Here is a 72,089-nt window from a genome sequence, read left to right as displayed (position 1 = left end):
TGTACACATGCTATTTCAATTCAAGAATAATTTTTACAAATATTCTGTTATAATTTTATTTTTTGGATTAAATTTTATCAATTTTAATTAATCAATTTATTATCTCCTTAGAGTCATAAGAATATGAAGCAAATATATATACAACAACTGAATCCTAAGGAGCAAAAGAAAAGATACAGCTATTAATCAAGGCTAATCTTCATATAATATAGTGTGAAGAATTCCAAGAACCTTTATTATAATGAAAAGTGACAAATTATAATTCTGTCCCAATGTATTCCTGACTTGACTAAACATCTTCCAATGACTGAAACTTGTCGTAGCTTCTTCTGTTGTTAGTGGTAATTTTAGACACTCTAAAGCATTAAAGATGAAGGTATTGCTGTTCTTTACCAAATCTGGGACAGCCATGGTAGTACAATGTAGACTGGAGAAACTGGGAGATTTTCCAGGTGAACATTGGACAACTGTGCTCAATATGGAGGGTTCTATGTTCATTAAAAACAAAAACAAGCCAATATGGACAATAGAGTAATATTTATTGGGAGGGAGTGTTTAAAGGATGTCAGGAATGTATTCCAGCCTAGGTTTATGGTTTGTTATAGAAGAAGTCTTCAGAAACATGTGCCTCCTGATTTTTATTGTATGTTTATTATTTCTTTATACGTCTATATCTGTGCTAAAATGTTAATCCAGCGAAGGCAGTGACTTTATCTGCTCATCCTTGAATCAGTCTTAGTGTACTCAAAGCAATTCTCAAAATTTTCACCTGGGATATAAGTTATTCTAGACTTGTACAAAAGGCAAGTCTTCAAACATAAAAGTAAAACCATGTTAACATGACTCAAGGAAAATAAATTCCTAATTCTCAGCCTGACAATACATAAGTTGCCAGTGCATTAGGAGGCAGTGTAATGTAGTGGTTCTGAGGTTAAACTTTCTGTATCTGAATCCCAATCATACTCTTTTAAACAGCTTAATCTTCCCATGCCTCATTTCCCTCATGTATAACCTTCTGATTAAAAATGTAAGTCAATGAGTTAAACACATCATCAAATTGTACACAGTGGGGAATTGCTCGAGTTGAGTTGTTCTGTCACAGTACATATCGGTACCAGCATGTTTTGGGATATTTTCTGAATTATACATAGTTAATGAGTTAACTTCTATGAGAGCATTCCTTATCTTGTACTTCTATATCAAAATTCAGAAATCTTTCTGGAAAGCATCAGAATACTTTGTAAACCAAATCAAAGAGTTAAAATTAAATTATAGCTGTGTTCATTACTTGTGAACTTCTTTATCAAACATCGATACCACTCTCTGACCAGACTGTTATTATACATCTCCAGTCATTAAACATGCTAGAAAATGGCCAAAAACAAATCCTTGGTGCACCTGGGCATGGCTTTGCTACTGCAGTCTAAGAGAAGTGTTTTTGTAGTAGTAGAATCTTACAGACATTTGTGTTTGTGTTGCTTGAATAATTCTTAACATAGAGATGACAAAATGAATATATTTTGCTAACGTGACAAATCTTATACAACAGCGTCAGTGAAACTTGATGCAATTAGAAATTTCAATGACATCAGTTGCACAACTTCATTGAAGTGTGTACAACTGCACACTTCAATGAAATTCCTTGTTCTTATTAGTTAGATTATTTGTTCTTTTGTTTCCCTATCCCTTACATAAGGTGAAACAAGATGCTATGTTATGAAAGCTTATCCTCATAAAATGTGCTTGATGAGTCAACTGATGTTGATGACTCTAGTTACTAATATGTGTGAAGTAGGTAAAGAAGAAAGTGATCACAGAGCAGTTATTTTTCTTTGAAAAAATGTGATTAATTTGAAAGGAATCAATGTGTTCAGTTATGTCAGGGATGTCTCTAGGAAGCCTAGATAATCAAGGCTGCTTTTTAATTGGCTACAAAAAGCAATTGGGATATTTTGTGTCTAGGGAAAGAAAGTATCATGATCATACAAATGTGTGTTGTACCATCATGCACATGCTATTTTGACTTGCAAAGGAATTCAAAATACTAATTTTCTACGTATAGTGCATGGAACAATATATATTATAAGTATACTGTGAACTACTTTCTCATTGGAGGTTTTGTCAAAGAAACAGTTACCCAAACAAATGATCCTTTGAAAATCAAATGTGAAGTGGCTCTCCTGTGGTGAGATAATCACTAACATTGTTTTGAAACAAGTAAAAATTATATTTTAGTTTATGACCTATCAAAAAAGAAAGCTGATTATTCTGCTAGAAAATATGGTAAATGAATTTTTTTTATAAGTGAGGTTAATAAATATATAAAAATTAGTGGGAAGAACAGACTAGGAAACAAAAAGAAACTGTAAACTATATTTTAAAAAGAACTATCTGTTTTGATAAAGCACTTCAAAAGTATATTTTAGCTCCATTTTATTTTTCTTGAAAAAGCATTTATTTTAGAAAAGGAAATACTGTTCATTGTATTTGATGTGACAGTATTTGTTGGATCCATTTCGTTTTAATTGCTCAGTGATGGTGATTGATATACCAGTCTATCCTGGAATCTGAATAAATTTTGAATTAATAAAGCTCAAGTATTTGGTTTATTAGCTCTATTTCATAACTAGCAAAATAACTATTTACATGGGAAGCTGGCATGTTCTATTTTAGAGTATGTGCATACAAATTACCATCCTCAAAATAAAGCATTCTTTACCCATCTGTCCAAGCGGGTCAGTATTTCTGTTTTCTAAGATGTCAAGCCTAGGAGCCTTCTTACATTCAAAGGGCAAGTACCATTTGCTACTGAAACCCACACTGTTCATACAAACCTTCAGCTCAACCAAGTCTTTGTTGTGTCTGCCACCACTTTCATCTCACTATTACTGAAACACAGCACTGTTAATTTTGTCAAAGAGTAGTACTGGTTGTGACAGATTTGCTATATGAGTTGTAACACAGATCTACCGCCTTGAAAAGTAGCCCAAGTACCAAAATTTCCAAGAGCTCATCTCTTCACACTGCCATAGGCTCACATCCCAGGATTGCTGGTAGGGCTGAGCCACTTGCTTCAGTCGTGCATACATCAAGGATTAACGATTTCCTTCTCAGGCTTTTGTGGATCCTTCAGGTTCTGGGAAGGAATATTTGTTCTAAACCCATTATTTGTCAACTGCCTTATAGCACAAAATTGTCCTGGATTCCCTACATAACAGTGCATTAGATTTATTTAGAGTGTGAGAGAAAGAAAAAAGAGAAGGGGAGAGAGAAAACGTGAGAGAGCAAGCACGTTCTCAGGTAGGCTAGGAATGATTCATAGTTTGCAATTTCATGAACACAAAAAGGTCCTCTTTTCATTACCAGTCTGGATGCAGGATCAACTAATTGTTATTTCCTTTTTTAACTCTATGAACATTTTTCATACTTCCTTTTTTTTTTTTTTCCTATCCCTTTGTTTCAATAACCTGGTTCAATCTGATGGATAGTAATAATTTAGAATATTTGGGATGAGCAATTGGGATGAACATTCCTTCATATCAAAAGACCTCTGGGATCCTTAGTCATGCCAACCCTCTCCTTTTCAGGGAAATTTAAAATCTGCTAGTTGATACTTTTCTTAAGAAACAAAATAATATGGCTTGGAATGGTGGTTCGTGCCTGTAATTCCAGAGCTTTGTGAGGACAAGGTGGGAGGATTGCTTGAGCTTAGGGGTTTGATATCAGCCTGGGAAACATAGCAAAACCCTGTCTCTACAAAAAATACAAAAATTAGCTGGCCTTGATGGTGTGTGCCTGTAGTCCCAACTACTTGGGTGGCTGAGGTGAGAGGATCGCTAGAGCCCAGGAGATCGAGGCTTCAATGAACTGTGATGGCACCACTGCACTCTAACCTGGGTACACAGAGTAAGACACTGTCTCATTAAAAAAAAAAAAAAAGGAGAGAAAAGAAGGAAGGAAAGAAAGGGAGGGAGGGAGAGAGGAATGAAGGAAGGAAGGAAGGGATGGAGGGAAAATAATATATTCTGCCTTATTGGACCCAATATACTGTTTGTCTTTGAAATAGGAGAATCATTCCCATTATATGTCAAAAAAAAGACTAGCAAGTACCTAAAGAAAAGTGATAAAATATGTATGGCAATTCTAAAAGTAGTTCTTTACTTCTTTAATGATAGTTAGCAATGCAAAAGTAGAAAAGCCATTGACCCAGTTAACTTTAAAAATGTTTAAGACACACACTTTTTATATACTATTATTGTTGTTACTATTATTTTAAAATTAAATATAATTTTTATCCTTTTATAATTTTCTTAAGTGATTTTTTAGAAAGAAATGAGAAATTTTGAAACAAATTGCTAGAAAGGTTAAGACTCACTTGTCTGGCTCTGCTTAGGACATTTGCAACACTTTATAAAATGAATTAGAAAATTAATATGATTTGACTCAGTGAATAAATATATGAATAAACAGAATTTACATATTAAGAAAAGCGTACAAATATTATCTGAAAAGATTCCCTGTCTGTGAGTTTGATGGGAGCCTCATACCCATTTTTTTAAATCTTGCTAAAAACTATTCAATGTTTTTAGAAGCATAGTCAATAACTGGCATAAAAATTATAACAAGGAATAAGCAATTTGCAAGGTTGAAGATATATATTTTAAGCCAGGGGAGGTCGACATGACCTATTCTCCTCTACCATCTTTATTAGGGCTTAGAAGTGAAGTATCATTATCCTTAAGTTAGTGCTATTTTCTGCTTGGGCAGTTGAGACTCTGAGTCAGACATGCTCTCTCATGAACCTCTCAGTCCTTATATTTAATTGAGATGATCTCTGTAAGCAGAATGGACTTTCCCATACCACAATAATCCATAAAGATAGTGTTCTTCTGTATCAGGAGTGATAAATAGTTCGTATATGTAATAAATACAAAGTTCCCTGACTTGGGTAAGAAAAAGTCTTTCTGGGAGAAAATAAAGACCTGCACAGAGCAAATTACAACAGTGCTGGAGGATTAGGATACTATTTAGAACCTTCATATTCTGCCTCAAATTTATTCTGCTTATCTTGTTTTACAATGACTCATAATACTCCTGTACCCTTAAGAATCATATCGTAAGAATTTTTGCTTAAAATAACTGAGAAGCTTTAGGATAAACTTTAGGATATCTGCCACTAAATAAATTGCCTTTATGTACATGTAAAATTAATTTTAATATATAATTAACTGTATGCTCTCAGAATTCCAAACCAATTTCCTTTGTGCTTGTGTTAATTTTACATGAAACTTTAAGTGACATTTCAGATTATATTCAAATCTCAGTCTGTGAATCAAAATGAAACATCACGTGTATTGAAAGCCTTTTTATGCAAGGTGAAATGTCCACTGGCTGTCCTTTATGTGGCAGTGGTTTAGCATCCTGGTTACCTACCATTTAATTAGAGTGTGACATTCACTTAGTTCTCTGTGTCTAGCGTCATTAAAAACATGAAAATTTACCACCAAAAGAAAGAAAATATTTTCATTCAGGTGTAATTCAAATGCCTTAACAATTTAAAAATTCTTACCTCTGTCGTTGTATCGTGTGCTCAAAATAGGAATACAGTTTCCGTTTGGTAAGCTCTGATTGACTTATCTTTCATTATACATGGTCTTACTCCATAAAAGGACTACTTTGTCTGATAACATTTTCACCAATTATAGCACTCCTTTGTACGAAGGCATTGTTTCCAGAAGGCCCCTGTTAAAATGCAAATACGCCATCTGGCAGGCTTTTACCTCATTAGCTCTCACCATCACAGCAGGACATATTATGTATCATATTAGATATGGAAGAGACACTGAGCTGATGAACTCTGACTAAGAGAAGATGGTTGGAAAAATCCCAAGTAGAGAGGGTGCTTTGGGATATCGCCTAAGGGCAATAGAGCAGAAAGAGGAGAGTAAGATGCATGGTGAGGCAACTGCATTTCCAAGTTTGGCATCTCATCCAGGCCCTGGCTGTGATGGATTCACAGAAACACAGACTGCCAAAGCTGGAAGAGAATTTTGAAAACATGTAATCAAACACCTTTACCTTACAGATGAATAACCTGAGCCTGCAAATAGCTAAAGGCTCCTCTAAGTGCCCCCAGCTAGATTCCTATCATTAGTTCTTGAAGCCCAGAGGACCAGCACTTACCTAATGCCTTAGCACTTCACAATGTGTAAAGCTGCATAATTATTCGTATGTAATTTCGTGTATATATTTACTGAATTTTATTTTCAACCACTACATTGAAATTCCTTACATTTTCTTGTTTCTTTCCATGGAAGCATCTAGAGTGGCAATCGCCCCTGCTCCAGTCACTGCTGCCCAAAGTCAATCTCACAGCAGAAGTAAAGTTTCGTTAAGAATTCAGAGACCCTAAGCTCCTAGTCAACCCTGCCCAGATGACTGGGTGTTAAAGCATTTAGAAAAATTTCTCCAGAGATCATAATCCCAAACCCAAGTCCTGACATGGAGACATAGTCTTGTGTTAGGTCTGGAAAACTAACTTTCTCCCAGATTCTGACTGCAGCATTTGTGACTGTAAATTTTCAATATGGGGACATGAAATGAAAGCCTGATGCCTAAGCTTACTTCTCAGAGCTGTATTTTGTAGGTGAGACTTTATTTCTGCAGGTGATAGAAAATATTTTCTACTAATATTTGAACAGAAGCAGGACATTCATAACTGAAGAAATAGCATGGCTCGAGTTTTGAGGCAGGGATAGATAAGATTTCTCAAGAAGTACTCAGTAAACTTTTGAGATGCTGACATGCTTTAACCAGAAAAAAAAAAAAATTCGGGGTTTTCCTCAAAAGCCCTAATTTCAAATATTCAGTTCCAATGTCCATACTTGGTTTGAAACTTAACACTTTTTTTTTTTTCTTATTCTAAATTAACAAACTCTACCTGTGGAAGCTATAGAAAGAGAAATATTGTATTATGAAATACAATATTAAGAAAACTATAACAGCCTCCTCTACTACTATTTTTTTTTTTTTGAAACAGGGTGTCCCTCTGTTACCCAGGCTGGAGTACAGTGGCACAATTTTGGCTCACTGTAGCCTCGACCTTTTGGGCTCAAGCAATCCTCCTACCTTGGCCTTCCAAGTAGCTGGGACTACAGATGCTCGCCACCACGCCCAGCTAATTTTTTGTATTTTTGATAGAGATGGGGTTTTGCCATGTTGCCCAGGCTGGTCTCAACCTCTTGAGCTTGGACAATGAGCCACCAAGCCCAGCCACCTCTGCGGCAATTTCATCATCTAGAAAAAACTCTGTAAACCTCATGTTCTATTTCTGTGCAAGATTGTTAGCTATGAATTCAGAAGTTCCTCTGTCCCCTTCTTAACTCTTCTCAGAGAAGCTGAGAATACATTTCCCCAGATTCCTTCCTCTTTGTGAATTCAGGTTAGAGCTTTACAAGTGAGAGGGACTGACAGGAGCTTTTAACAGCAGAAGAAAATGAGAGGCCATTATTCCTTGGAGAAAGTGGCAAAGAGACTCAGGAGCACACAGGAGATTGAAAATGGCTTTCCCAGTGGGCATCGAAGAACTACCCACTTGGCTGCTGTTGACTGAGATAATTGGTTAGAGTTTCTCCAAGATAGAGAATTGCAACAGCTCCTTGTGGAGAATGTCAACCCTAAAGTGAAATCTCTCACACCTGTAATTCATAGAGTGCCTTCTGTTTCCTTGATTAAATTCTGAGCATACATTTTTCTTTTATTTGGTATTTCTCTCTCTCTCTATATATATGTATATGCATTTTTAATACTCTGGTTTCATTTATGAATATTAAATTATATACTATCATTAAATGTTTTAATGATTACATACAATTGTATTTAATAATTTGGGGGTGTTTAACCATTCTCCATATTGGGCAGTTAAGAATATTATATTTTCAATTGTATTAAAAATGTTGAAATTCACAAAAGCTAACAAATTTTGTCTACACTTGTGATTATTTTATTAATATATAGTTGTAAACAAATTTACTGTGTCAAAAAATAGAATCATGCTTTAAGGCATTTGATATCTATCACTTTTTTTTGCTTAGAGAGATCATATAGATTAAGTTTTCATTAGCAGTGTTTGACTGCTTTTATTATTTTATTGCATCATTAATATGAAGTAACATGTGGAACTTTTCAGACCATGTATTCTGATACGTAGTTTGAAAAACATAGCCAGCCAACCCTTGTGTTTTGCACAAAGTAGATGTGTCGTAGATATCTGATGACAAAATAGAATCTCAGCAGAGCATTTGCTGAGGAAATAATATATTTTAAAACTGTTACAACGTTCAGTTTGCACTCAGGAGTTTCAAAAAGCCAACAAAAATATTTTCCTCAGTTAAAGAGTTGGAAGTTCCCATTGAATGTTTCTTTTCAGTAGCACATTACTAATGACTCTAATTATCAAGGCATTTGGCAACAGTTTCAAGAAGAGCAGGCTGGTTCGGGGGGGCCTTACAAGGAGAATACAGTGTGGAGCACCAGATGCAGCTGTAGCCAAGAAGGCTTTAATGGCATGCATTAGGTGATAACATATAAACCTGGTATAAGTGCTACCTATAGATTTTAAGTAAAATGTTCAGCCTGTTATCCCTTTGAGTAGGAGTGTAAGACCTTGAGCAATAATCTGGGACCCTAAAAAAAGAAAACCATCAAGATTTTTCCTGTGGCTGTAGTTCATTGCCTGCGGGTTTGTAATATATCAATGCCCTGAAAATAGTCTATGCCTGTTGTGGTGAGTCACAAGGTTTAAAGTTAAAATAGAATGGAGAGCAGCTATAAGCCAAGATGGGAATAGAAGAGGTCCTTTAAATGTATCTCAAAGACAGTTTCACAAATATGCCATAATTCCTCCAATAAAAAATAAACAAAAAGAACAAAAAGTAGTGTTAATTAGATTGGAATTCAATAACCAGGAATACATACTTTGAGCCTTGAGAAAGGTGAATATATAATCAGAAATAGTGATTGCACGTGGAACTACAAAACTAGTAAATTTCTAAGTTGTAAAATTCTTGTCACTTATTTTAAATACTTTAAAAAAAAAGGTATGGCATCACTTGAATATTGCTACCATAAAATGTGCATAAAATAATGAAATAATGGATTAAAGTTTAATTTAATATATGCAAGCAAAGTTATATTTTGATAACTTTGTCTCTAATCTTCATCTCTTCTTACTGCTTATTCTGTGATGTTTGCTTCACACAGTTTAATCTGCACCAAAACTCTTTGAATCTTACAGTACCAAGTTATTGGTCCAAGTGCTCACATTTTCCTACAAAGAGAGGGCTATAAATTGTAACTCATAGCCTCCTTAATCACCTGATAGAAAAGGGCCTGTGATAAATCCAAACAAAGCCAATATATTTTTTCTTTGGATACCATTTCTGCCAAAATTCTCATTTTTTTCCTTTTCTTTTTTCTTTCTTTCTTTTTTTTTTTTTTTTTTTTGAGAGGGAGTCTCGCTCTGTTGCCCAGGCTGGAGTGCAGTGGCATGATCTCAGCTCACTGCAAACTTCACTTCCGGTATTCACGCCATTCTCCTGCCTCAGCCTACCGAGTAGCTGGGACTACAGGCGCCCACCACCACGCCCGGCTAATTTTTTGTATTTTTAGTAGAGATGGGGTTTCACCGTGTTAGCCAGGATGGTCTCGATCTCCTGACCTCATGATCCACCCGCCACGGCCTCCCAAAGTTTTGGGGTTACAAGCGTGAGCCACAGCGCCTGCGCCCGGCCTGCCTTTTATTTATGCATGGAAAGTCAGATAGATGGGTAGATAATAGATAAATATACACACAGCTAAAGATGAGCGTCTTTTAAACATTTTAGTCCAAAATTTCCTTTCTATTTTATGTTATTTTTTGAACAAGAGTGAAAAAGGCTCTTCCCTCCTTGACTATCCTCATCTCTCCCCATCTAGATTTGATTTAATTTTAGTTTTGAGCTGTCTTTGTTGCTTTTTCTGTAAAATGAATTAAAATTCCTGAATGATTGATAAATCTTATTTTTGGGAGGATCCCCCGAATTTTAGCCTGTATTTCATTTCAGAAACTTTTTAAGTTTACCTTAGCAAAATAATTCCCTAGAACTTCCTTGGAATCTTATTTGGAACAATTAATTTAAAATCAAATTTTAAAAATTGTGCAAAAATATACCATCACCCAGAACAAGGTACAGAATCTACAAGGCCCATTGAAAAATGGACATGCAAGACCCTTTGTTAAATAATTATTAAGACAGCAGATAGCGACTGTAGTGCGCCATTAAGCAAAGCATGGGCCCTTCTAAGCATGGGGTTGTATGCAGCTCCACAGTTTGCATAGCATGAAGCTGGCAATGCAATCACCTATGGAAGAATGATTAAAATAGAGAAGTTAAAAGACTTTATATGAAGGTGGTCATTTTGAAAAATCATGTAAAATGGAAATCAAAATTTGTTTCCCTGTTGCATTCGGATAAATGGTCTGTGTTCCACAGCCATGAGTCAGAAATGTCAGTGCATTTTTCAATTACATATTCTGGTCACTGGCAAACAGGATTTCTCAACCAGTATTGGCGTTTGGACTGGATAATTCATTGTTGTGGAGGGCTGTACTGTTCATGGTAGGATGTTTAGCATCATACCTGCCCTCAGTCAAGGAGCACCCATCCCTTCTCATCTGCCAAAGTCTTGACAACCAAACATGTCTAGAGACATTGCCAAATATCCTGTTGGTGGAGAAATAACTGAATCACTGTATTTCAAAATTTTCTTTTTCCATATAATGGAATATTTCACACATACAAAAATAGGGGGAATAGTATAGCAATCCTCCTACATCCAATGCTCAGCTCCAACAATCATCAATGTTTAACCTTTCTTTGAACCACTGTTTTAGAGACTACTTCATTTTCAGGTTTCTCATTCAAGATGATCTCTGGGGGTATTTGCTGAAATTCACATTTTCCATGGTTGGATTTCAAAGATTCTAATACTGTAGGTCTTGAGTAAATCCCAGGAAAATGCACTTAATATAGACAACTGAAGACTACAACTTAGCTACTCTAACTTTACACTTAGAAAAATACTGATACATAGATGAATCAGTGTAAGTAGAACTCTGTAGTTAGGTTAGTAGAACTTAATGATGGTTGCTATTGTCATGTTTACTTAGGACAACACACACATATGGCCTCTAGATTAATGTGCAAGTCTTCAATTCAATTTGCTTTTGTAGACACAGACACAATCTGCTTTGCAATTAGGTAAGCGCCCATCTGGCAGAGTGAAAATTTTGAGGCTGTAGAATAAAACAGGTAAAGATTTTTCTTTGTCAGTGAGACTACATAAAATAATGATCAGCTAATGAAAGTACAATAGGACTGAGCCTTCATAATTTTCAGGATGAACTGGAATAGATGGCCTCATTGAAATGATACCTGATGCCAGATTATTAAGGGGATTTCCCATTTCTTTCTGACTAAACTTCATTAAATATTTTTTGAGCACAAACAAGGTCAAATGTCTGAAGGCAAGCTCAATAAATTCATCTAATTACAGAGAAAAGTACTAAAATTTTGGAAATTAATTTTCATATGATTGATACAGTTTTCTAATTTGTTTCCAGATGTTTCAGATTCCATGCTGTGGTATGTTGAAAAGACTGGTAGACAGCAAAAACAACAGGGAGTCCGTTTTGTTTTGTGTGTCCTTCCTACTTTTTCCATTAATCTATGAGTCTCTTTTAGTATATTTCTGCCTCAGAGATTCTGTTCCCAGGTTCTGCCTTCTGAACCAAATATCTAGAATGTCCTGATTTAGGAAGGCAAATATCAAGTCTGAATAATATCAGTCAATGAATAAATCAAATACCAAAGTTTTAGATTTATTTCACTTTTTACCCTAGCTCCTCTCAGCCACTGACTAGGCAATCCCACCTCCTCCCATTTTTATCTAGGCTTCAAGGAACCCAATCCCAACAAAGTCTTTGGTAAAGCTCCTACTCGCATCTCATGCTCACCTAGAAGGAGCACATATTTAAACCAGGATTGTTACAACCTTCTTTTTAAATAGTCTTTCTAAAGGAGATGAGCTCTACAGGAAACTTAAGATCAGTTGAAAAGAACAAGTAAAAACTAGGGATGAAAAATATTATCATTCTCATCTCATGAAAGTATCTTGCATGTATCTTGAAATAGCTTTAGAAAGTGTTTAGAAAGGCTTATAGTATCCTGAGAAAGTGTTTCTGTTGAAAAATATGAACTTTGTTCTCACAATTAGCCATGCCTTTGCACAAATCTATCAATTTAAACTCGTTTTCATTATGTTTCTTTGACTTCTTCCAAGATATCTATATATGTATTCATCAAGGCTCATTTTCATTGAATCTATGAACGTCATCCATTGAATGAAATACTTCCTGAGAAAATATATAGCTAGACATAGAATTTATAGAGCATAACATGACAAAATCTGAGCATGAGGGGGTATCATTTTTGTCAAAAATATTTGTTCTTTCTTGCATTTGATTTATATAGTGAAGACTTATAATTTTTTAAAACCACCTCCAATTTAGGGTGTTAATCTGAATATCTCAGCAACAATCCATCATGAGATTTGAAATATACGTATCATTCAGAATAGATAAATTTGTGCAGGCTAGTCTCTGAATATGTATTTCACAAATACAAATTTTATAAACATACATTTAAACTTTTCACACATCCTTGGAACAATAAAGAATTGAAAGCCATGCCCAAAGTGGGAAAAAAATGTAGATTTGGCCGTATTGCAAGGCTATCCTGGTATAGATAAATTTTTCAAAATACCTTCACATTGTTACAGGTGGGAGTTAGTACTTGAGCTTACATGAAAGTCTTGCAAACAACAGAGAGAATGTTAACAACATGATACAATAATTTGTACTTGGATTGAATCTGAGATAGGACCTAGTATGACCTAGTCTGACCACAAATATAGATGCTGTCCCATGTAAGACTTAAGAGATGCAGAAGTTTGAATGGGAGACGAATTCCCCTATATGCACTGCCATCTTGTATACTTTTATGTGTTGGATTAATTGTTCTCCTTGATCCTCATGCCCATGGATGTTATGAACTCAATTATCCAACTTTCTAATAATGCACATGGAAGGAAACTTCCTTGAAGCTCAAAAACAATTTAAGGTGCTTTGCCAGATTGCCTCACTGCAGAACTTTTCTCAGGCTGTATGACCCATATTTTTTGCTTTCTAAGATTAAAAAAACTCTAAGTTTTACTACATTCTCCGAAGCTTTTAATATATGAATGCTTAATTTACATTACTAATATTTTTAATGGTGACTCTGCCTATCACTTTTACATTAACACATCACTTTTATAAACATGAGTCTTATTTTATTTCTCAAAATGTCCTGTGAGGTATAGAGAGCTATTATTATCTTCATTTTACATATGGTAAAATTTTGTCTAAAGGACATTGCCACTTCCCTAAGAACACACATATACACTCAGTAAATAACAGAGGATAGACTTAGCCCAAGTCTGTGGATTCTGGTTAAGTGTTCTTTCCATAACTCCAAGCTACCCCTTTGCACTACTTGTGTTTTAAGGGTATGGGAAAAAGATTACACCTGAGAGATTGACTATGTAACTAAGAAGAAAGTTTACAGCCACTCAGAAGAGTTAGAAAGTGTATGAATGTCCACTACACTAAAATGGGGCAATTAAGTTGTTAATTGTTAATCTGGGAGTAAAAGAAGATGTAAAAACAGAAGCAAAGATTAAAGTGATATATCTACAAGCAAAGGGCTGCTGGTAGTCACCAAAAGTTGGAAGTAGCAAGAAACAGATTCTCCTAGAAATTCCAGCAGATGTATGACCTTGTTCACACATTGATTTTGTCTTATTCAAACTGTGAAATATAAATTTATTTTGCTTTAAGCTACTAAGTTTGTACTAATTTGTTACAGTGGCAAAATGAAAGTAACATTTTGATACCAAGAAGTGAGATACTGCTGTAACAAATACCTAAAAAGGCGTAAGTGCCTTTAATAACAGTAGTGAGTAGAGGTTGAAGGAGTTTTGAATTGCATGGTAGAAAAAGTCTATGTTGACTTTAACAGACTGTTGGTAGAAATATGGATGCTAAAGACTGCACCAGTGAGGGCTCATAATGAAGGGTGGAATATGGTGGAGAAAGCCTGTTTTGTCTGAGACTGTGTCTCTGTGTGTGTGTGTGTGTGTGTGTGTGTATGTGTGTATTTCTCTATATATAATTGACTATATTACTACTACTATATTAGTAGAAATATGAATATTTGGTTATTTGGTGAGGGCACAGAAGGAAATGAGAAGCATGTTATTGAAAACTGGAAGACAGGTAATCCTTGTGGTGTAGTGGCAGAAAATTTAGCAAAATTGTATCCCACAGTTGTGCAGAGGTCAGAATTTGTAAGCAATGAAGTTATATATCTTTAGCTGAGGAAATTTCTAGGCAAAGTTTAGAAGGTGCATATTGGTTTCATCTTGATGCTCATAGTAAAATGTGAGAAGAAAGATAAATTGAGAGAAGACTTTTAAACAGATGACACCAAGGCTTGATGATTTGGAAAATTCTGTCTTTCCAGTTTGTAAAAGATCCTAAAATCAGGAGCTCCACTGTTAGGAAAGCCTGTTCTGACAATACAGTCAGTGTTGTGGCTGGACTACCATTGCCTAAGGCTTCTAAAGTATGAAACGTTTAGAGTATTTTCTCACAGAGAGAAAAATTTTTTAAGAGAATAAGCGTATAACTTATTGATCCACTCAACTGTATCAGTAGAAATTAGGAATAAAGATGGAATTTTCCAGCTAAGATTTGATCTACCTGTGTAAATAAAAATTTATATTTATTCATGGCTGACATGACCATATATTTTTTCAATGCATTTTGGCTGTAGATTATTTCAGAAATAATTTCTGATAAAATGTTAATTTTAGAATATGTTTACAATTATAGAAAAGTTTCAAAGATATTACAGAGAATTTTCATACACCATACACTCAGTTTCCTTCATTGTTAACGTCTTAGGTTAGTATGGTATTTTTGTCACAATTAACAAACCAATATCGATTCATCATGATTAACTAATATCACTCTTTATTCATATTTCTTTGGTTTTTACCTAATGATCCCTTTTTTTCTGTTTCAGGATCTCATCCAAGGTGCTGCAATACAATTAAAGAGACTTAATACAATCATTAAGTCTCTTTAAACTCCTTGAATTTTCTATTCCTCACCCATTTTTCCATTTCTAATGGCCCTGATACTTTTGAAGATCCCTGGTCATGTATTTTTTAAAAGGTTCTTCAGTTGGGTTTTATCTTATGTTTTTCTCATTATTAGATTGGGATTATGGGTTCTAGGAAGACCACAGAGATAAAATGCATTTTTTCATCACATCCTACCAAGTGTACATCTTATTAAGATGACTTAGCACTGCTTATGTTGACCTTGATTGCTCCATTGAATATTTACTCTTTTTATCCCCTTTTCTCATATTGAACTCTTTAGAAGAAAATCACTAGGCACACCCTACATGTAGGGAGTGAGACTTGTACTTCACCTATGGATGGCTGCATATCTACATAAATTATTTGAATTCTTTTGCATGGAATATTTGTCTCTTTTTTAATTTTTTAAAATTTACTTTTTAGTTTACATCAATATGAATTCATGAATATTTATTTTCTACTTGAGCTTATAGTTCAATGCTTCTTTACTTTTTTGTTGACCAAATTTGTCCATAAGGTATAATTTCTATTGGCTCCAGTATCTCTTTGACATAGCAGCATCACTGTGATATTTTTGAATAATCCTTACCTTATGGAACTACATAATGTTTCAGGCTCATCTCAGTTATTTCCTGCCATAGCCCTAGGATCAGTCATTTCTCTAGAAAGTTCTGATTTTTTTTTTTTTTTTTTTTTTTTTACTGTTGTTGCAGAATGTATTAGAAATTAATCCCTACGTACTAGATGTGCTTAGTGATATGGGGCGTCATAGTTTCTAGGTCCTCTCGGCTGACAAATCAAGAAAATATATGCATGGATAACCTATAAATATACATGTATTAATTTGCTAAGGCTGCCACAATGAAGTTCCAAAGACAGGTGGCTTAAACAGCAGAAATTTGTTTTCTCACAGTTTTGGAGACTAGATGCCCAAGATCAAGGTGATGCCCAGGTTGGTTTGCTGTAAGACCTCTCTTCCTGGCTTGTAGATGGCTACTTTCTTGCTGTGTCCTCACATGGTCTTTCCTCTATGTGTGTGCATACACAAACACAGTGCATGCAGAAAGTGGGAGGTGCAGAGAGAGAGATCTTGTGTCTCTTCCTTTTCTTATAAGGAAACCAGTCCTATTCGATTAAGGCCCACCCTCATAACATCATCTAACCTTTATAACCTCTTTATAGTCCTTATAGCCAAACATAGTGACATTTGGGAATTAGAATTTCAGCATAATTCAGTACAAACCAGGCCATGACTCTCTGTTTTGGTGATTCAAATTAGATTTATTTCCATGAGACCTGGAATTCTCTCACTTATACAGATAGAGTAAGAATTTAGTAGACTGCTCATCTGTTTTCTTTTTTTTTCCCCCTCCTTGAAACTCTGTATCAACTAGCGATGCTATATGTCTCTGTCAGTCAAACTATTCTGATTACTGCTTTAACTCTCCTATTTATCATAGTAACCACAACTACCTTGTCTTTAGCTTTTGCCACTCTGGCATCTAATTACCCCTATTGCATTTGGAAATTCCAGTTCAGTGGCAGTAGCTTCCACTTTAATTTCAGACCTGCAAAGAAGACGACCACAGAAAATGAGTAGCACTGTTACTGGTTTGTAAGGGAAGAATATGTTTAGCGTGTTAAAGATTGCAAAACTTTCTTCCAAAGTGGCGGTACCATAATGCATATCCACTGACAATAAATGAGCACTCTTGTTCCATATACGCACCATCAGTTGGTATTGTTAGTTTTTTGGATTTCATGCTTTCTAATAGATGTGTAGTTCTGTCTCCTTGTTTTGACTTGCATTTCTTTTATGACAAATGATTTGGGGTATCTTCGATATACTTATTTTCCATCTGTATATCTTCTTAGGTAAAGTTCTGTTCAGGCATTTTGCCTATTTTTAATCAGGTTTCATTGTTAGTTTTATGAATTCTTTGTATATTTTTGGATGCAAGTTCTTTACCGGATATGCATTTTGCAAATATTTCCTCCCAGTCTATGGCTTGCCTATTCATTCTCATAACACTGTTCTTTTAGCATAGGTTTTTAATTTTAAAGAAGTCAATTTTGTCAATTTTTTTTTCCTTTATGGGTTATGTTTTGGTATTTTATATAAAAACTCTTACCAAATGTACGGTCATGTAGATTCCTGTGTTATCGAGAAGTTTTTAATGGTTGGTATTTCACATTTAGGCTTGTGATCTATTTTGAGTCAATTTTTCTGTGACACATAAGGTCAATATCTAGTTCAAGTTTTTGTATGTTGATATCCAGTTATTTGGTGTCATTTGTAGCAAGGACTATCCTTTTCCATTAAACTGTCTCTGTACCATTAATAAAATCAGCTTACAATACATGTATGGATTTTGATATTTTATGTTTTTAAGGAATTGGTCCATTTCACCTAAGTTATCATAATTATGGGCAAAGAACTATTTATATTATTGTCTTATTATAATTTTAATGTTTATGAGATCAGTAGTTATAGCCCATCTTTCATTTCTGATTTTTGCTTAGTTAGTCTGGCTAGGTGTTAATCAATTTTATTGATTTTGCTAGAGCCAGTGTTTAAGTTCATTGGTCATTCTCTATTATTTTCCTGTTTCTAATTTCATTGATTTCTAGTCCAATATTTGTTATTACTGTTCTTCTTCATTTATCAGGTTTAATTTTCTCTTCTTTTTCTAGTTTGCTAAGGGAGAAGCTTAATTTTTTTTTGATAAAATTTAAGGTCATCAATTTTCTTCTGAGCACTACATTTGCTGTATGCAAATTTCCATACTTTGTGTATACATTTTCACTTAATTCAGAATATGTCTTTAATTTCTCTTAATATTTCTTCTTTGTGATATTTAGACATTTGTCATTGGTTTCTAAATATTTAGAGATTTTCTAATTATGTTTTTGTTACTGATTTCTGCTTAATTTTACTATGGACTGAGAATATGCATTATATGATTTTTTTTAATTTGTGAAGGTATGGTTTTGGTCATAATATGGTCTATTTTTGAGAAAGTTTTATGCGAACTTGAGAATAATAAGTATTCTTTTGTTACTGAATTGAGAATCTTATAAGTGGCAATTAGATCATGTTGACTGATATTGTTCAGGTGCTTCTCTTTGATCTATTAATTACTGATAGAGAGTGTTGAAGTATCCAGATATAATAATGATTTTTTCTATTTCTCCTTGCAATTCTATAAGTTTTTGCCTCATTATTTTGGTCTTCTGTTACTATGTAAATGTATGTTTGAAATTTTTATGTTATTCTTTCTTGGAATAGAAAGAATTGCCACTTTTCTTGTAGAATTGACCATTTCATCTTTATGTTATTTCAATCTTTATGCATGATAATATTCCTTGTTCTAAAGTCTACTTTATCTGAAATTTAGGTAACTACTTCATCTTTCATTTGATAAGTGTTAGTATGGTATATATTTCTCTATGAATTATCTTCTGATGTAACCATATCCTCATATTTAAAGTGAATTTCTTGTAGACAACATATTGTGTGTCTTTTTTCTTTTGAATTAACTCTGAATTTGTTTCTTTTAAAGTATGTGTCAAAGGCATTTATTTATATAAAATTATTATCCACATAGTTGAATTAATATATACTATCTTTGTTACTTTTCTTTATTCATTTCAATTTCGGAGTTATTTCCTCCCATTTTTATCCTTCTCTGATTTTAATCAAATATTTTATTGCTCTTACTTTATCTCTTTTCTTAGTGTATCATTAATATTTCCTTTAAAATTATTTTTAATTTTTGCTATGGAGTTTACAATATGCATTTATTAAATAATGTAAATTCATCCTTCAAATAGTACTATCACTACCACTTCACATGTAGTGAAGGTGCCTTATAATAAAGTTTACACCCAATTCCTCATCTTGTCCCTCACGAAATTGTTACCATTCTTTTCACTCATCCATATGCAATCATCAAATACATTGGTACTAAAATTATATTAAAGATTTTTTTTAGAGTTATTAAAATAAAAAATAAAATATTTTATTTAACTTGATTTATTGCTTCTGCATTGCTTTATTCTTTATCTAGATCTACATGTCTGACTACATTTTTTGAGCACAAATCTTTTGGACAATACTATTACATTATTTTCTATACAGAAAAAAGAAAGAATTTGTGTCTGTCTTCTTACTAGTTTTCTCAATATTATTATTATTTTTACTAACAGTGTAGAAAATTATCTTTTAATTTCAAAACTCATTGCTAATGCCACCTAAATTTTTGGTACTGCTGTCAACTGCAGAAAACTATGTCAAGTTTCTTTTGTTTAACAGCAGTAACATTTCAGGGATTCTCAATTTGTTTTGTTGTTGTTGTTGTTAGTAACTAACTTACATACTCTTTTAATTCAGAATTTTTAGCCAGTATGGGGTTTTTATATCCTAATTGTACTGAAGTATTAGGAAATTTCTTTAATTTTTATCAGTATTGATGCTTAATGAGGAGGCACATGTTGTAGACAGGCATAAAGGTGCAATTTTAAACATAGATACACTTGTTATTTCTTGTACTGTTAAAGTTCACATACTTAAATCATATAAATCTAGATAATTTTATTTTGTGCAATTCCTATTTCTGAAGGAATGAAAATATGGTATACTTATGATTATATAATCTGCATTATCAACAGATTGAGAACCTCTATTTTGAACTAGCAAATGAAATCCAAATGTTTCTCTCACAGTTTTACACATTGGATCGCTGAAAGTTTTCCCAAGGATAATACCTAGCTTTGTATTTTCAAACCCTATCTTTCCTCAACAACCTACCCAATTGCTGGACACTGAAACATGTTCTTATCAGCCCTGGCCCTGCTACATTTTTTGTGTTGTTGGATGAATCAGACCAGTAGGCGGGTGGAAATATTCTTGGACATCATTCTATCATCAGGGTGGCTAGCAATAACATTATTATGCATGGATGGAACTGCACATTAGATAAAAAATAACCCTCTAAATCAAATTAAATATTTATAAAATTTGTATTTTTCTTATTTAAGTCCTAAAAGTGCCATTTTCAGAATCACCAAACAAATAAGGAAATGTCGGCTGGGTATAGTGGCTCACGCCTGTAATCCAAGCACTTTGGGAGGCCAAGGTGAGGGGATAACTCCAGTCCAGGAGTTCCAGACCAGCCTGGCAACATAGGGATACCCTGTCTTTACAAACTTTTTTTAAAGAAATTAGCCAGATGTGGTGATGTGCACCTGCAGTCCCAGCTACTCAGGAGGCTGAGATGGGAGGATTGCTTAAGCCCAGGAATTTGAGGCTGCAGTGATCTGTGATCACACCAGTGCACTCCCAGTCTGGGCAACAGAGTGACAGCCTGTCTCAAGAAAAGAAAAAAAAAAAGTGAAGGCATATCTGATTAAATTAAAATAGTTAGTGTTAATCTGTGCTGGATAAAATATCTTACCTTTTCAGATTTATAAATCTGAAATGTAAATTTAAGTATACACACATGCACACACACACGTGTGTGTGTGTCTCTCTCTATATATATATGACTATGAGAATAGAGAATTTATGAGAATATAGAGAATTATAGAGAATATAGAGAATTATAGAGAACATAGAGAATTTCTAGGGTCTCTCCCAAGGTCTTGGAAGAGGCTTTGTGAATGTGACAAGGCACAAATATTTATCTTAATAAGCTTTTTTTTTTTAGACTGAGTCTCGCTCTATTGCCCAGGCTGGAGTGCTGTGGCGTGATCTCGGCTCACTGCAAGCTCTGCCGCCCAGGTTCACACCATTCTCCTGCCTCAACCTCCCGAGTAGTTGGGACTACAGGCACCCACCGCCACACCCGGCTAATTTTTTGTATTTTCAGTAGAGACAGGGTTTCACCGTGTTAGCCAGGATGGTCTTGATCTCCTGACCTCGTGATCCGCCCACCTCGGCCTCCCAAAGTGCTGGGAGCTTCTTAATGCATCTACCTCTGTTTTGTAGAAGTGAGTTATATATTTAAGAATGAAAATGAGTTGGTCAGAACTGAATGGGAGATACATATTCTAAGCAATTGGTACAAGATGTACAGAGACTCATGGGAGACCCTTGAAGAAAAGTTCACGTGTAGGAAACTATGAGTATTTCTATGTGTAAGATGTTGAAGAAGTTAGAGGGTGCCAAATCAAATTTTCAAATAATTGAATACATCTATCTATCTATCTATCTATCATCTATCTATTTAATCTATTTATTGTCTAAGTAGCAGAATAGTATAAGATTGGAAAGTTAAATATGAAACTGTTTAATACCATATGTTGGCAATAGAGGCATAATATTTTTACCAGACATAATTTGTGTCTTTATGGACAAAAATTACTGACAATTTAGAATTTTCTGATAGTTTCCATCTCTTTCCAGAATCTGGATCTTTATTCATAGTATTAACAGGGAATAGTAAGTCAAACAAATTCAGTATTCTGTTTCATAGATAACTCTTTGGGTGGGTTTGTTAGACAATGGTTTATTATGTCATTGAAAGAGCAGGAAATAACTTTTTTTTATTTGTAAGTTTTGGATAGTTTCTTTCAAAGAGTATACTAAGATATTGTTAGCTTGTGAAGGAGTTTGGCTTGATGTCTAGGACAATGAGGAATCTTTGGGCTCTTCTAAGCAAGATAATGATAAGATTACTACTAGTTTCGAATCTTTTTTTTTTTTTTTTTTTTTTGAGATGGAGTCTCGCTCTGTCACCCAGGCTGGAGTGCAGTGGCGCGGTCTCGGCTCACTGCAAGCTCTGCCTCCGGTGTTCACGCCATTCTCCTGCCTTAGCATCCTGAGTAGCTGGGACTACAGGCGCCGCCACCACATCCGGCTAATTTTTTGTATTTTAGTAGAGACGGGGATTCACCGTGTTAGCCAGGATGGTCTCGATCTCCTGACCTCGTGATCTGCCTCTCTCGGCATCCCAAAGTGCTGGGATTACAGGCGTGAGCCACCATGCCCGGCCGGGTTTTAAATATTAAAACCACTGTTTCAGTAGGTAGGAGAAGGATGACTTGCACAGATGTAGTTGGCATAGGCTGAACAGTTAAACCCAATTTTCAAGTTTATTTTAAATTATGGGTAAGGGTGGGAGTTTATGTTATTTTCATAGAACATAAATAAGTTGAGCTGGATCTGAACCCCTCAGCCAACTAACTAAGCTAATTATACTGCTGATCGTTAGCTTATTGCGTACTCTTCACTGTACAAAAGTTTTCTACTGAGAAAGGATTCCTGACTGTGAGCAGTGTCTGACCTGCCAGTCTTAGCACTTTGGGAGGCTAAGGTGGGAGGATCACTTGTGCCCATGAGTTCGAGACTAGCCTGGGAAACATGGTAAAACCCATTTCAATCAATCAATACAAAAATTCTCTGGGTATGGTGGCATGCACAAGTAGTCCCAGCTGCTTGGAGGACTGAGGTGAGAGAATCACTTGAGCTCGGGGGGTGGAGTCTACAGTGAACCAAGATCGTACCACTCCAGTCTGAGGAACAGAGTGAGACCCTGTCTCAATAAATAAATAAAAATGAAAAGAATTGTGAGTCTCTAAATTGTAAAATTTATAAAATTTCCACCAAAGTTTACTGAAAATATTGTCTATGGAATATCACTCTTTTTTTTATTTATTTTTTATTTTTTTAAAATTTATTTATTATTATTATACTTTAAGTTGTAGGGTACATGTGCATAACGTGCAGGTTTGTTACATATGTATACTTGTGTCATGTTGGTGTGCTGCACCCATCAACTCGTCATTTACATCAGGTATAACTGGGATTGCATTGGGAGTTATACCTGATGGAATATCACTCTTGTAGACAGTTTTTCTAAGGATTTATGTTTTATAAATTTATTTTTTTCTGTAAGCTTATACAATTCATTTTTCTGTATTTTAAAATATAGAATTCATGGGTCCTTAGGTATGTTACAATAATAGACTCATGTATAAAAGTACCTTTTAAATTTTTTTCTTTCCATTTTGACTCCTCACCAATAGCAATGCCCCATGACTAAAATATGACCATGTTTTTCTTGACATAACAAACCTTGAAAGAAGAATGATTTTTGAATTTCATAAAATATAGTAATTCAGAGTTTCTATAGCATTCACAGAGTATAAGTTGCTGTGGGTTTTCTCTACAGCTTTTACTTTGTGTGGTTCAAATTGTAAGTCCACCCAGACTTTCAAGCCACATTTCCCCTGTTGACAGTTAATCACCAGAGTATTCCCGAAATATCACTTTACTTATCTCCTCATGCTCTGTATGAATCATAGCTCCATAAAGGAAGCATCAACACACTTCACTTATGGGATCAAATGACTAAAATGTTAGTGAAACCCTAAGATTGCATCTAATTGAATTTAGAATGTGTTATGCTTAATCTAGAACATGGTTTTCCCAATATCAATACATGAGCTGTCATTTGCCTTTTCCTGTCTTCTATTTTATTTATTGTTGTCCAGGTAGAGAACTGCTGAGGTCTGAATTTCTGTTCCCTACCACACCCGCAATATTTCTTGACTTTGAAGTTCAAATTTAATTTATAAATAACATCATCTTTTCTTAATAGGCAGCATCAAGCCCTGTATGTAGCTTAATCCTAGTGCGTAAAAGGAAACATAGGTGGATAAGAACATTATATTATTACTGCTGTTATATAGTGTTATACTTTGAAGTAACCAACAATTAGACCTACCAAGCTTCATTCTGGGTGATTTCAGAGAAAATAGCAATATCTCTCACTTTAGGTCAAAGTTAATATATGAAATTATAACTATAGCTCTCCACTGGAATTGAATGGCATTTATTTTCAAGAGTGTGTTTGCAATTTAAAGCTGTTACATAATTTTGAAAAATAGAAACATATGGAGAAAATGCAGAAAAACATAACAGTTTTGAGATACCTAATGTTTAAGTATGATTTTTTGTGTGGTTTTACCATGCTGATAAAAATGGTCCCTTTTCCTGACGCTTATCAACTAGCTTATTGGCACTTGCAAGTTAATCAGATACTAACGGTGAAAACAGAAAAAACTATGAGATTTCATTTTGGTATATGCAACGCCCATGTAACCAAATATTTTATGTTTGGAAAATAATACCATTAATACTTCCCTCCTTCTCTTCCCTAAATGCATAACATATGTGCCTGCACATGCACACACACGTGCAAACACATTTACTTGTTATAGTGCTTGAGAATGCAGTCTAATTGATATATGGAAAATATGTTTCTTAATATTTGTAGCACATTTAACCTCTACATATAATAATATTTCAAAACTCTTCAGGGAACAGAAAGTATTCAATTAGTAGACTCTTGTAAATACTCAGCTTGAAAGATGTAGACTTAATGGAATTTGTCTTTGTTTTTTCTCCATTCCCATCACCAATACATCTCACCAGAATGAAATCCAATATATTAAATGATATTAACAGATCTATTTCCTGAATAAGACTATAAAGAATTGCAAATTTCATATTATTAAAAATAGTAATTGCAGTGTTGCTTGTTTCTAGAATGTGTTTCAAACTTACACGTTATATAGAGCTTGATAAAATGTGGCATGATATCATTGTATTACTGCAAAATTATTTTTTTAATCTGATGTGAAAAATATCCCGTGATTGAGGTTCTCTTATTTTTCTCCACCCCATTGAAATTACAAGACAATTAAGAAAAAGAAGTTGATACAAAGTTTGATTTCACTCATGTCAAGTGACAAAGGAATTTAATGCTTAAAATGCCCTGACACAGAAACAGTTATTTTCAGTAAAATGAAAATACGTGTGAGTTAGTATGACTTCTTTAGAAAATCAGGCACATAACTACTCTAATTAGGTAGATCTTCGAAATCACATGCCTCATATTTCATTTAAGGCCTCAATAATGAAATTAGCTCTAGTGCATATAATGCTCTGGGTGTTTAGTATCACCTTGTTTAAAGCGAAACATATTATTCAAACATATAGTAACTGTATTGGCTATAGTAAAAACTAGATTTGCTGCTAATTTCTATGTCCCTTAATCTCTGTTTTTAAATATTACCTCATTTCATCCTCAACAATAGTGTTAGGTGGTATTATTAATTTTCATCTATTATGAATTTGGGGAAACTAAGGCATAGAAAGATTGAGCAGTTTTTTAAATATCCTGATTCCTTCTTCAGATGAACAAATATTAGGGTTGCTTTTTACTTTTAATGGCATTGTGCTGAAATGTAGAAATCAAAATGTTCAATGCTTTTTTGGATACAGCAGTAATGTCACCGGGAAGATTTACAGTGGATATACTGCATACCTAATATATATTTCTCCAAGCTAATGAAATGTATAATGTTCTCAAAATCAGGTCATTTTCTTCCTGTCTCTCAAAGTGCTTACTTTTTCTTTCTGGTATTCAGACTTTCTATTCATGTCTACCGATCTTCTGTTTATGTATTATGACTTGTTTCAGTGGTCATCTGGGTAAGAAGGATGTGTCCTTGAGAGGGTCCCCTAGTTTCAGGTAATTATTTTCTTCTTTTGCTACTCTTGTATGCAATACTCTTCATGCTCTTTATGTATGTATGTATGTATGTATGTATGTATGTATACACACACCAAAACATATTACGTGTTTTGTTCTCCTAATAAACTTTGAGATTTTGTAGAGCAGGCACTAAACCTTAGTCTTCATTTTATTCTTAGGACCAATACTGTAACTGGTGCACTGGATACACCCAATGAGTATTTTTCAAATGAGTAAATAAATGATTAAACTCAATGACTGTAATGCTTTGATGCAGGTAGAAGGTTGCTTTTTCCCCCATTAAATTTCACTAACATGTAATTAAAACGTACTATTTTATATATTGCGGGAAAAGAATATAAAGTTTTAGTTGGACAGAATGAAAAATATATACTATTCTATATTTACATGCAAGTAAATGTTGGTCCTCCCCTCCCCATTTCATTCCCTTTCTCCCTCTCCATTCCTCTTAGATACAAAGAAGAACAATGTTCTGTGATTTCAGGTTTTAGAAGGTTGTTTTTTCCAAGTTTAGCTTAGTAAGATACACTATCTACTTCTCCATTGTTGCTTGTTTTCTCTCAGTTGTAATATCTGCTACTAGTGACACTAGTGGAGTCACTAGACTCACCAATACAGAATCCTGCAAGCTGTCCTCACAGAAATGATCCAAACACAGGATGGACATGTTTTCTCATGTGTAGGTGTATATATTAAAGATGTCCAATATCCAGGGTTCTAAACACACACTTCCAACAGAGCACACAATTGTAATTAGCATTGCAAATACTTCACTTTGAATTCACTGTGAATTCTTTGTATTTCCAAAAAGTGATTTTGTTTACACTATAAATTCAGTGTCAGCTAAAAAAAAAAAAAAAAAAAGCTTTGTGACTTTTTAAAATCATTGTGGACTTTAAACAACAGTTTGCCAGCTTCAGAGCAATATATTAGAACAAAATACAATTTCTATTTTCACACTCCTTACTACCTTTTCAAATGTTTTGGAGAAGTCTGCTAACAGATGATTAGTCAAACTGGGAACCAACTGCTTCAACTATTTAATCTAAATGATAAGTGATTGCTTTGACTGGAATACATTTTAAATAAATATGTGAGTTCCTGAGATGCATACTATAATTTATTGTAATGCATTGTCTTGACCCACGTTTTATATATAGATGTGTATGTATATGTATATATAGGTATATATCTATATATGGGTATATTTGCACAAAGTCAATGTTCCTTGACATTAAGTAAAGATCTTGCTAATTTTTTGTTTGTCCCAAATGTATGTCCTATTAAAATTTGCAAAGTGTTAGTAGTAAGAAATACGCTTCAGCCTGGAATGGTGGCTGATGCTTGTAATCCCAGCACTTTGGGGGGCCAAGGTGGGTAGATCACCTAAGGTCAGGAGTTCGAGACCAGCCTGGCCAACATGGTGAAACTTAATCTGTACTAAAAATAGAAGAAATTAGCCAGGCGTGGTGGCTTACACTTGTAACCCCAGCTACTCAGGAGACTGAAGCAGGAGAATTGCTTGGATTCAGGAGACAGAGGTTGCAGTGAGATGAAATCACGCCACTGCACTCCAGTCTGGGTGACACAGTGAGATTCCGTCTCAAAAAGAAAAAAAGAAAAAGAAAAAAAAGAAGAAACATGCTTCATTTTCATAATATACTTACTATTTTAAACCTAATTTCCTTGCTAAGATATATAATCTATGATTAATAAGGTTGAAACCTAATGTTGATATAGGGACAAAAGGAAACTCACATATGTAAGAAGGAATGAAACTTATTTCAAGATTCAAGGTTTTAAAACAGGTATTCTTGCAAACTCAAGGAGTCAACAAGCAAGGTTCTAAAGTTTTATGCAATACTTTAGTCATCCCTTATTGTTGGGGCATATGTTCCAAGACTCCTATTGGTTGCCTGAACTTGGATCATACTAAGCCCTATGTGTTTTTTTCCTTATACATACATATATTTGATAAACTGTAATTTAAAAATTAGGCACAGTAAGGGATTAACAACAATAACTGATAAACTAGAACAACTGTAACAATATGCTATAATAAAAATGATGTTACTGTAGTCTTTATCTTTCAGAATTAGCTTATGACACTATAGCGCTCAGGTGTTTTCAAACTGCAGTTAACTGACGGTTACTGAAACTGTGAAAAGTGAAACTGTGAATGAGTATGTGTGTTTTCCCGATAGAGAAACATTTCCCCATATTTTCATATGTTTATTACCCCAAAATCAATAAGAACCACAGCAAAAGTTGCATATTTTAAAATTTGTTTTACCCTAAGGGGTTGAAAATTTATGTCCACACACACAAAAAAAAACACCTGTACATGGATGTTTATAGAGGCTTGTTTCATAATTGTCAAAACTTCAACCATGATGTCCTTCAGTGAGAGAAAGGATAAATAAACCATGGTAAATACAGATAATGGAATATTATTCGGTATTAAAAAGAGATGAGCTACCAAGCCATGAAAAGATGTGAAGAAGGCATAAATACATATTAGTAAGTGAAATAAGTATAAAAAGGGTACATACTGTATGATTACAGCTATATAACATTTTGAAAAAGATAAAACTAAGGTTATGGTAAAAGGATCAGTGGTTGCCAGGAGTTAGTAGGGAAGGAGGGATGAGTAGGAGGAGAACAGAGAAGTATCTGAATGACAACAAAGAAAGTACTCATCTTACCACATTTCAATGTACACTTTTTCAACATTATGATAAGTTTATCATAAGTCAAAGAGAAACTGTATAATGGTAGATACATATCATTATACATTTTTCCAAACCTATGGAATGTCCAAAACCAAGAGTGAACTCTAATGTAAACTATGGACTTTGGGTGATAATAATGTGTCAATGTAGGTGCATCAATGGAATCAAATGTACTGTTCTAGGGGAGGATGTTGATAACGGGGGAGGCTATGCATATGTGGGGATGGGAATCTCAAAAATCTTGCTAGCTGTCTCAATGTTGCTGTGAGCCTGAAACTGCTCTAAAAATAATGTCTATTAAAATCATTTTATTCTCTTAATTCCACAACCTTGGTAACAATATCACTGGTGACTGAATCAACGTGTAAAATATTTTCTTACTGATGTCATCTTTTGGCAGAATTTTCAGGAATTTTATTTTAGTAAATAAAAGGTGAAACTATTGAATGTAAACTGGGTAACAGTTCTGAAATTATCCCATAGCTATGTTGGTACAAACCAGTGAAGATGTTTATAGAGCACACATTAGATTTTAATAAAGCTCATAAACTTCACATTCCTGCACAAATGTTAAAAACAATGACACTACATTTAGGCTCTCTTGCTGAGATTCTGAATCCTGCAAATAGCAAGTCTTCCCTGGTTCTTTGAGCTCTGTTTTTGATGACTTCACCCTGGAGGTAACAGCTTGCCTAAGGCCTAACATGCAGGCCTGCTGCATTGCAAGCTCCCTCTGCTCATTTTTGGCAGGTTGTGCTGATGTATGGGGCTATTTGATTTATTTAATGTACCATGCCTTTGATTGCATATACTCCATAGCAGTCACTCAAAATGCAAACAAACACATCATATGCTCTTTAATTACTCCCATCCCCCTTGTTATCAATCACTGCCAATATCAGTGGAATGGCTGTGATTCATGTTATAAAATTAAGGTCAGGAAACTTGGATTTTGCAGATGTGAATAGCAGCAATTCTGTTTATATTCTTTAATTTAATGTTTCAATTCTAAAACTCATTATCAGAAAAATTGTTATTTCATATCAGCCTTGTTAGAAGAATGGGATGGGAAAAAGGTATAATAATTGGGCAAAGAGAAGGAAAGAAAATGTAGGATTAGAGAAAAAGTTGAGGAAAGTGAAAAAAAAGAAAAAATAAACATGATAATATAGTAGCTCTTAAGGGTATTCATTCTGACTTACAAAAGACTGTAATGTCTAGCACACAGAAACACATACACAAACACATGAACTTGTAAAATTGTCAAAGATTCAGTTTTTATTCAAAATTGCTATACTTCAGGTTATTGAATGTCACTTGATTTTTTTTTCAATTTCCTCATTTATCTCCCTTAAAAAATGGACCCTAACCATTTTAAGCTTAGTAATTTTGTACATGCTTTTCTGGAAATACTACAAATATGATCTATGTCTGTGATCTCTTCAATGTTCTACTCTTGTGGGAAGCTTCTTTCCAACTTGGTTCTTTTCCATACCCACATAGAATATTAAAGAAAGAAGGATAGAAATATAGATTAAAAGAAGAATTGAAGTTGAAGGAAGGGACTAATAGTTGAGAGATTTGAAATGTAACTAATTTTCCATCAGGTGTTTTATCAGTACTCTGTAATTATATTCTGTCCCAGTTTTCCATAGATTTATAGATAAAAAGAATATTTTATATTACATTTTATATGCATATATGCATACATACATATCACTTAAATATATATATTTAATTACATGTTATGCACACTTTAAAATTTTTTAAATATTGAATGCTTAGTTACTTAGGACAAAATAGCTTACATAGAAAACAATTATTTAGGACAGAATAATTTAGGACACAATAGCATATTTGTGCTATTGCAGAGATGATAAAGAACTTCTGGTCTTATATGTAACCCTAAACCTGCAGGATAAATAGGTATGTAATACAAATGGCAGTTCCCTCACTGTGATTTTTTCTGAGCTGTCTTGCTAGTCTGACCCTCCTGAAAATTAACATTTCAGATATCTCTGTAATTGTCCAGAGGGTCTGGAGTGCCTTCAAATTATATCCCCTCTCTATTTTAATCAACCACATTAGCAATTTACTTTTTCATTATTTTATTGATAACTCTGTAGAGAAAGTTTGCTAATCACTATGTAAAATATAATTTTCAAATAGCCAAAATAACTGCCATAAAATATGGAAACTGTCTTAGTTGTTTTTCTCTTGCTGTAAAAGCATACCACAGACTGGGTAATATATAGAGAAGAGATGTTCATTTAGCTCACATTTTCAGAGGTTGGAAAGTCCAGGAGCATGGTGCTGGCATCTTGTGAGGGCCTTCTTACTGTTTCATAACATGGCAAAGGGCATCACATGGCAAGAGGCAAGACCATGCCAGCTCAGGTCTCCCTTCCTCTTCTTATAAAGTTACAAGTCTTATCATGGGGGTTCCATTCTGATGAATTTATCTAATTCTAATTACCTCCTGAAAGCCCCACCTCCATAAACCATCAACATATGAATTTGAGGATATTTCCAATTCATAAAATTTGAGAGGCACATTCAAGCCATAGAAGAAACCAATATTTATCAATAAATTGTATATCTCAATGCTTACATATATCACATTTAAACATCACAATAATGAATCTTGTAATAAGATTTATTGACTCTGTTCCTATTTATCAGTAAAATGAGAGGCAGAAAAGTTAGCAAAGTAACTGACTGTGGTAGGTCACTCCAGTAAGGGGATGGCAGACACCATTTCCCCCCAGGCATCTCTGAGTACAGGTTTATACTTCTTTCTGTCTACATTATGGTTCTTTAAGTATGCATGGCCTAGCAGGAAGATACTGTACAAATGTGAAAAACAGAAGATATCTGCAAAATTTCGAGTAACTATTTTTAAGTGAAGAAACTTACCCAAAACTTTCAAAATTGCTTGCTAAGAAAATTGAATGATTTTGTGATGGGCAACGCATTGTCCATTAAAAAAAAAATCAGCAGATGTTTCTAAAGCCAGTAAAAAACAGAAAGTACATTTCAAAAAGTCATAGTCAAAGTAGCAAAGTAAGTTTGAAAAGGGCAGATTGATTTTCTATTTTTGTAGCCCTTCTCTTGAGAAGACACATTTTATTTTTTTTTTATTCTACAACATACTTCTGATTTTTGATTTTGAAAGCATTCAGAGGAGACCAGTTCTTCAAGTGAAAATTGTCACTTTAAGAATATAGATGATTTATCAGGTGCAGAATTTTTTATTTCTTGCAGAATAGCTGATGAGGTGAGATTCTTTCCTAACAACATCTTACAGATTAGTATCAAAAGCCTGAACAATACTATTGAAATCAAGGACATTGCACAGGAAAGCAATCAATTGTTATGGAATAGATAATGTGTTTTCTTGCAAAGCAGGAAAATAACTATCATCTGGATGTTATTAATCTTCCTTGAAGCATTTTAACATTCCAACGTGCTGTGTTAAACTATTTTCTTTTTTTTTTCTTTTTAACGAAACACAAAAGTTTTCTTATTTGTTGTCAAATTGCAGGTTCAATCAAGGGTATTGAATTAACTATTTTCTAATAAATCATGCTATAGTTTAAACTATGAGATGTAAATATGTTTTAAAACTGTCCCTTTATGTGGTAAAAAGGAGTTGGACTGTTTAAAAAAGCAGCAGCCCTATTTAGCAACTAAAGTCAAATGTCCATATGTACACATGCATATATGCATTTTGTTTTCTAAGCTAAAATGTACCTAGGACAAATTGGAAAAGAAAACATTTTAAAGAAGTTCATGTTAAGCAAATAGAAATCTGTTTTTAATACTATCTAGTTTTTTTCATTTCTCCTTGGTAACTTTAATTTAGTGGCAGACATGCTTGAAAGAATAAATCATAAGTATACTATTGCTGCTATAAACCACTTTGATTATAATGTTATCTTAGCTTTTATATGCACTTTAAAATTATAAATATTTAGGCATATCATCTGTAAATTCATCCAAAATTTGATCTAGTATATTTTTTCATCATATATGCTTAATACAATGGCAGCCATGCATTTTTTAACAAGATCCTATCATTTGAATTATGAATTTTCCCAATTGCTTTACTAAAGTATGTTTGTTTTATAGTTAACAATTGCTCACCAATTGGCATGATTTACATTTGATGCTGCTCAACAATTTGGTTGTTTTTTATTCACTTAAGCACTATCTTACACAGTGTACATTTTATTTGATTTGAAGATTTTTTTCATGTCTTGAATGCTTGGATTCATTTTGACTTATCAGCAGATTAATGAAAGTGATAGATTATGCATGTTCATTCATTCCTTGCAGTCTATTATCTGATGAGGGTAGGAACGGTATGCTAGTAGATTAGATAATCGTTTGTCATTTCAAAATATGGATTTATTCATTTACTGAGAACATATTTTTAATTTGTTAGACCCTGGGTATAAAAAAAGTGGTTAAAATACATTCCCTGAGTTAATAGTTTTGAAACAAACATGTCTATGAAGATTACAATATAATGTGTTAAATATTAATGGAATTGTATAGGGTGCAATGAAGGCACAGAAAAGAAATTCTCAATTCTGTCTGCGTGAGTTAAGGAGCTAGGCAATTCTGAAATTGAGGGCTGAAGACTGTGTCAGAATATGCCATGCAGGTCAGTGAAAGAAATCAGGAAGAAGGAGTAACATAACTAATGACAATGAATACATCTAAACATAAATAAATCTGTGTAAATTCATCATCAGATGAACTCTTTACATGGGGTGTTGAGGAGTGTTTAGCAAATGATGAAATAAATGATTAAGTGAAATGACAATGACTTAAACCTAAACAATGTCTGATTGATTAAAAGATGACAAGCAATAATCAACTGTCCTGAAAACTGTTTGTTTTAAGAAGCTACCTGACACCAGTAACATTATATAGGTAGATGACTTATCTCCTACCATTTAAGTCCTGAATTTTTAAAATTTTATTTTGTAGGTGCTAGACCAATGGATCAGGATAGAGAACTCAAAACTAAAGCCAAATACTTAAAGTCAACTGATCTTCAAGAAAGTATACAAAAACATAAATTGGGGAAAGGACACCCTATTCAATAAAAATGTGCTGGGAAAAATGGGCAAGCCACATGTAAAAAAATAAAACTGGATCCCCAGCTCTCACTTTATACAAAAGTCAACTCAAGGTGGATGAAAGACTTAAATTTAAGACCTGAAACCATAAAAATTCCAAAGGGTAACATTAGAAAAAACTCTTCTGGACATTAGCCTAGGTAAATAATTCGTGACTAAGACCCCAAAACCAAATGCAACAAAAACAAATAAATGGGACCTAATTTAACTTAAAAGATTCTACACAGCAAAATTAATCATCAGTAGAGTAAACAGGCAACATATAGCGTTGGAGAAAATATTCACAAACTATGCATCTGACAAAGAACTAGTATCCAGAATCTACAAGGAACTCAAACAAATCATCAAGAAAAAAAAATAATCCCATCGAAAAGTAGGCAAAATACATAAATAGAAATTTCTCAAAAAAAGATATTCAAACAGCCGACAAACATGAAAAAAATTCTTATATCACTAACCATCATGGAAATTCAAATTAAAACCACAACGAGACAGTACCTTAATTCTTCAAGAATGACCATAATTACAAAGAGTAAAACCAATAAATATTGATGTCAATGTGAAGAAAATGGAACATTTTTGTACTGCCGGTGGGAATGCAAATTAGTACAACCACATGGAAAACAGTATGGAGATTCCTTAAATAACTTAGTAAAAGTAGAACTACCAATTGACCCAGCAATCTAACTCCTGGGTATCTACCCAAAGAAAGAAAAGTCATTACATGAAAAAGACACAGGCACACGCATGTTTATAGCAGTACAATTTGCAATTGCAAACAAATGAAACCAACCTAAATGCCCATAAACCAATCAGTGGATAAAGAAAATATAGTATATATACACCATGTAATACTACTCACCCATAGAAAGTATCAAAATAAAGTCTTCTGAAGCAATTTGAATGGAACTGGAGGCCATTATTCTAAGTGAAGTAACTCAGAAATGGAAAAAAATTATGTATGTTCTTACTTATAACTGGGAACTAATCTATGAGGATGGAAAGACATATAATGGACTTTGAGGACTTGGAGGCGGAAAGGTGGGAGGTGGTTAAGGATAAAAGACAAGATACTGGATACAGTGTACACTGCTCAGGTGACAAGTGCACTAAAATCTCAGAAGTCACCACTAAAGAACTTATCCATGTAACCAAAACCACCTGTACCCCAAAAACTATAAAAAATTTTTAAATAATATTTTATTTTGAAGCATCAGTATGCCGAGATACTTAGTATGTTAAAATATCTGGGCATACTGATGAATGACAAATGGATGCATTTTTCTGGGGACACTAATCAAACAAGTGAATCAACCAAATAGGTTATTAAAATTATATTACATATCTTAAAATATATTACTGTTTCGCTTTAGTTTGTATCTATTTTTAGAGAACTGTAGAATCTTAGTTGAACAATTTGCGCAATAAATCTGTATATACACATGGTAAGTGTATTGGGGTAAATGTGTGTATAGAACAAGCAATCAGTCCAGGTACTATGCTACAGCCTGGCATTATCCACCAAATTACATGTACCCAATTTGCTTTCCTCGGTAGAGATAAAAATACTGCAATGAAATTATGTAAGGTGAGATTAAAGAAAATAAACCCTAAGACTTTATGGCAGTGGGTGGTCAGAGAGAGAAACTCAGAAGACAGATCTTGATGTCCAGGGTATCAACCTTCAAGAAATTCCTAGTCTAATGTGAGAGTCTACTGTGAAAGACAATTACAGAAATAAAATTTACAATTTACAATTAGAATAAATAGCATGAGGCATTTCAGGATGAATTGAAGGCATATATTAGGAATCTATGACCTAAATTGTAAATATTTAATATTAAGTTGGTGCAAAATTAATGGTTGTTTTGGACCGTGAATTTTAACACATTGTTATTAATCAAAATAGGAACGATTATAATCAACACATTGTTCCCAATGAGAAATAAGTTTGTTTATTCCTATAGCATAAAAATTCATGTTTCGGGATTTGACTAACTTTTGGAGAGCGTTTTCTGCATCCTGCTAGTTGTGAAAGTGTTTTCCCTGTAAAAAGTTGCTGAGATGCTTGAAGAAGTGGTAGTCGATTGGCGAGAGGTCAGATGAATATGGTGGATGAGGCAAAACTTCGTAGCCCAATTTGTTCAACTTTTGAAGCGCTACTTGTGCGATGTGTGGTCGGGCATTGTTATGGAGAAGAATTGGGCCCTTTCTGTTGACCAATGGCAGGCTACAGGCATTGCAGTTTTGGGTGTATCTCATCAATTTGCTGAGCATGCTTCTCAGATACAATGGTTTCGCCCAGATTCAGTAAGATGTCATGGATCAGACTGGTAGCAGACCACCAAACAGTGACCATGACTTTTTTGTTTGTTTGTTTGGGTGTAAGTTTGGCTTTGGGAAGGGCTTTGGAGCTTTTTCTCAGTACAACCACTGAGCGAGTCGTTGCCAGTTGTCGTATATAATCCACTTTTCATAGCACGTAACAATCCGATCAAGAAATCGTTCATTGTTAGGTAGAATAAGAAAAGAAACACTTCAAAAGGACGATTTTTTAGCTTTTCAGTCAGCTCATGAGGCACCCACATATCGAGCTTTTTCTCCCCTTTCCAATTTGCTTCAAATGTCTAACATAGAAGGGTCAACTTTGAGTTCTTCCGCAACTTCTTGTGTAGTTGTAAGAGAATCAGCTTCGATGATTGCTCTTAATTGGTTGTTTCCAACTTTGGATGGCCGACCACTAAGCTCCTCATCTTCAAGGCTCTCCTCTTCTTTGTAAAACTGTTTGAGTCATCAATGCACTGTCCGTTGGTTAGCAGTTCCTGTGCCAAATGCGTTGATGTATCGGCTGCTTTACCACCCATTTTGAACTTGAATAAGAAAATCGCTCCAATTTGCCTTTTGTCTAACATAATTTCCACAGTCTAAAATAAGCATAAACAGCCAGTAATAAGTCATTAACAAAAAAAGCAAGAAATGCCCGTTAAAATGATGTATAACAAACCATATTTATTTAAGAATAATTTACATTTATTTAAGTATTCCAATATCAGACGGCAAATCCCAACAATGCTAAAAACCCAATTATTTTTTCACGTACCCAGGGAAAAGCTCAATGATGGAGAAGTAGATTTAAGAATAACCTGCATATAAATTGCATGTAAAATGACTGTCTATGTGTCTCCCAAAGTTATTGTTGCCCAGTCTTTGCATATTACATGTATGAATCTATGATTTTGCTTGGGGTCATTTCTTATAAATTAAGGTAAATAAAACATAGTCATACTTCAAAAATATTTTTAAACAGAGTAAGCAGCTCAGTATTCTCTACAATGTGCTCATCAAGACTGTAACAAAAGATGATGGATTATAGTTGCCTAACACTGTTATTGACATACAGTAGGCCACATAAACAATTCTGATTATTTGAAATTACTTGAAGTTAGGTCTATTTGCCATATTCAAATAATATGACATACTATTTACCTAATTTATGCATATGTATTATTGGTTAAATTTAAGGAGATTTAATCAAATTAAACTGAGTGTCCTGGCATGTATTTTTTCTTCTTCTTTTTTTTTTTTTTTTTGATTCTTACACATTTCTGAACATGTATTGTAGGGCTAGGTTTCCTCCTTTACACACAATGGACAGATTGCCAATTATAATTTAGAAACTTAATTAGACACTTAACATGAATTGGAGCTCCACACAAAATGACAAGACACATTGTCATTTAGGAAACATTTTTGGTCCCTATTACACCCATAGAATTACAGTACCCAGGATCTGCAAAAAAAGCAAAAGAGTAGTTGGAGGAAAAAGGACAACCACTTTAAGGTTATATAGTTGATCTTTGAACAATATACATTTTAACTGCTGGGTCCACTTATATACAATTTTCTTCTGCCTCTGCCAGCCTTGAGACAGCAAGACCAACAACCTCTTCTCTTCCCCCTCTTCCTCAGCCTACACAACCTGAAAATAACAAGGGTGATGACTTTTATGATGATCCAATCCACTTAATGAATAGTAAATGTATTTTCTTTTCCTTTTGATTTTTTAAATGACATTTTATTTTTCCTAGCTTACTTTGTTGTAAGAATGCAATATATAAAACATTTAATAAAGAAAATATGTGTTAATCTACTATCTATTGATCAGGCTTCAGGTCAACAATAGGCCACTAGTAGTTAATTTTTTGGGGAGTCAAAAGTTATACATGGATTTTTGATTGCATGAGGTTAGCACCTCTAATCTTTGCATTGTTCAAGGGCCAACTGTGTGTGTGTGTGTGTGTGTGTGTGTGTGTGTGTGTGTGTGTGTGTATTTATTTATTTATTTATTTATTTATTTAGACAGAGTCTTGCTCTGTCACCCAGGCTGGAGTGCAGTGGCACGATCTCGGCTCACTGCAACCTCTGACTCCCAGGTTCAAGCTATTTTCTTGCCTCAGCCCCCTGAGTGCCTGGGATTACAGACATGTGCCACCATGCCCAGGTAATTTTTGTATTTTTAGTAGAGATGGGGTTTCACCATGTTGGAAAGGTTGGTCTCCAACTCCTGACCTCAAGTAATCCACCCGCCTTGGCCTCCAAGTGTTGGAATTACAGGCGTGAGCTGCCGCACCCCGCCAGTCAACTGTATTTTTAATTTGCATGTAGGCTACTGAGTCCGTGTTTTCATGTTATTCAACTGCCATTCTTCCTCATTTATTGAGGTTCATATTGTATTTAGATTCAACAGAATTAAAGCAGCAGCAATTATCAGAAAATCATATTAACTCCCCATTTGTGTTTGTGTATATATGGCTACATTTTTATTGAATTTTAAAACAGATAAAGGATTGTGCATATATGCACACACAATATTTTTAGAGTGGATGTATAAATTGAGTATTTTGTCAATCTCTTACTGAATAACACTTAGGCTTTCTCATTTTTTCTAGTTATAAAGAATGCAACAATTTAAGTCTGTATATTTGACTAAGCATGTACATTGGCCATGTCTTATAAACATTAATATGAGGTATTCATATAGACTTTATAAGATATATGATTATAAATACAAAAAATAAATGATATAAATGATATTTATAGTTTTGATTTTACTGTTTCTTCAAGTGCAGCCTTTTACTCTAATGATAGTTGGCAATTTCGATTTTCTTCAATTGTTGGTTTCATAAATAATGCTGCAACAGACATTTTAGACGTCATTTTTACATATTTGTTTAATGGTTATTTTTTCCAACAGATACAAGACTTTTGTCTTAGCATGAATGTACACTTTTATTGAATTTTAAAACAGATTAAGGATTGTACTAATTAATACACTCACTAGAAATGTATGCATGTGTGTATGTATGTATGTGTCTGTGTATATATGTACATATGTATATGTATGTATGAAAGAGATTTTAGTTTTGTCTCTTTACAACCATCATGGATTTCTGTTATAAATAAATGATAATTCAAATTATTCACCCTGCTAATTTTCAAAACAACATCCTGCACAACTCTTTTCCTCACTCACTAAATGCTGAGCATGCTGCAGGACCTTCATACCTGGCATTTTCTCTGCCTGGAATACCTTCCCTTGTTCCTCGTATCATGGACCTTTCTTATTCTTTATTTCTCTACTTAAACTAAATCTCAAAGAGGATAAACTTGATTTGTTATCTAAAGCAGTTCCTTTCTCCAAATTACTTTTCTTTCTCATGGAGACTTTCCACTTCATTCATCACACTTCATATAACATGATAGTATATCTGTGATGATGTTTTTATATTCTGTTTTGATACCTAGGCTTACTACTCTATTAAGGAAGAGAGAGCTTGTCATTTTCATTCATCATTGTTCATTCATATCCAAGTACAGTGCATAAAAATTAGTAGAGCTAGGTGAATATTTACTGAATCAATGGGCAAATCAATTACTGAATGAATAACTAGAGGAAGTAGAGTATTGTATTACTTTTCAAAGTAAATTACTAAGTGAAACTTTAAATTCATTTGACTAATTATGATACTTCAAGATCCATTGTAGTTAGAGGTGTGGATGTGTGTTATAATAGTCAATAAATTATGTAATTAATTAGCACCCAGATGAAACACAATTTAAACAAGTAATCTCCAGTTCAATGATAACGTAGTATTATTTTTAAATTTTTCTGATCATTGACTTATCATCATAAGCCAGATAACTAAATCAAGATAATATTTCAGTATTAGAAAACCTATCACAAAATAAAAATGTTTAATCAATTTAATAACCATTTTCAAACATAGTGTAAGATAAATGATTATTTTTATAGGAATATTGGAATTTCTAAGTAATTGTAACTGCAATAAAAAAAGATTGCTAATGAATGCTATTCTGAGATCTAAGTAATGCACAATTATATATATTTTATATTTTTTAGTCAGAAGTCTTTAATGATAACTGCTATCAACTCTTTTCTGAAACAAATTTAATTTTAAATATTTTAATTTATTTTTACCATGAAATTTTATCTGAAGTTTTGCTGTGGCTTTAACATTATTAAATAGTGTTATGAAATGGTATAATTTAGCAATAGCAATTTATAAAAGACAGCATTTATTAGAGTATTCAGGATGACTTTTTTTTTTTCCCCGAGACAGAGTCTTGCTTTGTCACCCAGGCTGCAGTGCAATGGTATGATCTTGGCTCACTGCAACCTTCGCCTTCCAGGTTCAAGAAGTTCTCCTGCCTCAGCCCCCTGACTAGCTGGGACTACAGGCATGCGTCACCACACCAAGCTAATGTTTGTATTTTTAGTAGAGACAGGATTTCATCATGTTGGCCAGGCTGGTCTTGAACTCCTGACCTCATGATGTGCCCGCCTCAGCCTCCCAAAGTGCTGGGATTACAAACGTGAGCCACTGCGCCCGGCCTCCAGAATGACTTTTTAAATTTAGAAATATATGATCCCTGCATCTTACTCTAACAATCATGTTTAAACCCTCATGAAACCCTTAGCATTCTCAGACATCTCTTGTTTTTCTTTGTCTCTTTTTTCTTTCTCTCCTCTTCTGTCACCTGAAAGAAACATGACCATGAATTGAAGAAAATGCTGTTGCCATCTTTCAATAGCTAATAGTTACCTTCCAGTTGCCTTCAGGGTATCCTATTTATTGCCCTTTTTGTGGGTGCTCAGATTTCAGATCAACTTTATAGGAAACACACGTCCACGTTTAATGACAGGGTCCAGGTTGTTGTGATGAATGTCTGTCCCCTAACCCTGATTGACACCAGCAGGCTGTGGAGGATGACAAATTGTCAGACAACAGATCAATCTGTTTTCTCCATTAAGTAATGAGGAATGAAAGGGCAGAGGCATGGGGTGGGAGGTGCTTTCTGTGATTAGCTGGAGGCCTACTAAAGATGTTTGTAAATCAAACATGTTAGCAGTCTGCGTGTACTTATTATTCATGCAGTGGTGTTCATGTTTGAGTGATGAGGATTGAATACTCAACAGATACCTTCAACAATAAAACCACACTTAAAAATGATGAGAAGAAAAGTATTGAACAAGCTGTGAATGTAAAACTGAGTGTTTCCTGAGAATGAAAATAATATGTTGAGTAGGGAGATGGAAAGGTATTAATAAAACAGCCTGAATTGTGGATGTTTGAAGATTGGGAAACCATATTAATGATTAACTATTTCTTTTTCAAGTGATGAAGAGGACCTTAAATTATAAAATGTTTGTCTTGGGGCACAATTCACAGAGGCTGGGCCTGGAATTTATTAGGAAATATGTGTGTCATCTCACCTAATTTTGTCACCTTTTTTTTTTTTTTGGTTTTTTTTTTTTTTTTTTTTTTTTTTTTTTTTTTTTTTTTTTTTTTGGAGACAGAGTCTCCCTCTCTTGCCCAGATGGCAGTGCAATGGCGTGATCTCGGCTCACTGCAACCTCCGCCTCCCAGGTTCAAGCGATTCTCTCTGCCTCAGCCTCCTGAGTAGCTGGGATTACAGGCACCTGCCACCACTCCCAGCTAATTTTTGTATTTTCAGTAGAGACAGGGTTTCGCCATGTTGGCCAGGCTGGTCTCAAACTCCTGACCTCAGGTGATCCACCCACCTCAGCCTCCGAAAGTGCTGGGATTACAGGTGTGAGCCACTGCGCCTGACCTCAAATTTTTAAATAAAGAGAGACCTACATAAAAATCTATACATTTTCATGGAAGTTATACTATTTCTCCAGAATCAACAAGTTAGAATTTGTCATCTTTGGGCAATATGATATGGTTGATGGAAAACAATGGGAATGGAAGTTTGAGACTTAGAACAAGCACATGTTGATGCCAAGCCTATTAAGTGACCTTTGAACCTCTCTTCCAACATGGGTATATATCACTTAGAAGTGTTTTGTTTGTTTGTTTTGGGGTACAAAGTGAACATTGTATAATGAGTTTATGCAAAAATAATAATAACAATAATAACTTAAAATAACGATAGAAGGAACATTTCTTAGTATTCAAGGAACAGAATACAACTCAGGCATAGAGACAAATTTTAGCCTGGGACTCAGGAATCAATCTCTTTCTCTCTCTCTCATCTGCATTTTTCCTTAATACAAATCCTTCAATCCTCTTCATACAGACTAGATACTTATTTCTTCATAGAGATCAGATGGGTACTTTTAATATTTTAGTTTAAAAAATCTATTTCCTCTTAATTTGATCAGTCAGATAGAAGGAATTATTAAATCTAATTTTAAATCCACAAGCCAACTTTGGATGGTACAAATTACTTCACATGCCCAACTTTGAACCAACTAATTATGGCCAAAAAAGTAAAGCCAAGTATTCTGATTGTGCCTATGAGCGTGGAAGCAAAGGCAGGGGCTGTTTCCAGAAAACGGGAGACAGTTGCTCCCAAAGGCAACTGTACTGATGGCCAAAACAGTAGGTTTCTACTACAAAGAATATTGTTAAAAATTCTGATGAAAGTTATATGGAACTTTATTTCTCAAAGGCTTTCAGTACAAGGTTTTTGGTACTCCTGGAAAAAATTCTCAAGCCTAAAAAAAATACCAATATATAAAATAGTATTAAATTTTTAATTACTAGAAATTTTAAGAAATGTCTGTTCATATCCTTTGCCCACTTTTTGATGGGGTTGTTTGTTTTTTTCTTGTAAATTTGTTTGAGTTCTTTGTAGGTTGTGGATATTAGCCCTTTGTCAGATGAGTAGATTGCAAAAATGTTCTCCCATTCTGTAGGTTGCCTGTTCACTCTGATGGTAGTTTCTTTTGCTGTGTGGAAGCTCTTTAGTTTAATGAGATCCCATTTGTCAATTTTGGCTTTTGCTGCCGTTGCTTTTGGTGTTTTAGACATGAAGTCTTTGCCCATGCCTATGTCCTGAATGGTACTACCTAGGTTTTCCTCTAGGATTTTTATGGTATTAGGTCTAACATTTAAGTCTCTAATCCATCTTGAATTAATTTTCGTATAAGGAGTAAGGAAAGGATCCAGTTTCAGCTTTCTACTTATGGCTAGCCAATTTTCCCAGCACCATTTATTAAATAGGGAATCCTTTCCCCATTTCTTGTTTCTCTCAGGTTTGTCAAAGATCAGATGGCTGTAGATGTGTGGTATTATTTCTGAGGACTCTGTTCTGTTCCATTGGTCTATATCTCTGTTTTGGTAACAGTACCATGCTATTTTGGTTACTGTAGCCTTGTAGTATAGTTTGAAGTCAGGTAGCGTGATGCCTCCAGCTTTGTTCTTTTGACTTAGGATTGTCTTGGAGATGCGGGCTCTTTTTTGGTTCCATATGAACTTTAAAGCAGTTTTTTCCAATTCTGTGAAGAAACTTGTTGGTAGCTTGATGGGGATGGCATTGAATCTATAAATAACCTTGGGCAGTATGGCCATTTTCATGATATTGATTCTTCCTATCCATGAGCATGGTATGTTCTTCCATTTGTTTGTGTCCTCTTTTATTTCACTGAGCAGTGGTTTGTAGTTCTCCTTGAAGAGGTCCTTTACATCTCTTGTCAGCTGGATTCCTAGGTATGGAATGAACAGACATTTCTCAAAAGAAGACATTCATACAGCCAACAGACACATGAAAAAATGCTCATCATCACTGGCCATCAGAGAAACGCAAATCAAAACCACAATGAGATACCATCTCACACCAGTTAGAATGGTGATCATTAAAAAGTCAGGAAACAACAGGTGCTGGAGAGGATGTGGAGAAATAGGAACATTTTTACACTGTTGGTGGGATTGTAAACTAGTTCAACCATTATGGAAAACAGTATGGCAATTCCTCAAGGATCTAGAACTAGATGTACCATATGACCCAGCCATCCCATTACTGCGTATATACCCAAAGGATTATAAATCATGCTGCTCTAAAGACACATGCACACGTATGTTTATTGCGGCACTATTCACAATAGCAAAGACTTGGAATCAACCCAAATGTCCATCAGTGACAGACTGGATTAAGAAAATGTGGCACATATACACCATGGAATACTATGCAGCCATAAAAAAGGATGAGTTTGTGTCCTTTGTAGGGACATGGATGCAGCTGGAAACCATCATTCTTAGCAAACTATCACAAGAACAGAAAACCAAACACCGCATGTTCTCACTCATAGGTGAGAACTGAACAATGAGATCACTTGGACTCGGGAAGGGGAACATCACACACCGGGGCCTATCATGGGGAGGGGGGAGGGGGGAGGGATTGCATTGGGAGTTATACCTGATGTAAATGACGAGTTGATGGGTGCTGACGAGTTGATGGGTGCAGCACAGCAACATGGCACAAGTATACATATGTAACAAACCTGCACGTTATGCACATGTACCCTAGAACTTAAAGTATAATAATAATAATAAATAAATAAATAAATAAATAAAAGAAATTTTAAACACCAAAACATTTATTATATAATTATAAGGATATTAATTAAAATGAGTGAAACCCAGTTTATAAAGAAGTTAAGTCTTAAAGGCTTATAGATGTCTCTGATGTTTGGAAATGAGCAGATTAGTCTACACTCCTTGCAACATGGATAAATTTTTTAAACACACACACACACACACACACACACACACACACACACACCAAAAGCAGCACTTATAATGCCTATTATGAGGGAAAAGGGGAATTGGATTATTTGCTAAGGTTTGTCCATGAAAATACATTAGAAAGTGTAGGTAATAAACTACATAGTGAAACAATTTGCTTGCTTGTAAATTCTATAATTATAAACTTAATATATGAAGTTCATTGGAAATAAATGAGGATCTCTTCAAGTATTCTACAAAGAAATTGAATTGGTAGTTTGATCTTCAGTTTCCTAGGTTTTGTTTGTATGTTTGTTTTTTCAGTATAAGGACTTTGAAATAACAAGTCAATGTTCGGAGACATCTTGACTAATTCCTACACTCTACAGACATTTTTCTTGCCATACTTTTCTCTATCTCTCAACTCAATCATTCCCATGACCTAAGCCATTTCCTGGGGTTGCAAGATACCTTACATATTCTGCCCATATAACAATGCATAAATTCCCCCCAAAACTATATCCAATAAGAATTTTGAACTTCATTTTCTCACAGTCATCAGTCTTTTCTACAGAAACTAGTAAAATGGGATACCAAAATTTATGTTTGAAGTAAGACAAAAAATAGTGGATATTATATACCAAAATCAGTTGTGAAAAAAAACTCATAAATTTTCAAAAACAGATACTCAAAATTATCACATAATATCTGAACTTCTCTTTCACATTAATCATATAAAATCCAAGTGAATGCGTGTCAGTTGCATTATACCAAAATGATTTTTAGCATGCAAAGTTTTTTGAACCATTTGCCATTTTCTGGACATGGGCTTAAAATTACAGTCTACTTTTTGCTTTAGTTGTAACAGTATTTCCATATATCCTTTGGAATGGCTATGTAGCTGTATGAACACAAATGTACAGATTCTTTTCCTTTCTGTAAAGATGTATATTTCAGCAGTCTTCAAGGCTTTTCTCACACACTTCTAGTTCTGGGACCCACTGATTTTATTGGATTACTCCAACTGTAACATTACACTGTAAGTCTGTACATTAGAATGATGTATCATAGTAATTCCAGTGCAGTTATTCTAGTATGATTTAGATTGTAATCTGAAAGCATTATCTAGATATAATACTAAAGCAATCTCTTAGGAAATTTTGTTCATTCCAGCAGAGAACGAAAAGTTCTATTTCATACATGAATTATTAAATATGTCCTTAAAGGAGTAGCAGCCCTTTTAATTTGGCCATGTTCATTGTCTTAATTGGCAAAAATGACAAATGACCTCAAGCTTGAAGAATCCAGAGCCAAGGGGAACAAAATAAAAGGAAGCAAAGAATGCAAACTTGTCCTACAACTGAGCTACATTCCGATAAGAGTGGAAAAAAATTTTGTAATTGTTAGGGCTACCAATTAGTATTCTACTCTATGGAAGAAATAAAAAATTTAAAAAATATTTTTTCAACAATTAAGGGCTGTAAACATAGGAACTTTCATCTTATAAAATGCTACTCAAAGAAAGTAATGTTTCAGGCCCTTGTAGGAGACTGGGCGTGCCATTAAAGCAGATGAGAAACTTAGTGGAGCAGTGCTTGAGTGTATTAAAATGGAAACATGCATGGTCTCCAGATTTAGGTACTTACAGTTTCATCTTGGTGACATTTCTTTTATTATAGTTTAACTACATGTCAATACATCACAAAGCAAGAGAGTGGCTTCTGTTCCACATCCAGATACTAGTAGGAATATCCAGTCATCTTCAGAGCTGTGTAACTCAGTTTTCTTTAAAACAATAAATACAAAAAAAGATAATTAGTAGGCCAATAAAATGTAAATAAAAAATTTGTAGCATTCATACCCCAAATATACAAAAGTCAGACGGCTATTTCCTTTTATTTTGCAATACAGATCCAGGACGAAAATCTGAATGTATAGGGACATGGTCCTCAAAATCAAAGGCTAATGTAGGAAAACCTACAGGGCGGTGTTTTTTCTTTCTGTTAAAAATGTTTTCAAACATTTAAAAAAAAGTCTAAGGAATAGTAATAGACATCCCTATACATCCCAAAGTAGTTAGATGTTTACATATTTTTTCTATCCTTATGTGTGTATGAACATACACACACAGAGCTCTAGGTGTTTTTGATGTGAAACTATTTAAAAAGAAATAATGGAAATGGCTACACTTCACTCCTATGTACTTTAGCATGCATCTTCTAAGGAAAAAGACTACTCCCTATATAATTAATCATATATAGGATATATACTTATCACAACCAAGAACATTAACAATTATATACTTATCACAACTAAGAAAATTAACAATTATATAACCGAATATTTATTCAATATTAAACTTTTGCAATTGCTTTAGATTTGCTTTCCAAACCAGATTTCAGTAAAATCTCATATATATGTATATGAAATATATACATATATTTCACCAACTTTTTAGAGCAGTTTCAAGTTCATAGTGAAATTGAGCAGAAAGTACACAAAGTTTCTGTCTTAGTCTGTTGTGCTGCTATAACAAAATACCTGAGACTGGGTAATTTATAAAGACGGAAATTTATTTATCATATTCTGAAGGCTGGGAAGTCGAAGATCAAGGCACCGACATCTGGTGTTCAATCAGGTAATATTCACAAGTGAGAAAAGCGGGGAGAGGAGGTGAAGACTAATGCTGTTTCCTCCCATGGTAGAATAGTAGAAGGGAGAGAATTCACTCCTGCAAGTCCTTTTTATAATGGCATTAATCTATTCACGAAGGTGGGCCGCTCATGATCCAAACACCTCCCAATAAGGATGCACGGTAAATCAAGCCTCCAATACATGAATCTGGGGGATGAATTTGGACCATAGCAGTTCCCAACATGTTACATTTTTAAAAAGTTTCTCTTAATCTCTTTTCATCAAAAATATACCATTCCTTTTTACAAAAAAAAAAAAAATCTTCTTAAGGACATTACTTGTTGAAGAAACCAAAGTGTCATAGAATGTTCCACATTCTGGATTGTCTGATTGCTAGTTATGTAATAAGTAACCCTATCAACCTTATTTTCTGTAAAGAAAAAAATAACTCTAAAGGCTTCCTTATATTTAAATAACTTTTTTTTTTTTTTGAAAACTACTTTCTTCGTAAGAGGTACTTCTTAATTGCATCATATGAGGGGACCATATATGAGCTTGTCATAATATTAGTAATGTTAATTTGGACCACTTGTTTAAAGTGATAATCTGTAGAATTCCTCATTGTAGATATCTGATTTTTTCTTATAAATAGTACAAATCATCCCTCGGGTGATACCTTGGCACTGTGGGAGTAATTTCTCCCTGAAAAAATACATTTTAATCTAGTAGTTTTAATATACTTACCAACTGAGCCTGAAGTAATGATGAGAATTGCAAATTGATAAAATAATTATATCATTTTTAACATTAATTAACTAAAATTCCTCCATAAAGAAAAGCCTTCCCCGATCAACATTTTGTGGATTTTAAATCTAAGCTTTTAAACTCTTCCTTTAAAAAAGGTGTTGAAAAATTTGTTACCAGGTAGTAACATTAGTGCAAGACGAGCTGAGGTTTTTGTACATGGGCTGGGTGTTCATTTACTTTTTCTTTATAAAAGTCTGTGTTGTTTTATGATAAATTAAACATACATAAATATTGTAATTAAAAATGAAGAAACATTTGAAATTAACTCTTTCTTCCCAGTTTGAAATTTTTACTCAATTACTTTGTGAACAAAAATGCACATTTTTCAGCACCTAATGTGTACTGGACAAATTATAAAGTAAAAACTATTCTTTCTAGTATAAGTCATTATTTTTCAGAAGAGAAGATTTATATGGTGAAACCTATTGCTGAATATTTAATTACGAAATGAGCTTCAGAACTAAGATTGGAACATAACTGTTTTCCATTCAAGAAATTTTTGTTTTCTGTATTGTTTCTATCAACTCTCTTCTACAAAGACATAAGCTTCATACCAGTTATATCAAACTTTTTAATTAATGGAACTGAAATGGACTTAGGGTCTATTAAAAAAAGTGGGTTTGATTAGGATTTTAAAATGTACTGAGATTCTGTTTTTTATTCAGGTTTGCATGGTGAGGTCACCAATAAAGGGATTATTGCCAGTTAAAAGAAAGCTTGTTACTCATAGTTCCCAAGAAGAAAAGGAACACTACACCACTCAGGGCTGTGTGTGGAAGCACCAGGAACAGTCCACAGGCACAAGGAATGAGGAGAAAGCAAGGCCAGTTCCTTTATTGAGGTTTTGGTGAGAAGGAATGGGTCAGGCAAGGTAGGCAAGATGAGCAGTTTACAATTAGTCTAAATAATTTCAGTAGGGACTGAGCCATAGAGGTGGTACCTATTTGTCTGGAACCTGGCACTGCAAGGTAATTCAGACTGCAAGCGCCTGATAAATGCAGGTGGATGACAGTATGGAGTAGGGATTGGTTGGTTTGCCTATTAAAAGTAGGCTCACAAGCAAGGGTTTTGTTGTCTCCAAGAATTAGCTAACCTCGGGAGGAGCAGTCCCTTCCTGGGTCCACACATCTCCAAGATGTCAAAGCATCATAAAGTAGTATAGAAAATAAAAACACAATTAATACAATCAGGAAGGAATATTATCTAAAAACTAAGAAACTAAGTGTGAATGAGTTAAATTTTTCCATAAAGAAATTTAATAGTATGAAATTATGCAGTGATAACATGTAACTATAACTAATACAGACATAAATCATGTATCAATAAATGGTATATTTCATTTTATTTTATATGATTTATCTATGTTAGGGATTGAATTGTATTTTTAATTGACACAGAAGCATAAGATACATTTATATGGAAATACATCAGAAAAATCTTATCAGTAATATGACCATAATTTTATTTTTGAGGAAACTGATTATTTACCTAAAACCATCAGAAATTTTACTAGTGTTTAATTTTTGTGCTAGGGATTAGCAGAAGTGTTCTAGATGTTCCAATACTTTCATTTTAAAATATTAATATTTGTGGAGACTTTATGTGTAGTTTTTGTGCCATATGAACATTTGTGTAGTTGGTAAAATTGTTATGATATAGAGGTAGCATTTTCTCTAAAAGCCAAAAATATTTGTTGTTACACTTATCACTACCAATATATTTATTAATTTTAGTAGCAATCCTGTTATTGGCACAGAATGACACTTCTACATTTATGAGATGTCAGTTGCAATGATGTAAGATTTACAAGATGTTAGGTGACTTCCATCTGGGTAGCAATGGAGCATCTGCCAGTGCATATGATCAAGCAGAGGACACAGATACCGAGTGCTGGAAGCAGCAGTCTGACTCTCATCCTGTTGGATAAGTAGATTATTTGTGGCTTTACCACCATATCAGTGGAACTAAAATAAACTTACAGTAATCCTATTAGCTTCTAAAAATAGTTATAAGTATATTTTTGACACCTAGGATGTTAATACAGACATGAAAAATTGTAAGAAACCACTTTTCTGGTATCTATGTGCTACTGTTTACATGAAAATCTTGTATATCTTCTGCTCTGGGTAACCATTTCTCTAGAAAACCAAGGTTAACTCATGGTCACTAGGATCAGGTTTCTCCATTAAAGTTTCTACATTCCAGTTATTAAGTTTGTTTGGTTTATTTCATTAAATGTTTAATGGTATATGACTTGCATACTCTGGCTTCATTTTAAAAAGGGATTTAAAATGAAGTATAAGTAAATCAACAGAAATTTGCCATTTCTGTAGCTTATTTGGTTTATCATTGTTCATTATTTAGACCTAATCCTATTTAAGGTCAAAGAATTGTACCTGCTTTCAGATGAAAAGTATAACAGGATAAAAAGATAAAGAACAGGGCAATTAAATTATAGAAGATTTTTTTTAAATGGAAAATATTTTACAGCTGATGACAAAGCTGGTAGGTGAAAATTCAAATTCTAGCCTGTATTGGGCCACAAACTAGGATAGTGTATTTTTTTCACAGTCAAAGCTAGAGAGAAGCTGGGTGAGTTATGAGAGGTACAGCACCATTAACTGAGAAATGTTGGAAAGTGGCAAGTAAAAACATGTATTCTTTTCAGTGCTAGGGTAATAATGTATAACACAGTTACAAAGTAGGAACCTGGATTTTTAGAGGATCTACAAACATTATTATTTGATTATTTATAATTAATAGTAATTCTCTTGTTAAAAATCTCTTAAACATGCTATTTCAGAAATTATTAAATTATTGATCAACAAAAGCTTTTTTTAAAATTATTGGGTAATTAGTAAAAGATAAGGCCTTTGGAAATATTCTGTGGATTTTGTTTGTTTAAGAAATACATTCTATTAAAAATGGCATAATTAACCTTAGCTAAATATAGAAATGAGCCAGGTTTATTGATGGCCCCTACAAACCCCAAGGTACCCCATATCTATCATTATGATCTTGCAGAACCCCTCGCTCTCAACTGTGGCAAAATGGCAGAAGTTAAAAATGGGATAGGTTTAGTCAGAGCATGTGGGCTTGAATCTCAGACTTCACTTGATATTATGTTGCATTTCAGGCAAGTCCTTTTACTTCTTTCAAAGGCTTCAGAAATTCTTTAGTTCGTTAATTCTCCTTATTATATATAAAATTTGGAAGACAGTGTAGTGTGTTAGCAAATGTGTGAGTTTTGTACCTAGTCCTGCTATACCTGTACCATTTTATAAGTTCTTGGCCTTGGGCAAAGTGTTTAACTTCTGTGAGCCTCCACTTTCTCATCATGGAAATGGAGATAAGGATCCTTGCTTTTGAGACTGTATGCAGGATTAAACATGTTTAAACTGCGTGGCATACAGCAGATTCTCACTGAATGGTAACAGGAGTTGTTGGTAGTGCATCTGTCATTATTAATATTATGATTGCAAGTATATTTTCATTCAAGATATTACTAGTTTTTTTTTTCTCTTCTTGACCTTAGGAATATTAAACATTCCACAGAACTTGATATTTGAGAAAAACATTGGAGATTATGTGGTTCAGTAGTGTTAAAACTTTAGGCAACAGAATTCACAATATATAAAAGAACCATGAGAGTAGTACTTTTATTGAAGCGAACCAAGGGGCCAGTATGCTCACTCGGTTAGCTTCCCTTCATTAAATGTACAGAGATCCCTGAAGCAATTCAGAATTCTAGATATCTAAGAAACATAGTTTTGGAAATGCTACTATAGTGAAAAACGTGTATTTTACATATATTGGAAGGTTTATTTTACATATATTTTACATATATCAAAAGCTTTATTTACACATATTGTACATATATTGAAATGTTTATTTTACATATATTGAAAATTGATTCAGAAACGCAATGTGTTGACTGAGTGCAGTGGCACACACCTATAATCCCAGCCCTTTGGGAGGCGGAAGCGAGTGGATCACCTGAGGTCTAGAGTTTGCGCCCAGCCTGACTAACATGATGAAACCCCATCTCTACTAAATACAAAAAACAATAAGCCAGGCATGGCAGCGCATGCCTGTAATCCAAGCTACTTTGGAGGCTGAGACAGGAGAATCGCTTGTATCTGGGAGGTGGAGGTTGCAGTGAACCGAGATCACGCCATTGCACTCCAGCTTGGGCAACAAGAGCGAAACTCTGTCTCAAAGCAAACAAACATAAAAACACAAGCAAAAAAGAAATGCAATGTATTCATTCATTGAGAAATTCAGTATGCATTGGTAAGACCATGGAAACATAGTTTACTGGTATTTCTTTCACTCAATACATATATATATATATATGTATAAATGTATGTATTTGTGTATGTATGTGTGTATCTATATACATATATTTAAACACACTCTCTACCTATATATATGTGTGTGTTGTATATACACACACATATAATATATGTACACATGTATATTATATGTACAAATATATACATGCATATTATTATATACACAAATACATTATATATATGTAGCGAGAGAGGGAGGGAATTGATACTTCATTTAATTTTTTTGTTTGTTTTAATATTGGTTTTTACTCAATTAAGGCCCAATTATTTTATTCTCAGAAGTATTTTTGCTGATCTGTTATTTTTTCATGTCTTATAATAAACTAATTTCATGTTGGTATAATAGTATAAAAACATATTTATGGCTTTATATTTCTGTATTTATTTGCATTTTTTATGAAGATTTGAAACATACCTAAAAGTAAAGAGTATGACAAAGAATCCTCACTCCTATAACCCACAAGCCAGGTTTTAAAATTAAGAAGTTGCCATATTTAATTAATAGTAACTTTTTTCCATTTATTTTTTTTATTTGATGAAGCATTGAAAAGAATACCCTATGCCATGCCTGTAACTAATTCAGTTTGCATCTTTAAAATATGAGTATTCTCTTACATAGTCAAAAGATATTATCAGACCTAACTATTAACAGTTCTTGTATTTTTTTCTAGTTTTAAATAGACAAATGACATTCAAAGTAATGGTGGCCTCTATACTACAATAACACTGAATTGTATTGCATGCCCAAAAGATTACTTTATACTCATTTAAGAGAAAATCAGTTCTTTTTAAGCTGTAGAAGTATATAAAACACTAATGATAGAGCCAAAAACTAGTTTATAGAACACAAGATTTAATAAAGTCAAGGACTGCCTTTTAAAAGTATGTGTATAGAATCCAACACATAATCATAAATATATTAGAATTTCATAAATTATTTTGATGGTAATTTAAGGTAGGATAACTTTGAGTCTTTTGATTCAGAGAAAGATTTACCTATTACCATTTTACTTTATATTAAATAGCATGTATACCTTATCTTTTGGGGGAAAATATCGACCAATAGTGTACCTATTTGATAGTCCTAGCAGCAATTGTGACTTCTGAAAGCACTTTTTGGCCAGATGATTCTTTTGATTGCATGAGTACATTTATTAAACCACGTAAAATCATCATTATACGGGCACACAGACACAATCTGTATTAAGTTAGCATTTCTAATGATGTCCTCTGTAACACGCAGAGTTAGTTCCTAAGAATGACTTGCAAAATAGGTAAGCCCTTTTATATTTCTCACTAATGAAAGATTCTAACACAAGCAATTAAAGTTAAACAACTAATGGAAGCTCTGTGGGAACATAGAACAGGCAAGTTTGTGCCAAAAATCTCAACCTCCAGAAGCAATGTGGGTCTCTCCAGAATGTGCTCCTATGTAGCTGGAAATGCAAGAATGTCATAGGAAATATTCAGGCAACTCACACAGAAGCTACTTTGAATATTATAAACCACCAAAGACTATTTTAGTATGCAATGACTACACATGTGATTCTCCAGGAGCTATTGCCTGGGCAGCTAAAGTGAGTGATTGATGGTAATGTTCCAGGAGGCTGCTGTGAACTTAAAGTCTGCCATATGCCCATACCTCTGCCTTACTCCATTGGGGAATAATGGCCTCCCCTATTTTATAGCCTTCTAAAATCTCATATGCAGGTACTTTATTGGCAAATTCTAACCTGGAACCATATGTGGAAGGACAGTCTGAATATGCAATTCTTGTTTTTTCTTCTAGAAGGTAGTGATAGTGACGTTGAGTTGACAATACACACTCACAGACCTTAGGTAGAGGAGACTTGTTTTCCCCTTCCCTTCGGTTTATCTTATTGAACTTACACTCCTGATAGCTCATTGAATACATAAGTGACAAAAAATAAACCAGACATGTGAATTGTCTTTTTTCTTTATGTACTTTTTAGAATTAAGAGGTGGCATAAGGTAATGTAAGTGGTACTAAAGATATGAAAGTTGACTTTAAGCCAGGCTCTGCCACTTAGGGGCCATGTAGCTTAAGTTAGTCATTTCACCTCTCTGAACTTTTGTATCTCATCTGTTAATTAAAGACAATCAGATCTGTTTGGCATCACCTGTTACAGTGTGTTGCCTTAAGCACAACACAAGTGATGTGTGTTTAAATTATCCTGTGTACACAAGTGTCAGAGGAGTGAATGATTCCCCTTTCAACAGTGTATGGTACAACAATGCACACATTTAGAAAACTCTCAGGCCATCAACAATCAATTTGCCCCAAACAGTTTCTAACATTCAAAAGTTTTCTTTCCCCAGCCTCTTAAAGACTATCTGTTGATTATCTTCAAAACTGCTTATTTGAGTCATGGGTGTGGAAGAAGAAGGCTGTCGGGATATCATCTTTATTCTGTCTTCACATAAGCTTATCCTAAATAAAATTGAGGGTACTACTTCATCTCAGGCTAGGCATCAAGCATTACTTATTCCTAACTTTATCATTCACTGAGCAGATGTATATTGAGAAATTAGTTTCACCTGCTGAGTGACAAGCAGGCTGCAGGAACATTTAAATGGTATTTTAACAAATATAAACAAAATATATGATGCTATATAATGCAGGGTAATATTCAGAAAACTGAAGAAAGCATATTGAAGTGATTGACCTCTCCACTGAAGTCAACTATGATGATGTGCCAGTCATCTGCCTGAAGGCTGCCTTTCATAGATGCAACCACACTGACACTTCCTGAGGTACCTTCATTTTTTGCTTGAGGTCACCTTTTCCAACTTCCTGGGGAACTGTCCAGAGAAACATGTGGGCTCTGCTGTCTCTCAATTCCTATATCATTTCTTTAGTCTCAGAGAAAATTCTTTGTACAGTTTGCTGTTGTCAATAAAGACACTTCTAATAAAATAATTTTAGTAATTGGAATATTTTATAAAGAAAAGAAAACATAGCTTCTAGCAGTTTCTTCTGTGTGCTTTGAAAAAATAACTTAATCACACAAACACTTAAGAGTTAAACATTTAAATTAATGAGTTAACAGTTGAACATGGCACAAGTATACATATGTAACAAACCTGCACGTTATGCACATGTACCCTACAACTTAAAGTATAATAATAATAAATAAATTAAAAAAAAACAGTTGAAAAATACTTGGCTACACTCTCTGAATGGGACCAGTGGGAGGAGGGGAAATAATATACATACCATATAATGTCTTGGTGAATTTTTCTACTGTGTGTACTGGAGTAGAAATACTGAGAGTGGGAGTGTATGTTGAGAAATGTTATAAAGAGGATACAAATAAAGAGGAAAGAGATCATTATTTTCTTATGATAGAATCAACACTTACAGATAAGTTGCAAAGGAAGGGAGGAAGAAGAAAATAAAATCAAGATTAGAGTATGATGTGTTCAGTTGGATGTGTTCGATTGGTTTTCCTTCTCCTAGAAAATACGCATGAAAAATATATATTCCCATAAATATTTGTTTGAATAAACAAATATATAGCCATTTTTGAGCCATGATTCCTTTTCTATTTTACATACATGGAAAAGCTGCAACCATTCATGGTCTTACGTGTTTGAAAGATTCTAAGTCCTGCAAACCCATAGCACAACTTCTAGCTGCCTTTCATACTTTCACCAAATGTCCTTCATAGAAACTGGTGATGCTCATATCTTTGATCTTGGTTCAACTTTTGAGGGCACAGAGACAAGGCACTTCTTAAATAATGCAGCTAGTGCAATCTTCTACACAAATGGCAAATTAATCAGTCTCTAAATCCTTGTTTTTTGAAGACTTGTGCATTTTTAAAGAAGACGGAATAATTGTTTAGTGACTTGGTGCCATTGATTTTCATTATAGATGGTGTTGGCTGGGTCTGTGTCAGGTCATCAGGGAGAGATAGCCTCTGCATAGCTAAATAAAATGGGGAAAGATGCACTTATTTCATATTCACAAGAAGAAACTCAATAAGAAACTCAATCCTTGAAGAAGTTTAGCATGACCTTCCCTTAAAAACAACTTTTGCCCATTGCATGATTTTCGGGAAATGATGACAAAAATCTCTCAGCACAGATATCAAGAATATATCTTGGTTCAATCCCCACCTATGAGTGAGAACATGCAGTGTTTGGTTTTAGGGGAACATCACACACCGGGACCTGTTGTGGGGTGGGGGGAGTGGGGAGGGATAGCATTAGGAGATATACCTAATGTAAATGACGAGTTAATGGGTGCAGCACACCAACATGGTACATGTATACATATGTAACAAACCTGCACGTTGTGCATGTGTACCCTAGAACATAAAGTATAATAATTAATAATAATAATAATAATAATAGAATATGTCTTGGCTTCGGTGGTGCAAATCGTTTCCCACCTGGGACAATTTTAAAAGAAGCACAAGTCCGAAACAATATGAACAAGATGATTTAAAACATTATATTGAAATCCACAGTGAATTTCATGGTTATAGTTGAATATGCTTCGAATAGAACAATAAAAAAACTGTGCACTACTTGCTTCAACTGACAAAGACAGCACAATTTTTGTGTTTTCAGAAGTTCCATTTAAGTTAGGTGGTCTGCTACTTCATGAAGGTTTGACTGAAAATTTTATCTACTGATATTGAATTGGTTATAGTTAAAGTGCCTCTTGTTATTCCCGAGATAGCTATCCTTTCTGATGTTCTCTAGATGAGATTGTCACACATTTGACCTGGACATGAAATTGTTTTAAATTTATATCCAAAATTTTCTCTCATCCCTCTTCATTTTTTTGAAAGTCTATTTAGCCATTGTTCATACTTGATTCAGGTTTTTGTTTTAAATGTAACCATCCTTATTTATTCCCCAATTCCTAATTTAATTATTTCGTGTAGATTTTGGCATCAAAATTTCTGTAAATTAAGTGTTTTCAGAGGCTTCAATAATTTTGAAATAAATTCTATAATTTTTTTGTTTCATAATGACAGATTCTTTTTTTTAATCAAGAAATCACATAATTATATTGTGGCAACTCACTGAATTTCTCTGGAGAAAAGACTCATTCTAAGAGAATTTTTGCCATGGTTTCTTTTATATATAAGCCATAGGAATTCCCTTTTCAATGTGAATTAAATGATTTGAGTAAGTGAGCTGTTACACAGCTTAGAGAAAGAGAGGACCTGTGCTTTGCTGGAAAGATGTGTTCATGAGATATGGGCCTTCTAATCTATTGGGTAATTTTCTTCTAAATGTAGTCATCAAGAACTATTAAATAAATTTATCAATTAAAGACAAAATGACCACTCCCACATAACTGCAAGTGAATCTTATTAAATGGCTTGCTACTATATTACAGTAAACATGGCAGGTAACTTAAGATTCTAAAGAGGTTTTTGATTCATTGTGCAAATATGCCTTATTTAGAGTTTAATCAAGACCTGTTTAGAAGATCATTAACCATATTTCATGTTTTTTGCATTGTTCATATCATAAGTCCAACATGCCCAATAATGGCTTTGTTGACTTTACAGGTCAACAAAGATAGAGTTAATATTATCTTGGCTATCCACTTGAATGTTGTTCTTCAGAGAAGAAAGTAAACATTGGAATTTCTATTAGCAATGCCTAATCTCCAGTACATTCTAAACAGTGCTAGCTTTTGTGACAGGAGTCTACTTTTTCCATTGATCAATTACTATTTCAGAGAAGCTTTCAACTGTGAGATCCCAAGCAGATGTTTCAGAGAGAGGGATGATACACTCTAATTTTACTTGCTTCCAAGTTACTTTGTATTCATGTTCACACTTATTTTTAATATTATAATCCCTTTGTCACCTTGCAAATTTTTATCCTTCATAATATGAAAAAATGTTCATCAGGAGTCCATATAATAGTTATAACATTAATAAAATTTGATAGAGACTGAGACTTGTGTTTTAGGGTGTGTCAGACAATGACATTTTAATACAAGATTATTTGGCAGTCATTTTCTCCCTGTGCTTTAAATAAAGTATTCCAGAATAACGAGTAATGGCTGCATTGGAGACAGCAGACAAAATAACTTTGTGACATAAATAGATACTGCTTTCTTCTTTCTTGATAACAGGCTGAAAATCTATTGCATTATCTCAGAGAGAGAGAAGGAGAGAGACATGGAGAAGGGAAAGGAAGAAAGAAAAATAGAACAAAAGTAAATTGGACAGCATTTGCTTTGCATTTTTATGATTAGCAATATGTAAGCAAAGTAATTGTACGGTTAATGAATGAAATAAGGATGAATTTACAACCTTAAACCACATTGATAATGATGGAGAATTTTGCTGTGTAAATTAACTATCTCCAAGGTTCGTTTGACTGTGGAATACATTAATACTTCCCTTACACAACTAATAGAGAAGATGCAAGAGAGGATTTCCTCTACACTACTGATGAAAGTGTTCTATTTTATTGAGAATGCATGGGTGAGAATATGTAGTGAAAATAAGGTTCCCCCCTTTACTTATCTTGCTCAATAGAAGTTTCTCTTTAATAGAAGGTACATCTATATAGAATACAGTGATACAAATTAACTGCTGGCAATCAGTGATATAAATTACCTATTGGTGATTTATTGTTGTAAGTTTTACAAACACATATTAGAGATTTTTGGCATATGGGGAAGATGTGTTTGTTAGAATATCACAGAGACATTTCATGATGAAGGAATCAAAAGTGTGTTTTTTTGTGTCCTTCTGTGTGTGAGAGAAAGCTTACTGATTTAGCAAAGTCAAAAATTAAGCAGCATCTTGAAGCCTAGACATCAAAAGTGAAGTTCAGAAGTAAGCAAATTTAAAGTGACAAAGGTATCAAACTGGAGAAGAGATCCTGAAGTTGAGGTCTGGAAGACAATCTCAAGAGCATACGACATGAGAGTAATTGTTTGCTTATATTGTGGATGTTAATAGTTTTTATAAGTTTCCATGATCTCAGAGAGGGGATATCTAGTCAAATTTTTCAGGAACAGAGGCAATATGAAAGGTTATGACCAAAGAGCAAAAAAAGATCACACACACACACACACACACACACACACACACACACATATTGGATAAAATATTGGTACTAGAGTCAGTCTGTTCTTATCTTTACATAAGTATACAGTTTCATGTTGAATTTCAGTTATGTGCTACTTGTTGATCTCTATTATTAGTCTATAAACTCCTTGAGGATAACGTCCATTAGGCATCTTATTCATTTATAAGTGAGTTGAGATGGTTTATTAAAATAAATAAAAACATTTGAGTTAAAAAATGGCTTTTAAATTTCAGAAATGTGATGTATTAGTTGTATAAATGTAGGCAAGTTAGTTGATGTCCTGAATATTCTATTATTCATTTGTAAAATTTATCTTGCAAGATTATTGTGAGTTTTAGAGGTGATGTAAGTAAAATAAGTAGTACATTTCTCCACTTGTAATAATATATTGCACATATGTTTGAAATTGTGTTTAATATCTGATACATACATTAGATATTCACAGTGCTAGGGTCCTAGTATGCACTGTATTTATCCTTTTTGAAATAAATTTTATTCATCGAATGTCTTATTTTGGGTTTCCCCAAAAGCAGAGGTGGAGAAAAGGAAGTAATTGCACATGTTCCCTTATCCATGGAATTTAACTTACTTGAATTTATAGAACAATAAAATTCCTATGGATTTGAAGAAAGTCATGGGCAGAAATACATAGAGCAGCCTCTGGGAGAGGCTGTCTAAATGTGGAACTGTCCACGGCTGTTGTGCTGAAATCACAGGCAGGCTTAGTGGTTACGGAACATGGCACAGAAAGTGTCTTCTACAATAAATAAATCATGACACTCATGCTTAGATTTTCAAAGGCACAAAATACATAATATTTTCTGGTTTCTATTTGTATTCTTCATGACTAGCACAATTTTTTTGGCACACATTAAAAAGCATTTGTTAAATTAAATTACATTAATCTACAGATAAAGTCCAAAAAACTACTAACGAATACATGCTGAAATTCTAGTGTAAAGGACAGCATACTATTCTTCTAAATTAGCTCAGCATTTCAATATTGTTGCTGATATAATCCTCATAACGCTATCGGTTTTTCATTACTATCTTAGTATCTGTATGGATTGTCTAAATGTAATATACTTGGTAGGTAATCAATGATAAAACTTCACAATATTATAGACTATAAAACATCCTTTGTGATTACAAAATACTCTTTTATATTAGATTTCCAATGGATTTATTTTCATAAAAACTTTCAAATACAAAAATGCCATTTTTTAAACAAGGATGAAAACGAATATTGTTTATAACAAATATGAGGTGATAGTTCTTTATTTTAGGTAACTCCTAATATAAGAAGACTTCTCCAAAGTTGTATACAAAGGATAGATTTATTTAAACTATGACATTAAGTTGTTTAACTTTAATTTTTGAAATGTTTTCAAGTGACTCTTTAGAGATGAAAGTATTAATATTAAATCACCATAATCTACTCTGAATTAAAAGTTTCTCTAAAACACAATCTTGTGTTTGGATTTCAGTGAGTTTTCATAAAGGAATGCCTAAGTTCTGTGCATAACACTATTATCACAAAATAAATTTTATAAGAGGGAATCTTGGTCATTCCTGCACAGTAGACTTGCACTGTGAGAAAATAAGGTAAAATTACTTGTTATCTTTCAAGAAAAGTGCAGTTGTTAGAAGACATGTCAAATGTATAGTGTTATTCTTAAATAACAGAGTTGAAGCATGATGTTTGGAGAAGCAGTTCCACCACATAGAACAATATTATCTCCTTCAAAAATATGTACAATTTCAAAAGCAAGAGTTTGGGAGATGATAATCTTTTATCCAATCCTCAGAACGATCTGTGTCAGAGTTTTGTTGTTGTTGATTGTTCTTTCTTTCAGTGTTATTTAAGAATCGGGTTATCAGATAAATCACTAAGCTAAGAATGAATCCAAAATTAGGTTTCCTGAAATATTTTAATGCCATCTGAAATCTCTCCCTGAAACCTTTAATAGTAACTGTATCTATTTTATGTAATACACTGGCTGAAATACAGCATGTTGAACAAATTTCAAAGAAGTAGCCTTAGAATAATAAATGAGATGACACTAAGCTTTCTCCTTATCCCATTATTTTAATATAATAAATAACAGAAAGTATTGGGTTTGGGTTGATTTCTGTTATTTCACTAGTTCCTTGAAGTGTAACCTGAGATTGTCTATTTGTGATCTTTCAGACTTTTTGATGTAAGCCTTTAGGTCTATGAACTTTCCTCTTAGCACCACCTTTTCTGTAGCCCACAGGTTTTGATAAGTTGTATCACTATTAGTGTTCAGTTTGAAGAATTTTTCTAATTTCCATCTTGATTTCGTTGTTGACCCAATGATCATTCAGTAGCAAGTTATTTAATTTCTATGCAGCTATATGGTTTGGAAGGTTTTGAAGATTCTTTTTAGAGATGATTTTGAGTTTTATTCCACCGTGGTCTGAGAGAGTATTTGATATAATTTCAATTTTCATAAATTTATTGAGACTTGTTTTGTGGCCTATCATATGGTCTATCTTGGAGAAAGGTCCATGTGCTGATGAATAGAATGTATATTCTGTGGCTGTTAGGTAGAATGTTCTGTAAATATCTGTTAAGTCCATTTGTTCCAGGGTATAGTTTAAATCCATTGTTTCTTTGTTGACTTTCTGTCTTGATGACCTGTCTAGTGCTGTCAGTGGAGTATTGAAGCCCTCCACTATTATTGTGGTGTTGTCTATCTCATTTTTTAGGCCTATTAGTAATTGTTTTATAAATTTGGGAGCTTCAGTGTTGGGTGCATATATACTTAGGATTGTGATATTTTCTTTTTGGACAAGGTCTTTAATCATTATATAATGTCGCTCTTTGTCTTTTTTAACCACTATTGCTTTATAAGTTGTTTTGTCTGTCCATTTGCATGGAATGTCTTTTTCCATCCCTTTATCTTAAGTTTATGTGAATCCTTACATGTTATGTGGGTCTCTTGAAGGCAGCAGATAGTTGGTTGGTAAATTCTTATTTATTCTGCAATTCTGTGTCTTTTAAGTGGAGCATTTAGACCATTTCCTATGCTATTTATTGCCTACATACCTTGTTTTTTATTGTATTTTGTTTTATAGGTCATGTGAAATGTATGCTTTAAAGAGGTTCTGAACAACTTTACATGCATATAGTAAAAAACCTGGAGGAGATGGATAAATTCCTGGAAAGATACAAACCTGCTAGCTTAAATCAGGAAGAATTAGATACATTGAACAGACCAAAAACAAGAAGTAAGATTGAAATGGTAATAAAAAACTAACTAACAAAAAAGTTTTAGACCAGACAGATTCACAGCTGAATTCTACTAGACATTCAAAGAAGACTTGGTACCAGTCCCATTGACACTATTCCACAAGACAGAGAAAGAGGGAAACCTCCCTAAATCATTCTATGAAGCCAGTATGTGTAAAACCCTAACACCAAAACCAGGAAAGAATATAACAAAAAAAGAAAACTACACCATCTATGATGAACATAGATGTAAAAATTTTTAACAAAATACTAGCTAACCAAATCCAACAATATATCAAAAAGATAATTTACATGATCAAGTGGGTTTCATGCCAGGGATGCAGGGATGGTTTAACATATGCAAATCAATAAATGTGATATACCACATAAACAGAATTAAAAACAAAAATAACATGATAATCTCAATAGATGCAGAAAAAGCATTTGATAAAACCAAGTATTTATGATTAATACTCTCAGCAAAATTGGCATACAAGGGACATACCTCAATGTAATAAAAGCCATCTATGACAAACCCACAGCCAACATAATACTAAATGGGGAAAAGTTAAAAGCCTTCCTTCTAAGAAGCAGAACAAGGTAAGAATACCCACTCTCACCACTTCTATTCAGCATAGTACTGGAAGTACAAGTCAGAGCAATCAGACAAGAGAAAGAAACAAAGGTAAAATTTCCAGAAGATAACATCGGAAAAACCCTTCTAGACATTGGCTTAGGCTAAGATTTCATAACCAAGAAACCAAAGCAAATGCAATAAAAATAAAAATAAATATCTGGGATTTAATTAAAGAGCTTTTGCATGGCAGAAAGAACAGTCAGCAGGTTAAACAGACAACCCACAGAATGGGATAAAAATATTCACAATCTATGCATCTGACAAAGTACTAATATCCAGAATCCACAATGAACTCAAACAAATTAGCAAGAAAAATAAATTGAACAATCCCATCAAAAAGTGGGCTAAGGATATGAATAGACAATTCTCAAAAGAAGATATACAAATGGCCAAAATATACATGAAACAGTGTTCAACATCACTAAGGATTAGGGAAATGCAAATCAAAACCACAATGTGATACCACCTTATTCCTGCAAGAATGGCTATAATAAAATAAAAAAATAAAATAAATAATAGATGTTGGCATGGATGCAGTGAAAAGGGAACACTTCTACACTGCTGGTGGGAATATAAACTAGTGCAACCACTATGGAAAACAGTATGGAGACTTCTTAAAGAACTAAAAGTAGCACTACCGTTAGATCCAGCAATCCCACTACTGGGTATCTACCCAGAGGAAAAGAAGTCTTTATATAAATAAATACTTTAAATAAAATACTTCCTCACACACGTTTAGAGCAGCACAATTCACAATTGCGAAAACGTGGAACCAACCCAAATGCCCATCCATCAATGAGTCTGTAAAGAAACTGTGAGCTATATATATATATATCTCCAATCATTATTGCAATTATAATTTTGATCCTATCTATACTAAATGTTGTCTCTACTCCTGTTTTTAAAGCATATATATATATATATATTTTTAAAGCATATATATTTTTTAAAGCATATATATATATGTGTGTGTGTGTGTATATATATATATGAATACTACTCAGCCATAAAAAGGAATGAACTAATGCCATTCACAGCAACCTTGCTGGGATTGGAGACTATTATTCTAAGTGAAGTAACTCAGGAATGGAAAACCAAACATCGTATGTTCTCACTCATAAGTGGGAGCTAAGCTCTGAGGATGCAAAGGCATAAGAATGACACAATGGACTTTGGCAAATCAGGGGGAAATTGTGGGAAGGGGATGATGGATAAAAGACCATATATTGGCCTGTAATTCCAGCACTTTGGGAGACCAAGGCAGGTGGATCACAAGGCCAGGAGATCGAGACCATCTTGGCTAACAGTAAAACCCCATCTCTACTAAAAGTACAAAAATTAGCTGGGGATAGTGGCATGTAGTCCCAGCTACTTGGGAGGCTGAGGCAGGAGAATCAATTGAACCCAGAAGGCCAAGGTTGCAGTAAGCCAAGATCGCACCACTGCACTCCAGCCTGGATGACAGAGCAAGACTCTGACTCAAAACAAAAACAACAAATAAAACAAAACAAAAACAAAACAAACAAACAAACAAAAAACCACACACACATTGGGTTCAGAGCCTACTGTTCGGGAGATGGGTGCACCAAAATCTCACAAATCACCACCAAAGAACTTAGTCATGTAACCAAATACCACCTGTTCCTTCAAAACCTATGAATATAATTTTTTTAAAGAAAAAAAAGAAACTGAATTGAATGGGAATTTATATTGAGTTCCAGAGTTACACAGGCTTTCTCTGTACATTTTTTAATCCTTGGTCTGTGGTTACAGAATCTTTCAGTTTGATTTCCTTTCTAAATTTATTTGGACCCAAATGCCCTTGTTTCTCTTTCACCTTATTTCCCAGCAAGGGTTAAAATAAATAGAGGTGGGCAAATCTAGAAAGCATTGCAGGGTTTGTATTAGGATTTTTGCAGGAACAGCTATTCTGAAAGACTGTAATGAAAAGAAGTAAAATTGGGTTCTCAAGCTCCTTTTGGATACCTTCCACCTCTGCCCTAATATAGGCAGCGGTCTCCAAATATTTCTTTTTTTCCCCCCTGGCTATCCAAGGAGTCTCATTTGAGTAACTCTTCAATCATTAATGCAATTATCATTTAGATCCTATATATACTAAATGTTGTCTCCACTCCTGTTTTGAAAGCTCTTATCATCTAGTTTGGAATATTGGACTTGCTCAAACATGGCTCACCATCCAACAGTAAGTGGAGCCAGTACTTATTGAGCCTAATGGTTCTTATATTACATCCACATCCTCATTAAGAGAAAATGGTGCAAACTTTTTGAGGAAAACATTACTTAAAGAATTTTGAACTATATTTATGAAGTTAGTGATGGTCAACTTTAGTGAGGAATTTTTTTAATGCAGGAAAGGCTACTTCTTTTTCTTTACTTTTTTACACCTGCTACTCACTCCACACTTCACATTGAAAGGACCTCTCCTTTATTTGTGTGTCAACTTTATCTGGACAAACCACTATCATAATGTTTATTTGAATACATATATGTCCTTGCGTAGTTCATCCTCATCACCTATTTCAATGTATGACAAAGAGTAGCTGTTCAATAATGTTTACTTAAAAGAATAAAATAGGAGGGCAAAAATACCATCATAAGATGAGAGTTAAACAATTTTGACTAAGTTAAGTTTTTATTTTGTCATTTACATATTTTTCTTGAGAATATTAAAAAATTTATTAGTAATTCTGACATCTATGTATCACAGGTAAGAAGATACTAACATTTTAATTTTAGCTGAATTTTCTCTAATTTACCCAATTACCCAATTGGATCTTAAACTTTTCAGGGACTTAGAATAATTATAGTTTCCATTACTTGAAATTGTATTTATTTATTTTTCTTCGTTGTCCCTTTTTAATTGTTATTGACTCCGTTGCTTTTTTTCTTTCCTTTTTCTCCTTTCCTCTCAGTGTTGAATTTTTTGAGTTTATAAATTTATGTACAAATGAACTTTTATTGTTCCTCTACAAGGAGTGGTACTAATACCTTAGAATAACATTTAAGAATGTGCAGAAGAATTTCTGATTGTCAGACTATCTGGGAATAGTACTAGTATTTCAATTCCAGGATCTGGGGATAATACATTTCCTGTACTACAGGTAATTCTCTTGTAAAATGAAGAATTTCACCCCACTAAAATTTCAAAAATATTCCGATTGAAAGAATTTCACAGGATCTCAAAATGGAAATCAGCATTTACTGGATATCTATATTGTGAAATTTATTGTGTTTGAACTTTGGAGTTGGAGAAAGGTGTGGGGAGATGCACAAAGGGTTAAAGTGTAACCTCTTATTCTATAAAAGTTTAAAATCCACTGAGATTATAGAGGACATGACAGCTAGAAATATTTAAATTAATATATTCAGAAGGTTTACCCTTACTTACTATTGCCCATCTGACCACCTTACAACCTGAACAATTCAGTGAGTTAATGTAAGTGATGTGTGACAAAGATGAGAAACAAAAAACATGAGTTTTTGAGGCACCTCAAATAGAACACTAAGATCATAGAAGATTTCTTTTCATAGCACTGTGCTTATCTTAAACAAGGGTATCCTCAGGAATATTAGACATTATGTTGCTGGCATTGGACACTATGAGAATAGGGAGTACATATGACACAACTTCTTGGAGCATTTTAGTAGACAGCTATTTTATAAAATTTTATGTTAAATGCAAACATTGTTACCAATTACATTACAAAATTTATATGAGTTTTAAACATAAAGGAGGTGACTGTGAAGACATTTAATTATTATGACAAGTTGCTTTAAGTTATATTCTTAGACGTTTTAGACTATAGGTTGTGTGTTTATTCTCTGTTGTAGACGGACATTTGGCAGAAAATTTTAAGACCACTGGAATTAGCTGATGGCCTTCTAATCAAGAGTTTCATTGTGAAAAATAAGTCTGCATCCAAGACTAGCAGAATGGAATAGTGAGTGCCAACGAGCCACTTTAGTATTAGTCAACCCAATCCTTAGCTGTCTTCCATTATGCTAGAATTGCTATGTTCACCAAAGAAGGTTTGATAAATGGCTTATAAAAACAGTTGAGATTGGACTCTCTCTCTGAGATTTGGAGGCCCTCTAAGATGAATCAGGGGAGTTTTAAACAGACAATAAGCTCAGTCCTCCAAATCACCTTTCCAAGGGGAATAGGCTTTCTTTTCAGTAGAGAACCAAAACACTTGAAAATAGGTGTATCACTGACAACCTTCAGCATAAAGGTGTTGGAATCATAAACAGTTTTAGAAAGAAGGAACACTGGGGGACTCCTGGACAAATTAGGGTGATAATGCAGAGTATGGTTGCCTAGTACCTGTGCATTGCTTGGGTGAATGTAACAAAAAATGATATAGGATTTGTGAATGAATAATTAATGACTACTGATTGAAAAATGATGATTGCATAACGTTAAATGAAACTGGCAATTACTCAAATAAGAACAATGAGTAAAGCATCAAAAGTAATTGTCTACTAAGACTTGTTTTTCTTAAATATTACCATAATTTGCTAAAAATAAAAAAAAGGGTGAGAAGATGCTCAAAATCCATGTAATTTTGTGTATAAGTACTTACATAGAGCTACATTGGTGGGAATGGACATTGTATAGACTTACATTGTAGTTCTAAAAGTTATATTTTCTTTATTATTTGGATAGTTAATGTTTTTGTTCTATTGTATATATTTTTCATTCAATATGTTGATGAAATATTTGGAAACTTTAAAATAATTTCTGAAAGATGGAGGGAGGCTCTTGGGCATAGATGAACTTCTATGGAAAAGTGACAGATTTTAAATCTTACAATCAGATCAGTAGTTCATGGGACATCTGATATTTTATTTAAAATTTTTCTTTTTAAAAATGATGTGGAGGGGGCGGAGCAAGATAGCCTAATAGGAACAGCTCCAGTCTCCAACTCCCAGTGCGAGCGACACAGAAGACCGGTGATTTCTGCATTTTCAATGAGGTACTGGGTTCATCTCACTAGGGAGTGCCGGACAATCGGTGCTGGTCAGCTGCTGTAGCCCGACCAACGAGAGCTGAAGCAGGGCGAGGCATAGCCTCACCTGGGAAGCGCAAGGGGAAAGGGAATCCCTTTTCCTAGGCAGGGGAACTAAGACACGCAACACCTGGAAAATTGGGTAACTCCCACCCCAATACTGCGCTTTAAGCAAACAGGCACACCAGGAGATTATATCCCACACCTGGCTGGGAGGGTCCCACGCCCACAGAGCCTCCCTCATTGCTAGCACAGCAGTCTGCGATATCGCGGCAAGGCAGCAGCGTGGCTGGGGGAGGGGCGCCCACCATTGCTGAGGCTTAAGTAGGTAAACAAAGCCACTGGGAAGCTTGAACTGGGTGGAGCTCACAGCAGCTCAAGGAAACCTGCCTGTCTCTGTAGACTCCACCTCTGGGGACAGGGCACAGTAAACAACAACAAAAGCAGCAGAAACCTCTGCAGACACAAACGACTCTGTCTGACAGCTTTGAAGAGAGCAGTGGATCTCCCAACACAGAGGTTGAGATCTGAGAAGGCACAGACTGCCTGCTCAAGTGGGTCCCTGACCCCTGAGTAGCCTAACTGGGAGACATCCCCCACTAGGGGCAGTCTGACACCCCACACCTCACAGGGTGGAGTATACCCCTGAGAGGAAGCCTCCAAAGCAAGAATCAGACAGGTACACTCGCTGTTCAGAAATATTCTATCTTCTGCAGCCTCTGCTGCTGACACCCAGGAAAACAGGGTCTGCAGTGGACCTCAAGCAATCTCCAACAGACCTACAGCTGAGGGTCCTGACTGTTAGAAGGAAAACTATCAAACAGGAAGGACACCTACACCAAAACCCCATCAGTACGTCACCATAATCATCAAAGACCAGAGGCAGATAAAACCACAAAGATGGGGAAAAAGCAGGGCAGAAAAGCTGGAAATTCAAAAAATAAGAGTGCATCTCCCCCGGCAAAGGAGCACAGCTCATCGCCAGCAACGGATCAAAGCTTGACGGAGAATGACTTTGACGAGATGAGAGAAGAAGGCTTCAGTCCATCAAACTTCTCAGCGCTAAAGGAAGAATTACGTATCCAGCAAAACAAACAAAAAATCTTGAAAAAAAAGTGGAAGAATTGATGGCTAGAGTAATTAATGCAGAGAAGGTCATAAACGAAATGAAAGAGATGAAAACCATGACACGAGAAATACGTGACAAATGCACAAGCTTCAGTAACCGACTCGATCAACTGGAAGAAAGAGTATCAGTGATTGAGGATCAAATGAACAAAATGAAGTGAGAAGAGAAACCAAAAGAAAAAAGAAGAAAAAGAAATGAACAAAGCCTGCAAGAAGTATGGGATTATGTAAAAAGACCAAATCTACGTCTGATTGGGGTGCCTGAAAGTGAGGGGAAAATGGAACCAAGTTGGAAAACACTCTTCAGGATATCATCCAGGAGAACTTCCCCAACCTAGTAGGGCAGGCCAACATTCAAATCCAGGAAATACAGAGAACGCCACAAAGATACTCCTCGAGAAGAGCAACTCCAAGACACATAATTGCCAGATTCACCAAAGTTGAAATGAAGGAAAAAATCTTAAGGGCAGCCAGAGAGAAAGGTCGGGTTACCCACAAAGGGAAGCCCATCAGACTAACAGCAGATCTCTCAGCAAAAACTCTACAAGCCGGAAGAGAGTGGGGGCCAATATTCAACATTCTTAAAGAAAAGAATTTTAAACCCAGAATTTCATATCCAGCCAAACTAAGTTTCATAAGTGAAGGAGAAATAAAATCCTTTACAGATAAGCAAATGCTTAGAGATTTTGTCACCACTAGGCCTGCCTTACAAGAGACCCTGAAGGAAGCACTAAACATGGAAAGGAACAACCGGTACCGGCCATTGCAAAAACATGCCAAAATGTAAAGACCATCGAGGCTAGGAAGAAACTGCATCAACTAACGAGCAAAATAACCAGTTAATATCATAATGGCAGGATCAAGTTCACACATAACAATATTAACCTTAAATGTAAATGGACTAAATGCTCCAATTAAAAGACACAGACTGGCAAACTGGATAAAGAGTCAAGACCCATCAGTGTGCTGTATTCAGGAGACCCATCTCACACGCAGAGACATACATAGGCTCAAAATAAAGGGATGGAGGAAGATTTACCAAACAAATGGAGAACAAAAAAAAGCAGGGGTTGCAATACTAGTCTCTGAAAAAACAGACTTTAAACCATCAAAGATCAAAAGAGACAAAGAAGGCCATTACATAATGGTAAAAGGATCAATTCAACAGGAAGAGCTAACTATCCTAAATATATATGCACCCAATACAGGAGCACCCAGATTCGTAAAGCAAGTCCTTAGAGACTTACAAAGAGACTTAGACTCCCATACAATAATAATGGGAGACTTCAACACTCCACTGTCAACATTAGACACATCAATGAGACAGAAAGTTAACAAGGATATACAGGAATTGAACTCATCTCTGCAGCAAGCAGACCTAATAGACATCTATAGAACTCTCCACCCCAAATCAACAGAATATACATTCTTCTCAGCACCACATCGTACTTACTCCAAAATCGACCACGTAATTGGAAGTAAAGCACTCCTCAGCAAATGTACAAGAACAGAAATTATAACAAACTGTCTCTCAGACCACAGTGCAATCAAACTAGAACTCAGGACTAAGAAACTCAATCAAAACCGCTCAACTACATGGAAACTGAACAACCTGCTCCTGAATGACTACTGGGTACATAACAAAATGAAGGCAGAAATAAAGATGTTCTTTGAAACCAATGAGAACAAAGATACAACATACCAGAATCTCTGGGACACATTTAAAGTAGGTAAACTTACTACCTAGAGGGAAATTTATAGCACTAAATGCCCACAAGAGAAAGCTGGAAAGATCTAAAATTGACACTCTAACATCACAATTAAAAGAACTAGAGAAGCAAGAGCAAACGCATTCAAAAGCTAGCAGAAGGCAAGAAATCACTAAGATCAGAGCAGAACTGAAGGATATAGAGACACAAAAAACTCTCCAAAAAATCAATGAATCCAGGAGTTGGTTTTTTGAAAAGATCAACAATACCTAGGAATCCAACTTACAAGGGATGTAAAGGACCTCTTCAAGGAGAACTACAAAACACTGCTCAGTGAAATAAAAGAGGACACAAACAAATGGAAGAACATACCATGCTCATGGATAGGAAGAATCAATATCGTGAAAATGGCCATACTGCCCAAGGTTATTTATAGATTCAATGCCATCCCCATCAAGCTACCAATGAGTTTCTTCACAGAATTGGAAAAAAACTGCTTTAAAGTTCATATGGAACCAAAAAAGAGCCCGCATCTCCAAGACAATCCTAAGTCAAAAGAACAAAGCTGGAGGCATCACGCTACCTGACTTCAAACTATACTACAAGGCTACAGTAACCAAAACAG

This window comes from Macaca mulatta, chromosome 15 (genome assembly GCF_049350105.2).
Source record: "Macaca mulatta isolate MMU2019108-1 chromosome 15, T2T-MMU8v2.0, whole genome shotgun sequence".
In the NCBI taxonomy this organism is placed as follows: Eukaryota; Metazoa; Chordata; class Mammalia; order Primates; family Cercopithecidae; genus Macaca; species Macaca mulatta.
The sequence above is the reverse complement of the archived record's forward strand: the minus strand, read 5'-3'. Positions refer to the sequence as shown.